Source organism: Rhinolophus sinicus, chromosome 15 (assembly GCF_057876585.1).
Source record: "Rhinolophus sinicus isolate RSI-liver-muscle chromosome 15, RSI-T2T, whole genome shotgun sequence".
Classification (NCBI taxonomy): domain Eukaryota; kingdom Metazoa; phylum Chordata; class Mammalia; order Chiroptera; family Rhinolophidae; genus Rhinolophus; species Rhinolophus sinicus.
The window spans coordinates 114,252,373-114,324,461 of NC_142515.1; the positions used below are offsets into that span (position 1 = coordinate 114,252,373).

The 72,089-nt window shown below is 39.1% G+C and overlaps 1 protein-coding gene across 1 annotated transcript; it reads right to left on the bottom strand.

Moving 5' to 3' along the window:
- Positions 1–501: 501 nt before the first annotated feature.
- EDNRA (endothelin receptor type A) lies at positions 502–45,561 on the bottom strand. Its single transcript, XM_019730735.3, has 8 exons — positions 44,944–45,561; positions 40,569–41,057; positions 18,560–18,687; positions 11,203–11,401; positions 7,855–8,007; positions 4,049–4,182; positions 3,527–3,635; positions 502–2,106 (listed from the first exon to the last, which is right to left on the bottom strand). Exons 2-8 carry the CDS (start codon positions 40,986–40,988, stop codon positions 1,966–1,968), a joined length of 1,284 nt encoding a protein of 427 aa, XP_019586294.2. The 5' UTR covers positions 40,989–41,057; positions 44,944–45,561; the 3' UTR covers positions 502–1,965.
- Positions 45,562–72,089: the final 26,528 nt, after the last annotated feature.

Here is a 72,089-nt window from a genome sequence, read left to right on the forward strand (position 1 = left end):
GACTGTGCTAAAATACAGCCCAACAAATCATTAGCTAATTGAACATCAGTAATCTGTCTGGTGTAGTCTGATAGAAACATCAGACCACTTGTCAATCTCATCACCACATTGAGTCGCGGATTAGGACAATAGAATACTTCAAAGTCTAATGACTTTTGCTCCAGCACAGGAAAAAACTACAACCCCGAATACTGCTTTATCAAACCAACCAACCAACCAACCAAACACACCCCATTGTTAGCCCATGGCCCATCCCCTTGCATACCTCTTATATTCCATTTGTAATGGTGACACGTTCATAAGACTTATGACCCCAGAGAGATTAAAACTGACGGAGGCCAGTTGTCACGATGGACAACCACCTGGGTCCCACTCTGTGTGCGTGCTTTGGCACACTTACAGGGCATTCATATTCGGTTACATGTCCATGCGTACCATCACATACATGCATATATCATACACACAGATACATTCCACAGAGACAATCACAGAAAAATTGGCTAAAAGAAATGTACAGTTTATATATATTTATATACACACAGTAAAAGATTTTCTGCTATACTCACAGTCTGTAAACTTGGAGATGCCCAGCCAAAGTCAGTGTGGGCCCTTTGAAATGGTGACCAGGTAAGTAGTAGGGGTGGGGGAGGTGTTTAAGTTCATACTGGAGACCTGGAGAAGTGAAGAACTATAGCTCATGGAGGCATTTGGGGGTAATTGTATTTCACTGACATGATAAACTCAGCTGGCCACTTTGAGATTATGTTTCCTATATGGAAAAAGGAATGACCAAAAATGTCTTACTGCCAATTAGCAATTTAAGATAAATCAAGAGAATGTGAGGTGATATGTATAATGTATATATATCATATATATCCATAATATATAATGTACAGATGTCTGAATATATGTGTATATATATATATATATATATATATATATATATATATATATATATACACATTACTACTACTATTACTAAAGAAACTCAATGAAAATTTCCAAATCTTCTAAAAATATTTAATCCTTTCCTCCTAGGTGTGCTTTAGATTTCTTTGCATTGCACTGGAAGTCTTAGGTATAGTTTAATGACATGTATGTTTACATTTTGGTAAATGATATTGATTTTACACAAAAGACATTAAAAAAAGATTGGGCTTACGAAAAATAGAAATATTTGATTCAAGCATTATTTTAAAGTTTAACATAAATTATGTGCAAGATCTCCTGTAATGAAACACCATTAAAAAATATAGGTTCTTTAAACATTTTTGAATAGCAACTATTAAACTGCATATATGGTTATCAGTCTGTGCTTTCAGTGCCTGTGTTTGTTGTAACTGAGCATGTTTTAAAAACAAAACAGTAGCACGAGAAGCATAAACCTAATTGTTCACCTGAATTCTGTTTAACTTTTTTATTTCCCCAAAATATATGTAAATAAACTCAACTAATCATTTTTAGGCTACTATGCAGTTAAAAAAATATAGGCACTGAATGTCATTTCAAATAAAGGTGACTTAAACCCATACTGTGTTTGGAAAAAAAACAAATCACTTCAAAAAATAGAAAACCTTTTTATAATCTCTAAACTTTCATGGTGACCAATTCTCACTGAACATTTGACAGAAGTGCCATGAACATGAGTCACATACTTGAAAAGTATTTTCATGTACAAGTAGTAAATATCCTTCTGGTTTCATTTCCTTGTCTCCTTTCCCCCTGCCAACTCTCACCATTTTTTAGTGCTGAATATAACATGTAGAATATGTAAATTAGATAAATTAAAGAAGTAAGATTCATTGAATTTGTGGGTATAAACGAGTTCACTCTGATGTTTTGGAAAGTATTTTCTGAGGGTGGGTCTGAGTCATGGGAGAAGAGCTTTCTGGAGACAGCGTTGCTGTGTAATTTTTTGTCTCCAGTAAAGTTTGAAGGAATATTGATGGATGTTTCTTCAGATGTTTAGTTTATACTGTCCTTGTGGCTGCTCCTCTCTGTGTTGTGGTTGTTTTGTTCGTGGTTCTTCCACTGGATGCTTGTTCCATTCATGGGGACAGAGGTCGTCTGGCTTTTGGACTGGTAACAGCAGCAGCAGAGGCAAGACTGGGAGAAGGAACAGATGCTAAATGACATGAGCCCATCAGCGTGTCCCCAGCAGGACGCAGAGGCCTCGGGCCCCCACTAACAAGGAGTCAATGTCCACATGCATTTGAGGCAGAATGCGAGCCTTCCCAGTAACCGAGGGCACGGAGACTGTAACCTCTAGGGAGAAGGAAAACGGTCCATTCTAGTGAGGAGAAATAGATTCTTTGTTTCTCCTTTTAATTCTATTCACCAACACAAAGAGGAAGGGAAGCAGTTGTGGCCAGAGGGAGAGTGCTCTGACTTGGGGTGGGTGTGAGTGAGGAAGGGCTCGGAGGGGCCGGGCATGGTCAGTGTGCGGGTAGCACCTGTGGCTCTCTGTTGGGCTTCTTCTCTGATGCTCAGAGTAGCCTTAGGTGGAAGGTGCTATTTCCCTACCAAGGTAGATGAAACTACAAAGGTTCATCTATTTGTGTGATTCTTGGTTAATACACGTCTGTCTCCTTTTAGATTTTAAGTTCCCCAGGCAGTCGCTTGGCTTTTCCTCTCCCCTCTATCTTGGCTAACAGTAAACTCACACTGAGCACTGATTGTTTCAAGCACTTAACATAATTTAACCCATTAAATCCTACATATGAGAGGAGAAAGCTGAGGAAGTAGGAGTGGCACCATCTGGACCTGGGTTTATCAGTTAATAAGTGCAGAGCTGTGATGTAAATCAAGACTGTTTGCTTCCAGAGCCTGCACCCTTGACCTCTACGCTACTCTTCCGAAGAAGTACCATAAACTAAAGTTAAACATCCTGGCCAGAGATAACAGAATCCAGTTAGGATGAGCTCTCTGCTAAAATCATGCCAGGAACTGGAAAAATGACACGTCAATAAGAGCTTGAAGCTTCTGGAGGACATGGGCTGGCTTAGCTACAAGGAGGTTTGTTTGATGAACAGAAGGAAACTCATTTCAAATGTAATTACATGACTTCAGATTTCCAGAGCAATAAGCATTTACTTTCCTTGAAAAGGCTATTACTAAATATATTATTAAGTAGCATTTAGCAAGAGCTTTCTTAACAATAGAGTTTATGTTTTATTGAGACTTTTGTTAAAGTCTAAGACAACATAAGGCATGAATGGGTTTTATGTATTCTATGTGGCTTGAAGCGCACATTCGAGCATTTATTTTTAAAGGAGGGTACAGAATTGGCATGTTATTAAGTTATTTTTAATTTTAACCTCTGAATACTTCGTTGTCTGAATCGATATTGCTGGTCTGTTATGCTGACAATCTGACTCTCTTTCTGAGTAACAAAATATGATTTTCACTTCTCTGCTGAATAGTACAGCTGATGAAAGTAACATTTACCAATGGAATTAGCCATGCCTGTTGGCTAATTAATATACTTAGTTGGTTGTTCTTAAAAATATTTGCAAAACAGTCTTACCTGGAAACAATTTTTAAATTTCTTGCTCACAAAATACAGCGCTATTGGGTTTATACACGAATTCATAGTTGCCAAGTTCATCCCGATGTAATCCATGAGCAGCAAGAAACTAGAGCAAAAGGAAATTGAGGAGACTAATTAGAACATAATGTTTTTAAATCTGAAAAGTCGCATTTATTTCTAGAATAAGCATTTTTCTTGCCCAGCAGCCATTTCTTATAGGTGGCAGTCAGAATATTTTTAAAGTGCTTTTTTAAGTGGCAGTTCTATTTCTGCTGAACATTTGCCGGCCACTTGCTTAGCGCAAACCATTATGCACAGCCCCAGGAGGGAATCAGCACCATGACAGACATGGCTTGCACACCTTTTGGGATCAGTTATGGGCAATGTCAGCTCAAGAAAAAATAATCAACTTCGCAGTTTTAATTTTCAGAGCGAACGAGAATGCAGACTGGATGGTTTTGTAAAAGTATTACTGTAAATGTGAAAATCAGAGAAACTGCAGGGCACGTAGGATCGTACCTGAGTAATTCACATCGGTTCTCGTCCTTCTCATCATACACGGTTTTCTTCAAAATGCGGCTTAAATGAAGAGGGAACCAGCAAAGAGCAAAAATTACAACCAAACAGAAAACCGTTTTCGCCACTTCTCGACGCTAAAGGAAAGTAAGGGGGAAAAAAAAGTGCTGTAAGTGCAGTGTTTTTCTACTAGATAAAAGAAGTACAAAACAAGGAGGTAGCAGAGAGCGGAGAGAGAGGCGAGCTCAAGGAGGAGACAGAACAGCCTGCCTCACAGTGCCTCCATCTCTGCGAGATTCAGAGTCCAACTTTATGATCCAGGAGTTGCGAATGATTGTTTTGGGCAGCTGCCGGGGAGGACGGTGGTGGCTTCAGGCTGGTGATTAGGGCCAGGGCGGAGGTTCTGTGGCAGAACAGAGGCATGAGCTAGCTAGAGTTGAGCCAACACTGTGGCTGAGTCTGTGTGTGTGGGGGGGTGAATGCGTTAGCTAAAAGCCTCAATAACAGGTAACTAACTGGCATTCATGACAGCATGGCAGTCAAGTTGACTGAACCTACCAGGGTAAAGAATGAACACATCTGCAGGGACATTTGGAAAACAAAATAGACGTAGGACACAGAAAAGAAAAAGCAGCAGCAATGTTTTTTTGCATTTCTTGATCTTGAAGAAAGCTAGCATTGGGGTATGTTTTGCTTTTAAAGCTCTTTTGTAAATGACATCTAGTTCCCAAAGATATGTCGTTTACAAACAGAGGGATGAGGTAAAGGAATATCAACAACGCTGATTAGAAAAACTGGGACAGGCTGACCCTGGACTGACTTCAGTTGAAGATTTCCATGCTCTCAAGTCTGCATAGGGTCAGAGACACCATAGGTTAGGAATTATCTGCAACCGGTAATTTGTGTGCATTATGCTTGAGTATTATAGTGCATGTGTTTAGAAGTCTAACTGGGAACATAAAATGCAATTTGTCTGTCACTGGGATCAGGTAATGTCAAAATAAAACTGATTGAAAACAGGGTTTGGGAGGGTAATGCTGGTTCAACCCAAAGCACATACTGTTAAGTATGAGAAACCTATAATAAACCCATATGATTAATAGTTATTTCAAAAGATTTGGGGGCAGTTGTCACAAATTGCTATGCTTGCTCAAAGAACCGGGAATTCTTGAATCTTTCAGGGTTGCTGGGCCTAGCTGGGATATGGCTTCAGAAAACACTTAAACCAAACGATGATTAAGAAAAATAAAGGGTTCCAATCTGCAGGAATGGGGTGTCATTTTAAAGGGGTCATTTTGTGTAGACAGAAAGACACTGTGCCCAGAAAAATAAAAACGGAGGGTATTGGGGGAGAGGCTTCCTCCCCTGAGCATATCTTCAAAGAGGGATAACCCCTTTAAAAGGTAACGTGCCATGACCGTCCACTATTTGCTTATCCAATATCCATTCTCCTGTTTCCCTTACTATCAGTCAGATCCTGGATTGTGTTACAGCAGCCTGGGGGCCTGGCCCAATCGTGTGCATGAACTGTGTCACCTGACAGAGTTCTGATCAGTTAGATTACGTAGAAACTGTTGTGTGGGGTTTTTCTGTAAAGCTGCTTAAAAGTGGGGGGGCACTGCTTTGGTGCACACACTCTCATGTGATCGACGGTCTTCCCCTTCTTGCTGCCTGGAAATCAGGTACAAGGGTAGAGCTGTAACCGCTGTCTGCCAAGACCGAAGAAAAGGTCCGCACAACAACGGACCCCTGCAAGAGTCTGTTTACTCCTGAACCATTGACATCTGTACTTTTTGCTGTGGGAGAAAGAGAAACCCTTTCTTGATCTACTCAATATTATTTTGGGTTTTCTGCTACCAGCATTCAAATACAATCCCTAACTGCTAAAGTTGTTCTCAGTATAATGCAGAGAAATGTGAGAAACCATGCAAGAAGCAAGTCCAAGAGCCCAAAAGGGTACTAGTCATAGGGTGGCAGGGCCTTGCACTCTGAGGTAGCTCCTCCACAGCGGCACTTGCAGGCCTTCCAGCCACGCTTGCTCTCCTGCTCTTAGAACCTGCCATAGCTTTGAGGGTGACACAAGGGAATGTCTACTGCGTGAAGACCAAATCTTGGGTTCTAATCTCCATTGGGTTGAGTCAATCTCTTAACTACCTGTGTAATAAAAGTAGTATCTGTCCTGCCTCTCTCCCAGCATGCTTGGAGGAATCAAATAAGAGAATGGCATAAAAATGCTCTTCAAAAACTTTTTAAAAATGCCATGTAAATGTGAGGCAGCGTCGTATTATTATTGCTCCCAACCCCTATTTCATTATTTTCAGAACAGATACCACTTACAACTTAAACAGACTCAATCATAGTCCTGATGCAAAAATCAACATTAAAAACACTGTTTTTCAAAACTCTATTTTAATTAATTACCTCCACTGCAGGAATGAAAGGCAATAATTGCTTAATATGATTCACATGTGGAATAGTTGACATTTTCATGCTTGAACAAAGTCATGCTAAAGTTTCTCAATATAATGTTCCTGTTAAATTTCAATAGAAGATAATAGCTAGCATTTGTATGGCATGTTAGGTTTTACAAAGTATGTGCATACGCATTAATTCCTTTGATTCCCACAGTAATATTGATTTATATGTAATTATGCCCAATTTACAGATAAGGAGCTAAAGCTCAGAAAAATCAGTACAGTTGTTGAAACGCAGTGCTAATGAAGAATGATGCTTGTCTATGACAATTATAGGGTAGACTTATGGGCTCCATCAACAATAAACATTAATTTTTGGTGTGTCTGCTTGTCCTTATATACTTCTCTGTTGAGACTTAGAATTTACCTACAGTCCTAGTTTTATTCTTTGAATTAATATCTATTAATATTTTCTGAATTCTTACTATGAGACATTTTACAAGCATTAGGTAATACCCTGGATGTATTATTATATACAATTTACGAGGGACTAGAAGCTCAGAGAGATTAAGCAATGTACCCAATGTCACAAAGCCAGCAAGCATAAGACCCATAGTTTTCTCTGTTCTGTTTGCTGCCCAGAAAAGACAAACAGCAGTGTCCTGTTGACTAGTTCTAATTCCTTCTAGAACTTTGGGCCCTCCAAAATTTGACATCTTATGTACCCAATCTCATTTCCTGTCAAGAGTCTTACCTTTGATGTGGTTGATGTTCTAATGAGGTTCATCTCCTTCCCCACTCCCCAAATGTGTAGTGCCCATGCCATGTTTGTTCTAACTAGATTCCTGTCCCCCCCATCCCCAAAATACCCTCTGTGCTCTTCTTCCCATCAAACCCATTTATCCTCCATGAACAGTTCAATCCCTTCATTTTTTCCCATGACTTTATCTCCTATCCTCTTTGGCTTTCCATAGCATGGGCTGCTTTGGCCATACCCTGTGATTCTGTTTCCCAACAGTGTCATGTTTCCACAAGACTGCCAAGCCTGCTAGAAGAGAAAGTCATTCATATGCTTCTTTCCATCCCAGCACAGCTCTAAGTCACACGATGTACACAAACACACATGGTCAATACACTCTTGGCAAAATAAACGAATAGTTCCTCTCTTTTTGGGCCCAGCTTTCAGGGCCACCTGTTTCACAATAGGCTCCCTATTTCACAAAAGGAATTCCTAAAACTATAACTATTAAGGAAACAAGACATATAGACAAGTGAGACAATAGTTTTCCTTCGAGAAAATCAGGCCGAATATGCTAAATCCAGCATTTGTGTAGTTCTTTGGGTGTCAAGGACAAAACAGTCTTGGCCAGAGTTTCACGATCTTATTAGGTTCACCTGTTTGAGATGTTCGCTGAGGGCAATTCTTAAGCTTCCATTCCTTCTGTTTAACATCTCACAAGTCATAAGGGTATAGAAGATGGCGGTACACACCAAGGGCATGCAGAAATAGAACCCGAACAGCCACCAGTCCTTTGCATTCTGGTAGAACTGTAAAGTGAAGAGAAAGGAGAAAAAAGGAGGGTGTTATAATGTCAAGTAACTGTGCAGTACCTCCAGGACTTCAAAGCTTCATGCTTGTACGTAAGTTTGTATATTCACGCTCTCTGGATGTGATGATGGGCTTGAGGGTGGTGCTCAAAACAATTCTATTGGAACCTCTAGAAATTATCCTGGCTTTATAATAGCACATGAAAAAAAAAACACCAACTGCATTTAAAAAAATTATTCTGACCAAGATATTTTTTTAATAAATTGAAGTTGGTTTTAATTAGACAGTGGAAGAGCCCAAAACAATAAAAATCATTCCCTTCCAACACTTCACAAAATGTGATTCTGAGACATACACAATATATATTTATCTTTATTTATTGATGAGTCTCAAAATTTTCTAGTGCCTGGTTTACTTTTGACTGTTATGGTCAAAGCGTACTTCGTGTGAGTATCTTGTTTGGAAACAGGAAAGGTTATGTATGAATGGCTTATCTGTGTAGCTTTGGTTACTGGGAGTTAACTCTTTGCCTGGTATGCTTGCTCTGTGATCTCGCAGTCAACCACTGTGAGCCATCAATAACCGTGCCCCTTCTCATAGTCTTTTAATACTTACCACCTGGAAACTATCCAGACAGAGCACCTTATCTGAAGGCACATTTAGCATTATCTCCCTATGGGTAGGATTTGCAAATACCAGGATTATTCAGTTTTATGTCTTTTTAAAGGAGAAAATTGAATACCTTATAAAAATGGAAATTGGAAAATTATATCCAAATTCTTCCTCCCACTAAATTAATCACCAACTTGGGAAGAAATGTTTTTCCTTTCCTTATTCTGTTTCTCTAGACTGTTTATTTACTAAGGATAATGCAGCCTCCTGTGATATCTCCGTTCCCACAGTGAAAACTAATCATGCTGCTCTGTGAAAAACTGGACGGTTTCTGAATATAGAAAGAGGCCCAGTTGGCTACATTTATAGCATGTCTATTAAAATAATCTATAAATGGTTCCTGAGGAAAAAAAAGTTCTGGGCAAAGATTCTTAACTATTTTTATGCCATAGACCCCTTTGGAAATCTGGTGAAGACTGTAATCCTTTCTGAGAACAATACTTTTCCATGTATAATAAAATATGTAAGATTATAATAGAAACCAGTTAATAGAAACAGCATCAAATTATTAAAAATAAAATTATAATATAGCAATATAGGTGTTTATTAACAAATTAAATGACAAATCTAATGATGGTTCTAATACATATCAGAATGTTGAAGCAATGATGAGCATAAATGATATTTCAAGGTTATACAACTATTACTTGGTGTGAAAATGTCTGTTAGTTCCATTAGTGAAAAACATCATGGTACTGTTAAATACTATTGTGGTTTGTTGCCTACATGCATAATAGAAGGAAATGATAAATTTCAGTTAGAAGTTAGTGAAAATACACAGTAATTGATTTTCCACTCAAATTCATGGACCCCTGAATTTTATCCTCAGGTCAAGTACAAACTCCCAAAAGAGTTGGTTTATTCAGATCTGTTTATACAAATATTTCCCTGTTCACCTCACACTGTAGAAAGATTTCAGTACTGAACTTGAAAAACGGTCAACAACAATAACAAAATTGAAGGACTCTCTTTTTGTTTAAGTGCAGCACAAACACTCCTTGAAGCCCCTTCTTCAGTTTGTACCCCCTCGTCCAGGTGCATGCTGGCTGGTGTGAACACCAAGAATGCAGAGGGTCTGGAAGCTGACCCCTGAGGGGCGTGAGGGGAGGGCCCTGCCCCCTCCACGGCAGAGGCCTGTAGAGAAAAGGGGTCACACATTTCTTTTGAACTGATGTCATCAGCCAAGGTATGGAGGGGCCTCCCTTCAGTCCACTTAGAGCAAAGTTGAGGAGGAAAGAATGGAACAAAGAGGGGAAATAAAATTAGAAAAAAAAAAAAAAAAAAGAAAGGAGAAGAAAGAGCCCCCTAAATGTAAAAAAATGATGAGTTCAAACTTCCACCCTTTACTGCAACCCTCTAGTCTCCCCCTGCCCGAAGGGCAGCCACCCTCTGCTTGACCTCTCTATACAGGAGACACAGTCACTATGAAATATCCCATGTCCAGTTCTAGTGATTAGTAATCTCCTTCTATGGAGCCTCTTCTCTCTAATGTTTGGTCAGAAATATTTCTTTTTTTCTTTTTCTTTTCTAGTCAGAAGTATTTCGATTGCTTATTTACACAGCCCAAATTCTGATAACCTCCTATTGACGAGTTTGTTTTTCACCATGGAGATTCGACTTAATAAAAAAGTCAGCAGATAAGCAGAAGACCTTAATTTTAAGGTTGTCAGTTTGGCAGCTTTCCTGAGTAATTTTAATTTTAAAACAAGAAATCTAAGCAGGATAACTGGTCAACTGTAAAACCACTAATTTTATGAATTTTCTAAGTTAGGAAAACATACCTTGAGATGTCTGTAAGTGATTAAATGTGGAATCTGAGCTGCATGAAGCTTAGATCAAAGCACTAAATTATGCTGATTTAGGAGAAATAGTTATGCTTTGGCTTTCTCCCTCAGTCCACATTTGACTAGTTTTGCAAAGGAAATATGCATTTTAAACATGCTTCCCAATACACTCAGTCATGTGATTAAGCTTTTGAGAGAAACATTAGTGTGGTCAGGTGTATTAAATAGCAACTGAATTTGTTAAACCGAACACTTTTTAAAAAATTTCTTCAAATTTATATTTGTTTATTACACATAGAATCTGTACTAATATAAGCACATGTAAATATGACTTCCTACTTTGAGTTAGTAAATCTATCTTTAAAAAAATGTTTGAGCAACATGCGTTTCCCAAAGTAACATAAAATAAGTATCAGCATGTCTGTCAGATGGAAATCGTCGTGCTGTATTCCTTATTATAAAAACAAACAGTACTTTACACATACACCTCTGTCTCTTTTTCTTAGTAAATTATTTCAGAATTCTGAGTTGTTTGGTGCCAAACAACAGTTTTGTCTATAGTTGTGCTACAGTACAAGAGTAAAAACACAATAGTTCTATTGTGCGAAACTCTGGTTTAACATCTTTCTTTTTTTCATGCAACTGAAGAATATTTGACTGAGCCAGCAGAATTAAACCACACTGGGCACTGTAGAGGCATCAACAAGTCTTGGTTCATTCCCTGGAAACAATGCCTACCTGCATGAACCTGGACGTGGCATTGAGCATACAGGTTTTGTGCTGTTCACCCTTGTATTCAAAGGGCACCATGACAAAGCCGATTGCTTCAGGGATGGCCAGGATGAAAGAAAGGATCCAGATGGAGACAATCTCGATGGCAGTGATCAAGGGAATCCCGATTCCCTGAACACGACTCCAGGAGGCAACCGCTCTGTACCTGAACAAACAAACAAACACAAATAAAGAAACAAAAAAAACAGGGGGGCAATGGGACGAAGTTGTTAGGAAATTTTAAGTCACTTCAATTAAAAATGTCTCAATGCTGGAAAGCTCCTCCCTTTGGCTTTTTAGGAACTTTCTGTGCGTCCTGGTGTGAAAAACAAGTGTGGCCATGAAGAGGCCCACCTACTTGGAAATCAATTGCCTGGCAGGTCTGAGTCGGAGCTCTTCATTTGGGGTCCAGCAAAATCATGTGAGAGTTTAGAATGTGGAAGCATCAGATAGGTGTGTCTATGTTTTTTAAGCTGGGGGGAAACATTGGATGATGACGGTATAGTGAAAGCTGTTGTTCCTTATTATGGTAGTATCTTATTCCTCTTTATATATTAAAAAAACTTGAAATTTATCTATGAAGTAGATTTAGATATCCTTAAATGAGTAGTGACCATAGATATTCCATCATTTTCTCTCCTACCCTCAAAACATGAGCACATTGGGCTTGTACCCCGTGGCAGTTTTAGTAAATTAGTATTTCTGATAAATGTCAAAGAATGACTATCTCTCCATTATGGTCCTGTGCTAAAGTATGTCAAAATGAGTTCAAGATACCTTGATTTCTAATCTTTAGGGTTTATAGTATAATAGAAAAGAATGGTTCATACAAAAGTATAGAATATAAATGTCACTGAACGTTTATATCAATTGTATCAATTAAAAAAGAATTAGCATTGAGACACTGTGTTTACCTTATTTCTTACTTTAATGTTTTTTGTGAAAATAATCACATTTAAATGTTAAGTCGAAAGAAAGTTTGGTTTCAGAAACTCTGCTCTTTGACCTGATGTGATGGTCTGCCGCGAACTACTTTTAGACTTACTATTAAGAAGGGACCTGGGCTGTAGTATGGTATTTTTGTGGCTTCATTCTTGAAATTTTTGTTGCTGTTGTAATGGAAATGAAACATTCTCTTTTTATAGCTTCATTTGATAATGCCAGAAGAAGGCTGTAAAACAGACCAAGGCATTGGAGACAGGTGCACATGGGTTCACAGGACGTGTGATGTCACGTGGAAGATTATTCAGCAAAGTCAAGGCAAGCTACAAGCTACCCATATCCACCAATATGAGCCCCTATCACTTATGTTTAGTGTTCTGTCTCAGTACATCTTCAAGGTACATCTGAGAAAACAGAGCCTCCAGGAGTTATGCTCTCTTGTTCTTCACTGTAGATTAGAATCTATAGTTTTGGTTTGCATGATGATGCCACACAGCTTATATACAGAACAATTTGCTGGAGAAATGTTTTGCAAAAGATTTTTAGGGTAAATAAGATTGGTGTACAATAAGACTCTCTAAAGGAGTCCAGATATTACTTCAGAATGGAATAAAATACAGCTATGCAAACAGAAAATCCTTTTACAATATGGCCAACACTGCATTTTTAAATTTATGGTTATTTCCAGTGGGATAAAGACTGCTATTTATTTTGCTTTCCATTTCTGTTTACTTTTCTTTGTTGCCTTATTAGACTGGCAGCCTGATGTTCAGTAAAAGCTAAAAGGAATGGAGACTGGATGTCTATACCCCGAGGCTGTCAATGAGTTATATCTATTTCTTCTCCTCTCCTCTGAGATCAGTTATCAGGGAAGGTGATTTAAATAAAAGCACTTTATCTCCTAAGGGAGTGAGAAATCCAGATTTCTTAGGCAGTATTGGGGGTAGAAAGTGGTTTAATAAAGAAAATGTGGTAAACGTGTTCTGATGATGAATATATTCGCAGTCCAGCTTCATTATATGATGTGCTATCAGTTCCCAGAATATTATGTCAATAATCCAGTATAAATTGAACATTTAGAAATAAACAGAAGTATTTTCAGAGTCTAGTTTAGCAAACGATTCATAAGCAGTCTGCTCCTTCTTAACCCACACAACTGAGAATTAGAATATTTCCTTTTGTAATCACACTGATCTTGATAAAATCTCTATGAGATAACAACCATAAGAGCATTTAGAAGCCATCGTTTGTGAGGATGAAGGTGGTGAAAGGTATGGAAAATAAGAAGTACTGGATGTTCCAAAAATGATTTTTATGGAGTATAACCACACAACACACATATACACAAATATGTTCTCCTTACTCGGTGTGATTATAAATAGCCTTCAGTCTAGTCTCTCCGTGTGTGTGTATTTGTATTTATATTTACATTTATATTTATATATGATATCTGCCCTTGCCATAGAAAATATGCAAGTGTATATCTAGCGCCTTATAACTGATATTCCAGAAATAATCCCTCCTCATTGAAATGCTTTCTTCACTTGGCTTCCTCCGCATTCTCCTGCATTTCCTCCTGCTTTACTGGCCACTCCTTCTCATTTCCTTGGCTGGATCCTGCTCACTCGTCTTCGTGATCCCATCCAGTCTCATGGATTTAGTATCATTTCAACTATCTATATACTGATAATTAATTATCAAATTCATAACTCTAGCCTAGAACCTCTCCTCTAACTCTAGCCTTGTAGATCCACCTGCCTAATTGAGAGCTCTATTCGGCTATCTAATATGCATTTAGACTCACCCAAACCACACTCCTGGTCGCCTTCCTTGATCCCAAACCTGCCCTCTCTCCAGCCTTTACCATCTCAGGCCACAACTTTGAAGTTAGCTTTCACGGCCCCTTTTCTCTCCCACCATACAACCAAGTCTTCAGCAAACCCTGTAACCTCTTCCTTCATGATAAACGCAAATGCGACCACGTGTCACCATCTCACCTGTTATCATCCTGCCTGGATTATTGCAATAGCTTCCTAACTGGTCTCCTTACACCCACTTTGCCCCACTGCAATCTACCCTGAACACAGAAACCAGAGTGAGCCTGTGAAAACATAAATCAGTCATATCGCCCTTCTGCCCAAATCCCCCAGTGGTTTCCCACCCTAATGGGAATGCCTACCGGGATCCTCAAAGCTGCTTCTCCTCTTCTTTACTCAATTGTGTCTTGTCAGAGGCCTTCCCTGAGCACCCTATTTAAAAAGGTCAATTTCCACTACAAATTTAACCTGTCCTGCTCACCCTGATTTATTTTTCTCCGTAACGCTTACTACCATGTGACCAACCAAATATTTTATTTACGTCCTTTGTTTATTGTCTATGTCCACCCCTCCCTTTAAAACATAGGCTCCATAGGGCAAACAGTTTGGATGTCGGTCACAATATTTAAACCGACTGGTGCCAAATTAACATCTGTTGAATTGAGCATCTTTGTTTCTTTACCATGCGTTTGTCTTTATTGGCCCAAGACAACAGCACACGACCTTCTGAGCGTTTTCTTATTTTTCAAGCCAGCCATGAATTAGACAACAGATAAAGAGCTAATACTTTTAGAATCCTGCAACCAAACACATTAAAAACCAGGAGGGATCTTTAGGGGGATCTTTTTCCCCTTTGTGTTCCCGCTGGGAGCCTGAGGACAGGTGTGTTGCCACATCCTCTGCCTGATGTCCAGTGAAATTGGGGAGCCTGGAGCAGGGCTCTGGTCTGCCAACTCCCAGGGGAGTCTTTTACCATGCCATCACCTTATACAAAATAAAAGTATAAATTACGTTACATTTATGTAAAAATGTTTGTTTATAGATATACTGTCTATTTCTATAAGTAAATTTTTACATGTTTTCAAGGCCAGAGGCATTTAATGCATGTTTTTGAATCTTTAAGGTACGGTCTGGGATGGTCATTAAAATTTTTAAAAATTTGTTATTGAATGTGTTTTAAAACAGTATAAAATAAAACAAATTCTAAAGATACTACTTCAACTAAACCTGTTTTTGTTTCTTCTCACTCTTTGTTCATTTCTATTCTCATAAACATGGTTTGAATATATATTGTAATCATATCAGTTACAATTTTATTTTTAGCTTTATTCACTTTTGATTGTAAAAATAGTCTCATGTTTCTACAGAGGCATGGCATTTATTAATTTAATGGCTACAATGTCTAACAGGATATTTATACAATTTACTTAAATCTTTCTCCTATGATCATATTTCTAGTGTTTCAAGGGTGTGAATAACACGCCTACAAATATGTTTATACATATAGTTTTGTTCTCTTTTTGAATGGTTTTCCTGGATTCATTATCTTGAGTGGAATTACTGAATTAAGGGAATGAAAAGGTAACTGAATTACCTCAAAAAACGTGCCTACCAAGTGCATCTCAATGCTTCCTACTTTAGAATTTATTATTTTTCCTTCACTTTTGCTACTTCCATAAGGCAAAGTGGCACTTCTGTCTTCACCTCTGCACATCTTTGATTAACAGCAAGCCTGACTATTGGTAATATGTGTTTATCATTTATGTCTCATGTGCTAGACAAACCAACTGCCATAGAGAGATTTGGCGGCAAAATACTAGCAGGGAGAATTTTAAAATAAATGAGGTGTGGCGTGTGAAAAGATAGTTGTGAATTCTATGATATTTCTTCAACTGAGTCCTTCAGCTGGGAGTATCTGGAATGATGCTTTGCCCGTTTCAGGCCTGGCCTCGAAGCAGAGCAGCAAGGGCCCACTTGGAGCCCTGAGACTGCTGGACAGAATGTGTTAAGAGGCCCTAGACTACATGGAGAGGAGATGGGCTCTGTTAGGTCAAATTTCCAGTTGTTCTTGCCAACAAGACAGTCATGTGAGTCTTGGACCCATGAGACAAGTTCAGCCTCTACCTGAAATCCACCAAGAGACCCCCGTCCCAGTGACAAAGAGAACTGTCCAAATTCTTGCCCCACAACATGGTTAGATATTAATAAAATGGTGGTTGTTTTAAACTGCTAAGTTTTGGGGTAGTTTGCTATCAAAGAAAAATGAGCTAGCAAAATTATCCAGTTGTCTGACTTGGACCATAGAATTAAGATTAAAAAAGTGAATAACTATGTGCAATTGAGAACAGACCCCAGAATGAGATCCCAAGTTGCTCTATAGCCAGTGTTTGACTTTGTCTCTGTCCAGTTCTGGAATTAAATGTGAATGATTCATTCACCCTATTGTCTAGGATGAAAGCTTTTGAAGTAGAAATGTCAAAATAGATTCCGTACAGACAGGTCCCAAAACTGAAAGTCAATGTCAATGAACTGTAAAAATAATAAAGGACCCAGGGAACAAAGAAGAATGAGTTTATTACCAAGGAAAACCCTGGATTAAGGCACATTTCTGTGGGAGTAGAATTTTAAAAGGGTTTATCTCGTTGATATAAGATTGAGAGCAACTCTGAATAAAATAGATGTTTGAATTATTTTCTTTAAACCAAGAGCGTTTCATTTGATACGCCACTGATAATTTGTGGTTGATCGTTTAGCTCATTTGTCTCCATGCACGGGGGTGCTATGGGTGAGGCGAGCCTGTACCAGAAATTGGAATCTATGATCTAAATCCCTCCATTCTCCCCCTTCTCATCTTCCCCAGGATCCCCTCCTGCCCCATAGTGAGAGTTCTACTGGGGAGATTAAGCTCAGAAAGATGGTCCTCTGAGATTCCCCTCAGGAAAGAAGAGTGTGAGCTAGAGAAGGAATAGAGGGTTTTCATGATTTAGGAATCCCATTGTCTGAATAATTCCTTCATGTGTTTTATTCTCCCTTGTTCCTTAGTCAATGCCTTCACAGCCATGAACACGAAAGGCCTTATTCTTGATGTCTGTTATCACACGCCTCCTGCCCAAGTCTCTGTTGGACTAACTTACAAGTTATATTCCTCAATCTAGGGATAATTTATTATACAGCTTATCATTGAGGAGTAAGTGCCTTAAACTAGTTTTTTATTAAGAAAAAGTTTATTAGATAGATTTATATGCCATCTATAAGGGACCATTATACCATGCCACATAATACTATAAAATTAACTATAAATTTTGTGACAACAAAATATATTATGGGAGTGAAAAGGTGCCTACGTTTCTCATCAAACCAAGCAAATTCTTTCTCTTCTCTTCTCTTTCCCTCAGTGCCTGTCTTCTCGGAGCATGATCCCTAGCTACCTTAGAGAAGACTCTGTTGTTTGTAGGAACCAGGCTTCTTCTTTGTCTTCATTCTCCTATTTGTCATTCTTGTTTGGTATCTGCTCTTCTTGTCTGGCTTTTGCTTTTGGTTAGATGAATCCTCAGAGGTACAGTTTTCTTTCAGAACACTGAGTAACTCCTAAAATTCGTTATCAGCTGGTTTTTACCTAAACTTTGGGACAAAGTTTAATTTTTTAATGAAATACTATTTTCCCACTGTTGATGGTGCTTTTGTAAAACCCAGTAGGGACGGAAGGAGCTCCGGGCTGGGCATGTAATGTCTGTATGTCTCCATTCACACAGGCCTCTTTGCTCATGTCTCTGTGCCTGTATGCGGTGGTGTTTCAGAGCTGTCTAAGCATAGAGAATTAGGGTTCGTATATAGTAAAGGTCATAGGCATGAACTGTGCAAGTGACAAAATTAAAATATATAGATGCCATAAGGTAATGAGCCAAATGGGTAACAGATAATAGAAGTAAATAAACTCAGAAAAGTTTTTCTGCTTATAGAAGAACATGACAAAAACCCATCACTCCATCCCTAGATGTAACTACTAATAATACGAATCATATTTCTTTCAAGGAATTTTATATCCATATACTTATTCATATAAATTATGTTTACCATCCTTTTCCATTTCCCTAATATGGGGCAATAAGTTTGCTTTCAGCTTTTTGTTGTAAATAATCTTGTAAAGAACATCTTTGTGCATGAATGCTCTGTTCAAATTTTGGATTGTTTCCTTAGAACTGATCCCCAAAATAGTAAGTACTGGGTCAGAAGGCAAAAGCATTTGTAGGATTTTATTTTCCAGAAGGGCTGTTCAAATCTCTACTCCCATCAGATATTGAGAAACATGCTTTTTAATTAATGGAGGGTGCCAAATACGCATAATTGGCAAAATGTTCTAGATAGAAATTGCCTGAGCCAAAGATGGCTAATAATCAGCAAATGTGTAAAGCAAATTATCAACAGAACAAGACTGTTAATATTTTAATTTACTTAAAACTACAACTGCCCTGGGTACCAACTCTCAAGGCTCCTTGACTTCCTTTCTTTATGACAAAAATGATTTTCTAAATCCAACAGAAGAGAAAGGGAAAGAACCACGTTACCTGTCAACGCTGAGAGCACAGAGATTGAGGACGGTGATCCCCACTGAGGACTTCTGCAAAAATGGGAACAGCTTGCAAAGAAATACGCCAAAATCATTGTGATCAAAAGGCCAGCGCCCAGCCAGCAGCTGAAAAAAGGAGACACTGTGGTAAGGTATGGAGAGCTGGCATGAGATACATGGATACTCGTTTCTAATTATCTTCCAGTCTTCTAAATTTTATTACCCATCATGTTTTGCAGTTAGCATGGTGGTAATATTCTTACTCTTCTTCTTATTTTTATGTTTTAAAGCCTCAGCAATTTGGGACAATATGGAAAATGACAAATAAATATAACAACAGAAGAGACAAACCTTGATCTTATATGGAGTAGTCATACCACCTACTTTTCAAAGAGTAGCAAAAGTGTGGGGTTTGGGTGACAGCTTAACAGAGAAGTAGGCAGTCATCTCATCAATTCTTGCTAAACCAAGAGTAAAGCAAGTCATTTTTAACCAGTGGCATGGGAAGATTGTATTATCTCTTGGCAAGCAGCCAAAGTTCTGAATGCAAGGTTATGGATCTGGGGAATACTGGGGAAAATGAAATGGTTTAGGATGTACTGGCTTTGTCAACTTGTTAACACCTAAAGCCATTTGGAACTTTCCTTTTCCTCTGTGCTTAAGTAGGTGTGTCATAAGTGACCTTTATTTGGGCTCAAACTTCCCTTTACCATACAGAAAAATGTGGTTACTGTGATCTGTTTGCAGCTTTTTTTTTTTTGTTTGTTTGCAGCTTTTGAGGAAAACCTATTCTTCCACGTTGACAACTGAAAATCTTTGTTGGTAGGACAGACACCCTCTAGCGGCTGTGGTAAGTAGCAATAACGTAATGTTCCTTGAGAGTTGCTCATATTTTATCTAACTAGGTAGGTATTCTACTAGCAGCAGAATAGTTCAGCTGCTTAAAACGGGGAAGGACGTCTCTGCTGAAAATATGATGCCATTTCAAGAATAAAAATGGTACTGATTTCCTTTCTCATTTTTGCTTCGTGACTCAGAATTTAAACTTACTCCATTCAGTAGGAAACACTATCCTACGAGACAAATGTCTTTTTTTTTTTCTTTTTGTTTTGCAAGGTACCTATTGCCAGAGTAATTCTCAGTTGAGCTTTGAATTCCTGTAACACCATTTCTAAAAGATTGTGTGAGGTTTAATTTCATGGTAAATGTAGTCATTAACGTAAGTCCATTGAAGGGGGGGGGGGGGGGAAGCCAGTACCCCATAGGTACAAAGTCAGAACCTACGCATTTTGAGAATTTAGTAACATAAGACTCTACTTTTATGGCTAAGACCCTGTAGGACTTCATTTCAGAAGTTTTCTTTAGTTTTCAAACATATTTTCCTTCTGAATAGTTTTCTAAAAGGACAATTTCCTTCAATCCATTCTTGCCTCTGGTCTCTTTTTCCTCTTTAACTAGTCCTGGTGGGTGCCTTCTCAGAATTTCCACATAAACTTTTGTCCAAGGACAGCTGACGGGTTTCTCACAGATATATTGCCCTTAACTCTGACAGTTTTCATGAAGCTGACAAGCAATTATACCATTACTGATTGCTGGTTATTAATGCTTTATGCAAGTAGAGCCATAAAACACTATTTCTGGGATGAATCACCCCCATAAACAAAAGAAAGCCTGAAAATTACTTTTTATAGGATTGGAGTTTAGTGTTTTGTCCCAGAATTGTAATTCTCCACTAAAGACAACAGAGATGTAATTAAAATGTGCAGGAGTTGTTATAGGATATGCTTTGGAATAGTTGAACTGTTATGGTTGGATTTCACAATTCATACATCCAACAATGAGGAAAAGAAAAAAGGAAAAGGAAATTTCTTGCTCAACAAGGGAGACTCTGAAATTCTCTGAAAGTGTAAGTGACAAGTGCTAAGAAACATGATCCAGAAAAAAACCACAACTGGGCATGATTGTTTCAGGCTTTTTCAATCTCAATAGAATTCCCTTCCGTCCCCTCCTTTTCCACACTTGCTTAAACTTTTAACTAGGGTTAGGTGTGAAGGAAGGACTGAAGGGAAGGATATCATGGTATCGGTGGGTACCCAAATGATCATAGAATTATCTTTCTTTGACACAAATATATGTTTTCTTATCTTTGTTGTTATTTTTCTTTTCCCCAGGAATGAGCATTGATTCTTGTTGGGACTTACAGACAAAGGGGAATGAGAGAGATCATTGGAGGAAATATTTAGGTGCCATCACAGTGCACACTTCGCTAATCCATATCCACTTCATTCTAAAAGATGTGTGGATAGTAACTGTCCCAAAGGAGCCAGGGAAATTCAGCCGCTACCAGGAGGCAACTTCTTTTTCGTGTTAAAGGTGGCTTCTTCCAAGAAGCCCTCATTCACTACCCAATCTCAGGTAGGACCTGCTTATTCCTGTCTTTTATGAAAGCAATGCTGGAGTAATCTTACATTTAAAGTCTCCTTTCAACTCACTCTGTTTTAGCAATAAAACATACACAAAAGAAAGGGGGCATCAAAGAGGCTTAGCGTGTAGCTCACCCATTTTTCTCTTATTAGAAGAGGCATTTTGGAACTTCTGAAAGATTACTGGGGATGTGTCCTTTCTTTTATATATTAGCATTTAAAATTGGAAATACAATATTTAAAATGGTAAAAAAGTAAGCTGTATAAAAAAATAAAGAACAGTAAGTCTCCGTTCCAATCAAGGCCCCTAAACTTCCTGTTCAAAGGCAACCACTGTTAATTATTAATTATGTTTTCTTCCAGAAAATTCTTATGTACATAAAAGCATATGCCCTTCCCCGTTTTTTTAAAAAAAGCAAGTGGAACCATATGGAAATAATACCTATTAACAGTCTTTGATGATCTTTTTTTTTTTTTCCTAGAGTACTTTTCTGGGAAGCAGTTCTATTGCATAACGGAAAGGTTTTGATTTATCAAAGCACATCAATGAAACAACTGGGCTAGGATAGGAAAAGATAAGTAACTGCTTAAGGCAAATCTAGACCATGGCAAAAGAACTCCTTGATTTCACTAATGTGAATAAGCTACCATCAATTCAATGAAAGAAAAACCAAATTAGTTAGTCTGACAAACCAACAAGTTGGATTGGTCCACAGGGTAAACCTGACACCTTGGAGAAACCATAGCTTATTTTTGCCATAAAAAGTTCTGTGCTATTGCATAACCCTCATAGTTATAATTTCTGAGCACATTACACAGTACCTAGCACATAGTAGGTGTTGAATGAATGAATGATTTCAAATCACTAATTCAGGATATTTTCATATCTTGAGATTACATAGTACCAATTTTGCCCTGGCAGCACATTCATCTTGTAATTCACTTTCTTTTTAAAAGTTGTTTCTTAGTATCTCACAGTAGCATTTCAACTCTTATTGTTGAAAGAAACAATGTACCTACCAACTACTGGTTTGAGGAAGTGGAAGAACACTGTTCTGTTAAGTCCCAGGGTGAAGAGGGGCTGTCACAAACTCTTTGCTTGGCGACCTCTCACTTTGGGCTGGGCTGGGATTGCTCAGCCTGGTAAGGGCTGCAGAGCAGCACTTGGAGAAGGTGCCAATCCTCTGATTTAAGTGAACACACGCCCTCCCCTTCTCCAGGGGATCCCAGAGGAACACCACAGAGCAATCACTGAGGCAGCAGAAGGCCGCCTGCTGAGCTTGGGATTCACTGAAGGGCATGTGCCTTGGTTCTCGCCCACGGGGTTTTTCACCAGTTGAAACAAGTCCCTGATCATCACAGAAAACTAAAATACTGCTAACTGGCACAGACTACTGTAGAAATCCTGTGTTTGTGTGGCTGATTTGGATTGTGTCAAAATCAGCATCACAAAATTGACAGGCTGCATTTTTTAACCTGTCAAAACAGATTTACTGAAGGACTTGTACCACATGATCCACTGATAAGCACCGTATTTTCAGAACAATTAGATCGCAGAGCAGGATGTCCATCCCCTACTATATTTAGTACAAAGCAGTATCTACTTGGTTGGGAGCTTTTATATATGTGCCATGTACCTGTTTATCTGTTTTCTGGAACACACTCGACAACCAGAAAGTACGCAAAAATGTAAGGAGCCAAATGGTTGAGGTGACATACACATCCTAAGGCTCATGTACTTGACTCACGGGCAAACTGCCTGAGTCCTCACTGCAGGTAGATTTATTTTTACTTTGCATCCAATGCTATAAAAGTTAGCTTTTATTGTTCTTTAGTCCATTGCACATCCAAAGGTGCTCATTAATGAGAACCTTCCAGAGTGATAGTTCTCAGTCTTGACTGCACATTAGAATGATTTAGGGAGCTTTTAAAAGCCCCAGGGCCCAGGCCATCCCCCTAGGCTAGTGCTTCTCATGTTGGCCCCCGAGGGGGCATTTGGCAATGTTTAGATACATTTTTGGTTATTGCAACTGAGTGGGGTGGGTGGGTTGGTGGGGGACTAGTATCATTTAGTGGGTAGAGCCCATGGATGCCGCTAAACATCTTACAATGCACAGGACAGCTCCCTTTCTATCCCCCCCAACCAATAATTATCCAGCCCAAAATGTCAGTAGTGCTGAGGTTGGAGACCATGTCACATACCAATTAAATCAGAATTTTGGGGGTTGAGACACCAGCCTCAGTAGTTTTTAAAGCTCCCAGGTGACTCCCATGACTGAGAATCATTGCTTTCTTGCGGTGGTTCTTGAGCTCTAGCGTCATTAGAATCATCTAGAAGGCTCCTTAAACCAGATTGCTCAGCCCCACCCCCAGAGTTTCTGGTTCTGTGAGTCTGAGATGGAGCCTGAGAATTTGCATTTCTAACTAGTTCCCAAGCGACGCTGACGCTGCTGGCCCACCACCCACACTTTGAGAACCACCGCTCTAGAGGTACCATGCTTGGGAAAAAAGGATGCTGACAGCCAGATAGTGCAGGAGAGGCAGACAAGACTCTAAAACATTGATGTAAGAAATAAAAAAAATTGCAATAGTTTGGGGCCATGTAGCTAGCATCCCATTACCCTCTCACCCCACTAATACCTAAGGCCAACAATACGTAGAGGTCGAGTTTAATCACAGGTGACCTAACTGGTATGCATAACCTTAATGTTGCCGTCTAACATCCCCGGACTCTCCAGTGTGGCACAACAAAATAAGGCTGCTTTTCCCCCCTCAGTTCAACTTAGGTTGTGAACTCCTAAGACTTAGGTTCATGTACAAGGTTTTCCTGTTACTGTGTGATTGTTGGGAAGCCGCTTCTCAGTCCTGTATTTGTTAAGTGGGGTGGTTCTCATACCTGCTACAATGGTTGATGACCATTTGGGAGGTTCAAAGGGGACAATGCTTAGGAAAGAATTCTGCAAACTGAATATGCATGGCGCAAATGTTAGTTCTTTTGAACTGCTATGATTTGCAATTTTAAACTGAAATGTACTATTTACACCCAACTTGAGGAAGAAAAGGATACTATAAATGAATTTAGCCCTATTTTATCCATTCCAGATGTGAATATCCTCTGCTGTTTGATGTTATTACTTGGACATTATTTTCGTTATCATCATGGCATCTTAATAACGGGATAAATAAAACCAGTGGCACATTTTTTTGTGCGACTTTTCCCTCCACCCTGTCTGGTGAGGCTGAGGGATTCTCCTCCTCCCCTTCATCTCACCCCACCCATCCTAGACAGGAATGAGGGATTTATGAGCATAGTCTGAAATCACTGAAAACCTCATAGTAAATAAAATGTTCTTTTCCTCTCAACATGAAATTTTGTAGGGTCCCTTGGAATTGCATATGATGGACTAGCTACCAGTCTTCAAAAGTGGGGTTCTGAGGTTTTCTTTCTTGCTAGACAATGGCTTGGGGTGTAGAAGTTGGTACATCGTCAAATCAGTAGTAAACAAAAACCTCTTCCGGCAGCACAGACTGAGATCATTATAAAGGCCTGTGATACCCAGGACAGGCCTTTGTAATGAGAACATGCTCTCTGGCTGTTGCAAACCTCACATACAGTGAAATAAATCAATCACTTTGCGTGACCGAGAATGGATTTTGTTCTTCCATTATGCTTTAATTGCTTCAGGATTGAGGCAGAGCTTTCACAGAAATAAGTGAAATCAAGCCTGTGGCTTCTACCCTCGCCACACACTTTTCCCTTCAATAGGCTCCTCTTGCCTCCTGACCAGTTCAAGAGTTTGGAGCATATGACAAAAGCAGAGAAGAGCAGGGACTCCATAAATGTTCTCGACTCTGGCACTAGGTGCCCTCTGTGCCCTGGGGAGGTGGAGGAGCACTCCTCTTTCATTCAAGCAAGAGGCCTGGCATAGCAGTTAAGAGTGGGCCCTGAAGCTTGACTCCCTGGGTCAGACTGAAGGCTCTGCTATGTTGGTGACCTTGGCATGTCAGTCAACCTTGCTGCTTCTCAGCTTCCTCCTCTAGAAGATGGTAGCCACCTCGGAGGATGACTGTAGACAACAGAAGAGACAATCCATAGAAAGGGCTTAAGAGAAGTAAGTATAGGGAAATGTGAGCTAGTTGCATGGCCTATCATTTTCAGTCTCTACTTTTTGTCCTTTTGCCAATGAGAGTGTGAAGGAGGATCACCCAGGTGTTGGGTGGTGGCAGAGCACAGAAGCATAAAAGACCCCATTCTCAAGGAAATTCCGAGCTAGACGACAAACATAAATAACGGTTCCTAAAGAAGCCATACGCAACATTCTTTGGGAGTGCACCAGAAGGAGAGAGTGTGGCAACTGGCAAAGGGACTAGGCTCTGGAACCCTCTACTTTGTGCCCTGGCATGGCTTAGTTCACTGTCCTCCGTGAAAACAGAAGATACAAACAGAACCTATGCCAGGTGGGTGATGTGAGTCTGAAGTGAACTAATTCACGTGAAGCACTTAGAACAGCACCTGGCCCATCACAGATTGTAAGTGTTAGTTCCTATATGAGAAGTTTTCTGAGGAACCACCTCTATTAATCTGCACTCAGTTTGGGCAATATGTAATTGCTGCTACTGTTTGCTACCCATATCTCTCACTATTGGATATTCAGTGTCCCCTTTTTTGCTGAAGTCTTAATTTTTTTAGGATCTGAAAGACATAGATGTTAATACCAACCAGATTGGGGGAGGGGGAGGAAAAAAAAGGAGAAAAAAGAACTTTTTAAAACAAGAGTTCCAAAGACTTGAAGGGTTTTTCCTTAGAGGAATGATGATTCACCCAAGATATGGGTTTATTATCCCCAATGGTCTCAGCCACTTGAAGGCTGGGAATGAAAAGAAATGTCTTTTTAATAATACTGTCTGTTATAAGGATGCCAACCTAGAAACGAGGGACTTGAGACTTCTACTTATTTTGCATAAAACCCAAGTGTCATTGGATGGAGACGATTTAGCAAAAGCAGAAAACTCAAAAGTGCTCAAATCAAAATTGCACAGATTAGTGCCGAATATATATGTCAATACTTTAAGATTTGATTTATAATGAGAGAAGATTTATGTTAGAAAGGATGGATTCTGGCTTTTCCTGAATGGAGAAAAGACTTCACACATATGACCTGAGTGGAGCCTTATGTTTTCTCAAAACAAAGTGCAAGCATAGTTAATTATGGAAAATGAGTGCTCTAACCTGGACACTCAATAAGGCCCAAAATTTATTGAAAAATTTTATTGTTTATTTTAATTGGCAGTCTCCATAGAAGTACATGCTAGTACTTATTTGAAAGAAACACACAGGCAAAAACAAAGCAGAACAAACCAAAACAAACTAACATAGATCCCCACCAAAAGTTAGGTAGTAGCCCCCAAAAAACCTTACCAGAAAGGTGGTAATAACTAGAAAAAAGGGACAACCAATGGCATATTTGAAAGCATACAGCTTGTTTAATTATTTAATATATAAACTCTTAAGGACTGGAGTTAATTCTTCACTGTGAAGGATGTCATGTGGTCACAATCATCCTGTGTGTAGATGGAAACAATGACCCGACAAAGATATGGTATGCAGCATGAAGAAAATGATACCATATGTGTCGTTTGGGGGGAAAAACTGTTGTGCGATAGCAAATAAGATTGAAGTGATTATGAATATTTAGTAACATAAATTCATTAGAAAATAAAACTTCACAATTTCCAGTAGCTGAGGCAGAAAGTGAAACAGGGAGACACACTCGAGATGTCTGCATTACCAGTCTATGATGCGTCACGTAGAAATGAGGTGCATTTTAAAAATTCACCCATTACAGTTTTAGGAGCCCAACTGTCTTGTAGGGAAGTGCTATGTGTGGTCTAGAGAGTATTAAAAACCACAAAAGTTATATTTGATGTGAAGAGGGAAGGGTGGGACATACTGAAGGGGAAGTTAGAAATTCTGGCTTCCAGCTGTCGAAAGTCTTTGGGCCTTGGTTCACTCCTCTGCCAAATAAGAAATGCTGGGTTAGAACTAGATTACCTTTAAATTCTCTGCCAGCTCTTAAATCGTATGATTTGTTTCACATCAGAGTTTCAGTGTGTAACTGATTTCTTTGAAACTATTATTAATTCCATTTAACCTAACCTCAATTCTTCCCTTCATCTTATATGATTGATTTCATTTTTTCCCCATTTTTCTTTTATTTTTCCCATCATTGAGTATTTTAATCCCTTTTGCCTTTTTTTTTTAATTCTACCCCAAAAGATAAAGGATGTCAGAACAAGACTGAAGCCTTAAGACTATTTATTTTCTTTGAATGTATGAACAGTATTTTATTACTTTCCAGGGAAAAAGCTAAACCATATAGTAAATTTGCCCAGTGACCTATAAGCAGCATATTGTAAATATAATCCTAACTATATGTAAAATGCAGGAAAAAAAAGTAGGTGAGTGGCTATTTTAAGCTTCCAGTTAAGTGGCTATTATAAATAATATAAAATTAAAGCTTTTAAAAGAGTTTTGAAAATCAGTTTGATATTGCTTTATTCGTATTTATGGTAATTTGGAAATGAGATAACATTAACTTGTACTAGTCAAGAATAACAGATTTTAACCTAGTTTTACTTCTAGTCTTGATGTTTGATACTGGCCGCATCTCTCGGTAAGCATTTTGCTTATATTTACTGCTAGTAGGAAAAACAAAAACTAACACATTTGGGGTCTAATCTCATTAGTTACAGTGACACTGGAGTTCCTTTCCTAGAACTTGAGTGCTCAGAGAGACTTATACCATTTCCTTGAGATGAAGGCCAAGGTTTTCTTTTCTTCTTTCTCAAAGGGCCTGGCACGTTGTTTCACATGCAGCAATTGCCTAAGGAATACTGACTGCCATGGAAGTCTATTATTTAAGCAAATGTTACTCACACCAGTCCGGTAAGCAACGTTTATCTTAGATTTAAAAAATTATAGAGTCTCAGGCTTGGAAATCAGGTACTTAGAGATCAACTAGATCCACTGTTCTGTAAGTATTGTCTGTAGACCACTGGGGATCCCTGAGAACTTTTTATGGGATCTGCAAGATCAAGAAATCACTAAGAGGTTATTGCTGTTTCACTGGTTGACATGTGTGCTGTTGGTGCAAAAGCAATGGTGGGTAAGACCGCTGGTGCCTTAGCAGGAATCAAGGCAGTGGCACCAAACTGTGCTAACAGTCATTGCATTCTTCACCATCGCACACTTGCAGTAAAAAACATGAAGGATCAAGAGTAATGGTGAGGTCACAGGATGGAAGAGCAATATACAAACATCAACTGAATTTCTATATACTATATGCTATATGTAGCCATTCTATATACAAGCAAAGAAAAATCCAAAAATCAATTTAAGAGACAATTCCATTCAAAATATTATGGGCCAGATTTGGCTCACTGGCTGTAGTTTGCTCACCTCTGGGTCAGACTCAAGTACACTCAGTGCTTGCAGATGGAGCCTTGGCACATTACTTTATGAACACTACTTCTGGATTTAGTTCCCCGCCTTTATGGGGGCCTGTAACTCGAGGCATTTTTTTTGAGATCACTCCATAAAACCAATGAAAATATTACTGTGAAGCTAACTGTTTCCCCAGAACAAAAGCAGGAAAATTTTCAACAAATCTTCTAAGTTTAAATACATATTCATAAGATTGCAAATCCCAGCTCACACGTTTCACACAGTTTTGAAGGCCTTCTTGGGAATGTGTATTATTTGCATTATAAGACACTTCTATTTAAAATCTAGTCAGTGGTTTTGATAAGTAAAATTTCTCCTTAGGGATGCTAGAGTGCAAAAGTTTGTTGCTATTAAGAGGGATCTTCTTTTAGATCTGTCTTCATATGCTACAGTTTGGTAAATTTCTATAACAATCCTTCTTTAACAATCCTGTCTTAGCATAAGGTAACCAAATTACAACTAAACATGAAAGTTTTACCTAGCAACTAGCACTGTAAATGTATGGCATTTAAACAAAAACAACCTCAGACAGAGTGTCTAGAACATTCCATCAATCCAACTTTAACTCTCTTAACATTTACTGTCTGTAATCAGTGCTTCTTAATCTGTGTTTCATGGTGTGTTTTAAAGTTTTAAAATCAATAACCATTTATTTTAGCAGTGATCGAAAAAATGCTGAAACCTAATTTTACTTCTGTATCTCTTGAGATTAATTTGATTAATTTTGTTTTAGCTGTTAATATTACTTTGGGAGAAGGAGAGATGACAGTTTTTCTGTTTTTAAAGAGAATGTTAATAGGTGTTTCACATTCAAAATGTTATTTTTGTGTGTGTTTACTAGTTTCAAAATTTCAACAAAACAAGACCAAATTTGGGCTATCTTGGTTGAATATAGGCTTGTGTCTTCAAATAGAATGCGAGCAACTCAAAGCCATCGTTATCCTAGATTTCTTCGTGTTTTCCATAAAACTTAGTAAATGTGTGAATTGATTTGGGGATTATCCATTATATTGAGGCATATAATGAATTTTCTTAAAGGTTCTTACACAGTCTACACAGCTTTTTAGTGGTTTCAGAAATAGAAAACAATTCTGTCTAGAAAACTCAACCTAGTACCTAATACTATACCATGCCCTGGTTTAGTTCTCCAAAATTACTGATTAAAACATAAAAGGATTATGATCAAGATTTATATTAAAATTATACATTTAGCACATAGGTATATATAGTTATAAATAAGTATTACATATACCATACTATACATTATAGGTCTTATGTGTGTGTGTGTATATATATATATTTTTCAGCATATATCAGGGGTGCCAAAAACATGTATACAAGTGGACACTTTGGTCAACATTGCTCAAGCAGTAGTTCATCATAATCAGAAGTGTCTGGATGCTGATGGTAAGTGACCACTTTGAGCACCTCTTGTAATTGCAGAAGTCAAACGTGACTTGTATTCATCTTTTGTTATTGGTATCTATTGAGTATTAAAAATTTTAATAGTTTGTTTTTTCCTTTCTTAAAATGTGTATACATTTTTTTTGGCAACCTCTGTGTTTGCACATAAAAAGTTGCACAGGAGAACGTCCACAGATGTGCTATTCATAGTAGCACAAAACTGGACTATTTCAATGCCTATCTATAGTAGAATGGCTAAATAAATTGTGGCATATTCCGACAGTGAAGTACTACAGAATCATGAGAATGAATGAGCCACAAATAAACATGACATGGGTTACTCTCACAAATATAATGCTGAGCAAACGAAGCCAGACAGAAAAGAATATATATTGTATAATTCCATTCGTATATATTTATATAAAACTCAAAAATATGCAAACAAATCCATGCCATTAGGAGTCAAGAAAGCAGTTGTCTTACGAGTAAGGGCAGTTAGTGACTGAGGGACTTTGGGGAGCAGGTATGTTCTGTTTCTTGATCTCAGTTACAAGGACGTGTTCACTTTGTGAAAACTCGCAGAGTTAACACGTATGTACATTTTTCCAATGTATATTATATTTCAATAAATGCTTTAAAAGTTTACAAAGTAATTCGGCTCTTAAATGCTGTAACACTAGTTTAATTGGCATAGGTTTAGCATCTGTAAGAAAAAATTGTGGAAACAATGGAAATATGTAGAGAAACACAACATTTATGACAGAAATGGTACCAAGACATTTTCAGTTTGTGAAACTAAGCCAAAAGTTCACAGGGTCAGCTTTTTCATGTACAGAAATTCTACAGAATTGCTTTATCTGACATAAAACTCATGTGGGGTGTGCTATAATATATTATTCAATATTTGGCAGGGATGTGTATCCATTGCCTTTCATATTTTGACAGGTAGTGATTTTGGACATTTTGGACATGTTCAATATTATTTGTTTTACGTGTTCTTTTAGAACTAGGGCTATTAATAGGGTTCCTATTGACATTGTTTTAAATTTAATGGGCCCATTTCATTAAAAGTATACTTTATATATAATTTTTTTTTTAATTGAAGATTTCTAGCTTCTTTTTAAACATCGAGACATATAACCAAATGTCATCTGTTATGCTTTCACATTCCTGTGCTTCTGGTAAACTCCTAGGTAGGAAGGTCTAGAAATATAACCTTTAGTTTTATGAATAAAATCTGATGTTTCTACCCTAATCGCAACTATGGGCTAGCCACAGACACTCATTTTCTGTATCATGTCCCACAGACAAATGCCTAGGCTTTCCAGTGATAACCGGGGACACCAGTTTGGCAAAAAGCGTTCCTCTGAGTAGATGAATAGACACATGTGTGTAGGCAATCAGTCCATGAAAGAACTCAACCTTTCTTTTCAGTTTATTTATTTGTTTTTATTTGCTGGCTCCTTTCTGTCAGTTGACCTCACCAACATGACAATGAGTATAGAATACAAAAATCTGTTTACCAGATGTCCACATGCAACGGCAAGATTTGTAACATAAATGCTATTCTGGAGAGCAATCTCTGTATCAGACACATTTTCCTTTGTAATAGGTTACTTCTGTTTCTAAAGAAGCTCTTGGATTTAATGGAGGAGAGAAAAAGGGGAGACTTTCATCTTTGAACATAGTCTTTGAAAATGTATTTCTGTACTTGGGATACCGTTTTGATAATGATGCAGTTTGCCCTCTGAGGTATATGGGGCAGAAGCGGTGTGGCAGCTTAGCTAACAGCATGGCCTCTGACATCAAACTGAATCCGAATCCTGGCTCTGCCACTTGCTAGCTATTTAACCTTGAGGACATTTCTTCAACAATTGCCTCAGTTTCTTTACTTTCGGAATTCAGACAATAGCAGTGAATCATAGGTTTGTGGTGAGGGTCAAATGAATTAGACAGGGAGTAAACACTAAGCTTTTGGTCATATTATTCTTATGTTATATATTGGTATAAATAACATTTTAAGATTGCATATTGTTACATTAATTTAGGAAATGTTTGTCAACATAGTAACCAGATGTTCTTGTTAAAATTGAAACCAGATCATGTCATTCATCTGCTCAGAACCTTCTAAAAGCTTCCTATCTCACGCACAAGAAAAAGCTGCAGGCTTTATAAAGGTGTAAAGGTAGGGCGACCATGTTTCCTGGGTTATCTAGGGCAGTCTTCGTTTATGCCTGCTGTCCAGATGTAATTATTGATGGTGTCTCCTTTCACTGTCAAAAGTAGCCTGGTTTGGACAATAAATTATATAGTCACCCTATTATTAGGCCTTAAGTTATCTGCCTCCCCCCATTTCCTGCCATACCCTCACCACTGTGACCGCATCTGGTACCACTCTCTCCCTTCCATTCCGCGAGTGGCCATGGCCTCCTTGCTCTTCTTTAACCCTTCAGGCACACTCCTGCCTCAGCGTCTTCACACTTCCAGCTTCCTCCCTGCTGGGGTGCTCTCACTTAGCTAGTAGCATGGTTTGCTCCTTTTATCTCTTTTAAGTTTGTGCTCAACAGTCACCTTGTATTTTCAGCCACCCACTCTAAAATTAGTATCTTTCCCCTCTTCTTTCTAGTCTCCTTCCCCATTTTACTTTTCTCCTTAGCACTTATCTCAAATATTTACTTATTTCACTTGCTTATTGTCTTGTCCTTCCCCTAGAATGCAAACTCCAGGGTGGCAAGGATGTTTGTTTGTCTGGTTTTGTTCACTGCTATTTCCCCAAAGACTGTTATATAGTAGAAGCTCAATAAATATTTACTGAATGAATAAATGAAGAACATTTAGCCAAGAAATACCCAATGTAACTGAGTAATCAAATGACCAACCAGCTGCCATTCCCATTACCTTCTAGTATAAAATTTGATCTGCAATAATAGGACTCCCATGTTTAGCATTAAGTGTTATGAGAAGCATGATTTGACTAGCTCCCATAATTGATACTAGTCTCCAAGTAAATTGTTTTAAAAGTTGTGATGGCAAAAGAAAAGTCAATAAAACTCTCAGAGAGGTTTAAATTCTAAAAAGTGATCTTAATTTTGCACATCCAAGAGTAATATTAAATCTTTCTGAAGGCACACTTGATTTCTGCTTCCTGAGGCTAAGTACACTGCAGACTTCAAACTTTCCAAATTTAAATAAAACATTTTATAGCATGTGGTTTTGTAAAATTTTTGATGTTCAAATTTAAAAATAAGGTGACCAAAAATTAACACTGAATGATTCTTACATTCAGTTCTATTACTTTCAACTATTAACTTTATAACGTAGGAAAGTTTTCTTCCAAGAAAAACTAGTCCTAATTAGAAATAAAATTGTAGTTACAGAAAGCACTTACTCTAACTCTCAGGAGAATATGGTAGATCGAGAAGGCAGTAGTAGAATTTCTGGCAGTCTATCAAATTTATTTTGACAGAATTTCTTAGAACATTCCTTATTTAACTGCTCTAGTCTTAGAATCAACTTCAGAGACAGTAAATTTGATTCCCCATCCTCTTTCATTTTAGTTTGCACACTCTTAATACTAACTGTGTAAACTTTGTATTATAATAAAGAAATAACTCTTACATCCTGGTAACTCATAAGCTAAAGACACTACAGAAATATTTCAGCATAAAATAGCCAGAACATCTGGTTTTATTGATCAGAGGCTGGAATCTGTACAACATTCACACACACACTGTGTACCGTGTGAAAATTCCTTTCTCAAAGTTTTTATGCTTCCCTGTTTTATGTTCAATTTAGAATACAGCCAACTCTTTCATGAGCTGAACTGTTTGATGGAGGAATAGCATCAGAAATGATGCGTCCTAATGAGAACGGGGCTGAAACAGTCTTTCCCGCTTCAGCCATGGGAACAATCTTGCAGTTATGGGCGGCTTCCATCCCCCCCCAGAAATGGGAATAACTGTGCTGTGAGCCAAATGCTGAGGGTTACCAAAGTAACCTCACATGAGAGTAATTACTTAACATGACTATGAGAGAAAGCAACGAGGTTCCCAGACACAGGAAACGAAAAGTCAGAAGGGGAGGTAGAGTTGGAGAGAGTTCTGAAGGCTTTCCAGACAACAACTTCCTTATCATAGCAAATTGGGTAATAAATTTATCACTCTGTCATTTTCTATGTACACATATTCTTAAATCACCTAGTTAGCATAATGAACATTTGTAATGAGCATTTCTTAGCAATGCCAAAAAATCAACCTATTTCCTATTCTCTAAAAAGCAAATGAAAGCTTTTGTGATATGAATGTTCATTTTGATATTCCAAACCACCTGAAGGTTTAATATTTCAGTCATGACCATGGTTACAACGACTGCATAATGCACAGGAATCTTGGAAAGAATCCTTCACTGGGTTACACGTACTAGAGAGAGGAAATGAAACAACATAAAGCCTGAGCCACAGGAAAAGAACTCTTGACCTCTAAAGACAAAGGGAAAGGGGGAAACCGATCCTGTTGGGTGCTGCTCTGCTTTGCCTGCAGGTATGTGGACCCTGAGACATGCCTGGTTTGCAGGAAAAAAGTAGAAATTCACCAAATTCAAAAAGCAAGTCTGCCTTTAGCTCTGGAATTGCCTGGGAGAAAAAACATTCTTATGGAGGCAACTATAGTACATTTTCTTATTGTACTCATTCGTCAAATATTTTGAAAGTTGGGCACAGTGCTGGATGCAGGAGGAACAATGATAAATGAGAATCATGGCAACTTGCCTCAAGGAACTTGCAGTCTAGTGGGGGGCAGACAGGCAAATGAATTGGCAAATACAATAGAATGCGTGTTAAATGCTATTACAGGGTTAATAGAGGGTGTCGTGGGAGAAAGGAGAAAGGCACTAACCCAGTCCGGGCCATGGATACTTGCCAGACAGAGAGATATTTAAGTTGAGATCTGAAGAATGAAGTAGAGTAAGCCAGAGGAGGCATGCGGGAGAATCATTCCAGGTAGCAGAATCATCTTGGGACTCTCAGAGGGGCCAGGTTAGCTGGAGTGGCTAGAGGAAGAGAAGTGTGAAGGGAGAGGCGTCTGCAGAGCAGGCGGGGAAGAGCTCTCTACTTGCATGTTTTCTAGCTGGGAGGCATTGTATCAACAAAGGGCAGAGATCTTGGTCAAGAGACATATTTTCTCTCTAAAAATTCAGAGAGTACAGTTTTTATACCTACTTTTGTGATGACAGCGCTACTAGTGGAGTACATGAGAAAGATCTGTTTTTATTTGCTTGGTGATAAATAAAAAGGAAATGATACCCTTATCACATATGCAATTAGGTGGGTAATTTAATCAACTTGGGGGAATAGCATATGCAGACCACCGATAACATCCTATGCCTTGTCCATAAACGAGGAATCCTTCTGACAATTTATCAGAATCATCATTACCATTGTTATAATTTTAAAGTCTCAGAGAAATCTGATTAGAAGTTCATTTGAACAGTAAAGATCCTAAGCAAATCAAATCATATCAATAAGCATTTACTGAGCAACTGCTATGTTTGAGGCATACAATCTATAAATTAGAGCTATTTGTTTTTGAAACAGAAATTGCCTAGATGATTTGATATGTTGAGAAACAACTTTTGTATGGCTGCCCGGACAGGATGGATCCCAGTTGCACAAGACGTCAAAGGCTGTGTGAATATGAAGATAACTGGCTCTGTGTGAATGTCTCTGGTTTCCACATTTCTCAGATTCTCTGCCAGAGCAACATATTGGGAGCCTTGACTTCCCATTGCAAAATATTCTTGATCATTTCATACAGAAATTGTATTTGTTTTTTCATTGCTATCCTCAACAAGAGGTGGTTGCTTAGAATGGACCCAATTAGTAACCAACAGTCAGTTACTGGATGCTCTCACTGGCTGTTTAGCTTGTTCTCCCAGATCTGCTTTACCCTGGATGTTACCTAGAGACATTATTCACCTACGGTAATATCGATGACATTCCTGGTTCTAACTCCCCACTGTGCATGTCAGAAATTTCTACATCAGATCATCGGATAAATTTCTTTCCTCTTCCCATGGCCACCATTCTAATCCTCTCCACTCTACTTCTCTCACTTGTATTTCCTCACATTCCTGTTTCTACTGAATAGGCCGAGGTACAGTGGTTTATGGGTGTATCTTTGTGCACATATGGATGAACTGTTATCCTGAAAGCACCTGGTGCCAAGCCCTGGTCCACCCATGCACAAACATCACTTTTAGGGTTTCTACTCTATTCAAATTGATAACCCATTTCCCTATAGACAACTCCATGGCATAAATAAAATCTCATGAATCATAAAAGAATATAATTTTTAAATTCTATACTTCTACATTGATATTTAGTAATGGGGGGTTACTTTTAGTCCCTAAACACAAATATGTCTTAATTGCTTTTCCATTATAATGAATGCAAATATTTTATATATAGATTAATTTACATTGGTAACTTTTTGCACTTCTTGAAAATTCAGGGTATCAGATAATGTTATTTCTTGACAAATTGAATCTATCATCAGTTTAGGTTATAGTGACTGTTTGAAAGGGTCCACTCTTTCCTTTCCCTTCCTCTCTTCTGTTCTTTTCAGTCTTCTCTTGAAATTAGTGATGTTTTTTGAACAATTAAAATTTAGATAGAGTAATCCTTTGATAAAGTTAATAACAGCTTTACTTCAACGTTGCCATTTTCAAAGCCCCTTTCTGCTTGAAAACCAAGAAGGTAGCTGACATTTATTTGCTGTCTTAGGCTCCTTCTGCCTTACATTTTAGGTCTCAGAATGTCTGCTTTTATCACCAGGTAATGTAATGTGTCTGTGTCCATGCGAGTGTAAGCTAGGGTCAGAGGAGTTTCTTTCCACTTTGTGGTTTATTTTTTCTCAATGCAGCAAGCATGACTCCAGACCTAACACATTTTTCAATGTGGGATCTGTAAGTGTTTCAGTAGCAGCAATTTGTTGACTATATCCAGCGTCTCTGAGAATGTTATTCAGGGCACAGAATGTTACTTGGGGGCAGTGATGGCATTCTGGCAAGAGCTGAGCATGCGTTTTGGGAAGTAGGTAAGTAGTATGACTTGGGAATTAGGTAAAGTATGGTGAGAATGGGGGAGCCTTCACTACTACACGTGAGAGAGCCTGGGTGTTTCTGAGCCGAGTGACACACTGTAAGTAAAAGCAAAGTCCAGTGTAGGCTGGAGGGAAGAAACCTTGGAGATCTTTCGGAAACTTTTGGAAATGATGTGGAGTGATCCCTTTCCCAAGCCCACAGACCGTCCCGAGGCTCCCAGCACTAGCGGAACAAGATAATGACAGGTCAGAAACAGCCTGGCTGCCCGAGATTGCTACACTGCTTCTCAGTTGTGTTTTACATCACATTCATATAGGAAACACTTTCCATACACTCTCTTTCCGAGTGAGAGAAAGGGAATAAAATGTGACTAGAAAGAACACTTTATCACATGTAACGTTACTGCAGTGTAATCAGCAAGCCCACCTTTCCCACAGACACAAGCTTCACACAGTTGACTTCTACTTATGCTGATTCTGACGGGACTCAATGCACTGTTCTCTGCCTGTAGACACCTTAGAACTGAGCATAAGGGCAACTGATAGCATTGTTAAACCCACTGGCCTGTGTGATGTGAAGACTCATCTTTCTTTGAAGAGCATAGCAGACAACTTTCAACTATTCTTTTTTCCACCTAGTTCTTCTAATAGTGGGGGAGATAAAGAAGGTCCATGCATCCTTTAAATAGAATGGGCTCCAAGTCTACACATTATTTTCATTTCACAGAGATCCATAAACATAAGGGTAAAGTGAGGAGGGCAGGTGCTACTTTGCCCTGAAGTACAGAAGTAGCTTCACATGGCAAGTGGAATCATGGGACTGATATGTGAGACTCCACAGCGTCAGAATCTTACAGCAGGAGGCAGCTGTGGAGGAAAGGCATGAGGGCCTTGGAACAACTTCTCTTGACTATTCCCAGACAGAAGTCAGAGAAGCAGCAACATCTTAGGGTCTGCTAACCTAGAGAAGAGAACTGAGGGAAGGAAGTAGAAACAACCCCCAAATAGTGTGAGGCTAGTTAGCTCACTACAGTGCTTTTCTCTTTTCCTCTGGTCAAAAGAATTGAAATGACTAAAGAGTATTTTTGTTTACCCTAAAAGATTGACTTTCTAAAAGCAATGTTGGGTAAATGACTCATTACATGAGCTTTAGAAAAACAGAAATTACACAAATGTTCTCCTGAGATGTAAAAACACCACAGCCAAGCGGTCTTGGCATATACCAACAAGTGCAGTCGTCCCTCAGTATCTGCGGGGGATTGGTTCTAGGACCCCTGTGAACACTAAAATCGTTGGGTGCTCAAGTCACTTACATAAAAATGGCACATAACCAATGTACATCCTCCTGTATCCTTTAAATCATATCTAGGTTCCTTACAACACCTAATACAATGTAAATGCTATGGAAATAGCTGTTATACTGTATTCTTTAGGGAATAATGACAAGATCAAAAGTCTGTACGTGTTCAGTACAGACACAGCCACTGTAGGCCTGACGATATAGTCACGTCAGCAGCAACAACATTTTTTCCTGAATATGTTCAATTTGCCGTTGGTTGAATCTGCTGATGTGGAACCCATGCATATGGACGACCAAACTGTATTGGCTACCCAAGAGGCAAGAACCATATCGTCAGGCATAAGAATGTGTTCATTGTAAGAATGTGTTAATTTTTATTAATTACTATATGAAAGTACGATAAAGATTTTTGTGGGTTTTTCTTTTTCCATTTTCAACAAATTTAGAGATAGTCCAGATGATATGGCTTAAACTGTTGCTATGGAATAGGAAAGAAGTTTAGTCTGATGATTGGCAGGTAGCAACGCAAAGCAATAAGGAAGGTCGCCTTCGCAGCAGTGGCAGGTATTGATTTGCCAAGAGGTTGCTTTGCACATGGTCAAATGGGAATTATTAATTCAGAGATGGTTAATTATTTTCCTGAGCCATACTGGGTTGGTTTACTGGCATATAAGTATGAATAATTAATGTTTTATACTCCACACCGTTACTGCACAAGAGTCAAATTTTGAATGAGTCATATCAACATTTTCAAACCTATTAATAAAGAACTATGTCATGATAAAGTCAGGTGCTGAGTACATATAATCTTTCATAAAGAGAAAATAAGTAACCTTTTAAAGAAAAAGAATTAAAGTTCTGTAGCATATGCTAAACATTTTAAGTTAATTATGGCTTTTTCAATTTTGCATCATTGTTCGGTTCTAAAATCCCATTTTAGATTCAAATAGAAAACACATGTATTCATGCTATTCTGTGGAAAGACATGGTATAAAATATTTTTAAATTATTATTTGTTGTCTAATTTCCCCAATTTTGCAAACAGCATACTGGAGTAATTTTGAAATGTTTTTTATTTGTAGTGTTCAAAATTGTGATCCTTGTTTTCATCCTTATTGTTGGACCACTGATTTTTCTGGTACTCTGTATAATTTTGCTGCAGTTTATCTATTGGAAACTGAAAGGCTACCATTCTACTTAAAATTTAGCATCTCTTCAATTGACAAAACTTGCCATTTAAAGTCAGATTTCAGAATTTTATTGCTCAGAAAATTTTCATTTCTATGGACAATACATAGAAGAAAAAGATAAAGACTGAGGAAAGTGCTTGTCCTGGGCTGAGAATAAAGACTCCTTAATATCTTGCATAGCTCATGTAATTTCATTAGAATTTTAGTTCATTTGAATTCTTGCAGCAATTTCCCCCTCACAACCATTAGATCAAATATTGAACATCTAATTCCTTCTGGCTTCAGTTTGTTTTGGTGCTAAATAGTCCTAAAAGCAAGGTGACCACAGGAACCGTGGTTAGTTATCTTTCTTTCCCACCCAGGCACTTAACTTTGTCTAATTTATCTCTGGGTCGTACTGCCCAGTTCAGGGGCAGGCAGGCAGTTGGTACTCCATAAATGTAAACTAAAGAAATGAATGAGGCAACAGTAAACCGATGGCTATTTTAAATGGTTTTAGTAATACTGCTCAGTGAGGTCAACCCTGACCTGCTATCACGTGGACCCCATTATCTGCAAGTCACCCAGATTACCAAGGAAAGCCAGCATGCCCTTTGGCTCCAATCATCAGTCCAGACAGTCAAAATAAAATAGGTGCTTTTCATTTCAAGCCATACTGTGGATGTCTGGTTTCTGGACGGCATCACATTAAGAAGGTAACTGCAGCTGAACATATATTTAATGGAAGTACGTTTGGGGCTCAGTAGGTCTCACCCTGAACATTACATCTCATAAAAATCAAGTGATCTCCCCCAGATTGCCCATCCACTTCAGCAAAGCTCAGGGCTGGCCTGAGAATCCAATTCACAAAAGACTATGGCGTTGCAGAGCCATCCCTCAAATGCTATTTGGTTAACAAGTTAGAACAGAAGTGTAACAGTTGACAAATAATACAATTTTAAAATGCCACTAAGTTGTAAGAGAGCAGAAACTGCTCTCAGTAACAACGCAGACTAAACTTCCAAAGGTCAGAAAACACTGCAGCACTCTCTTGCTGTGGAGTCAGAGCATATGTTCAAACCTGCAGATACATTTGTGGTTTCTTCCTACCTTAAATACATTGATAGGGAGATCGATGACCACATAGATAAGGTCTCCAAGGGCAAGGCTGGCTATCAGCGCGTTGGGGCCATTCCTCATACACTTGTTCTGGTAAATGATCCTGAGCAGAGTTGCATTGCCCACCATTCCCACGATGAAAATAGTACAAGATATCACAGTGTTAATGTACTTGAAAACGGAAGTAATCTTAGTCTGCTGTGGGCAATAGCTGTGCATCGAGCCATTGCCGGGTAGGGCCAACTTAGTGGGTCGATGAGTAGTAACCAGGAAACTGAGCTCTGTCCCACGGAAAGTGGTGAAATTGTCCACACGAGTGCTGAGATTTGTGCCGTAGCTATCAGGATTATCACTGATGACACAGCCAACCAACACCACCCAAAAGGACACCAGAAAGCAAAAGGTTTCCATCTTGATGCAAATTTGAGCAAATGTCTCTTATTGTGTTGCTTTTACGCCCTTATTATTATTTTTTTTCACCTAGAAAAAGAAAGGAGAAAAATAATTTTGGTTACAAAAATCTAGCTAGTCAGTAAGGTTATAATCAATGATTATTTATTGCTTCAATTAAAAAGCAGGATATATTTGGTAATTAGATAAGATATATCTATGTCAGCTTAGCCCATGGCAGAACAAAACCAGAAATGACCAAAGATCTATTAGGGCAAGTTACACCTCTCTCTCTCTCTCTCTCTCTCTCTCTCTCTCTCTCTCTCTCTCTCTCTTTCTCTCTGCCCCCCCATTTCCTCTCTATCCACAACTATACATATATCTAGATTATAATGTGGATGAGGATACGGCAGTTTTTCCTTCAAGAAGTAGGTAAAAGGTTACTTCTTTTTTTCTTTACTATCTAGGCTGATAAGAACCTGAATTACAAAAATCTACAAGAGTTGAGATACAACATTTCATTTATTAATGGAAGAAAAAAGGCATTATATACTGAGTAAATGTTACATAGTGTTAAGGCATAAAATTAGCAAATTCTCTAAGAATCCAATATCCCAAAACGTGCGTTGTTTTCCACATGGTAAATAGTAAACACGGGAAAAAAAATGCAGCATATGGATAATAGCTATTTAAAGTGTTACAAAATGTTAAATTAAAATCAGAACTCAAGTTAACATCATCAATACATATAATAATCTTAGTTTCAATTAAAAATGATATAACTGATAAAGATAAAATACTTATTTTTTGGAAAACATTGATGATTAATATGTACAATCTACATTTTCTGACAGGAGATTTTGGCTTTTCCATTCCTCAGAAACTATCATCACGATATTTGCCAGTGAGTGAAACTGAGAGGAACGGACTTTCCCAGGTCAGACACAGCATTTGGTTTTCCAGGGGATATCTATCTCATGCTCCCTTTCAAACATCCTACATAGCTCCCTTGATTTTGCCAACCAGGGTGCTGAGCACTCCACATGGGTGATGCCCTCTAATCCATACCAGGACCCTGTGAAGCAGATACACAGTTCCATCATAAAGAGAGGGAAACAGAGGCTCAGGAAGGTCAAGTAGCTTGTGAAAGCCACAGGTGGAGGGTGGTGATACCGTGATTCTAAGGCAAGTTAGTCCGACTTTGAGCCCAAACTCTTAACCACTAGACCAAGCACTGTCTGTCATTCTTATGCCTTCTTCGCACTTCAAATATTTTAAGGAAGTTACCAGAGTTTCAATGACGTAGTAGACTCAGGAGGGCTTTTAGATGGTTTCAAAAGACCATTTGTTCATTTGTTTCAGTCATTTGCAGAGAATAAGTGGTCCTTGTTGCCCAGAAAGCCTAGGTTTCTACTTTAATCCTTAAAGAAAACATGTTGGGAAAATGAGGGAGGTTGGTGGTAATACAATAATCAAAGGTAAATAAAAATAGCTCCTCACGTTTAAATATTTCATATATTTTATTTTTTGTGAGTTTTTAATGAATCTTTAAACGAAGACCATGAGTTCATTTATGCGGTGGTGTGTGTGTCTATGATGTTTAATTTATTTTTTTTTACAATCATGTCCTTTTTCTGAGTCTATACATGTTTGATATTAACCACATTTAGGGATTTTGACAGTTATCTTGGGAAATCAATAAAGCTTAGGTTTAGTCAATATGTGAATAAAATAAGATTTATTCAAGTTGTGAAGTAAATATGAGGTACAAATACCACATACTTTAGCCTTCTCCAGAGATTTCTCCCAGGAATCTGAAATAATACTATTTTATGGATAGAAGTTATCTGTTATGTACGTACCTGTTATCTGACTTAAGCTCTACAACTCTAGGTAGGTAGGGGCAATATCCCCATTTTACTCATGAGGAAATTGAGTCTTGAAGATGTTAAGTCAAGTTTTCGTGGCCAAGAAGTGGCAAGGCAGGTAAAATGCCTCACTTTACTTTGTTTGTAGGACTTAACTCTTAAAGTCTGATATGATTAAAAATCAATGATAAAAAATGATAAAACTATCAATTTTTCTGAGCTAGGAGCATACTATGTACATGTCAGTTCTGCCTGGACTTAATTATAAGTAGTTTGCAGTTCTTTCCTGCCTCTTACAGTTTGGAGTGAGTATCTGACCAAATGTCAATAGACGTACACTATGTCACGATTTCCCTTCTACAGTGGAGACCAGGACTCTAAGAACAAAGCATATTGCCATCCTCTTCTCCAGATCAGAGGTGGGAAAAAAGAAATCTTTCGATACCTTGTGCTGTTTAATGCCTAAAGCCTCCCAGTTTCCCAATCGGAATGGAAACTTCACTAACAGTTTTCTTCAAACTAAGAGAGAGAGAGAAGCCTTTTCCAGGAAATGGACTGTTTCTGTGCCCATCAGAGTCGGCTTGGAGGATAGTTAGTGACCTGTCCTGGCTATTGCGAGTATTCCACCACTCACGAAAGGTACCACTGCTGTTTGAGCGCTAGTTTGCTGGTTTGCTTGGCCAGCGGATTACAGGAGCTAAGGAGGCCTGTGTGGGTTCTTATCCCAGTGTGAGCTCCGGCCATCAAACCCACCTTCCTTCCTCCTCCAACAATGACACCACCACAGAAATCATTTCTGATGACATCTCCATCAGCTCAGATTAAGCGGCAGAGCTAAGGATACTTGGCAAAGGCATGTGAATACCACGTTATCATTGGGTGAAAACTCCAAAACCACACACGAGATGCCTCTCAAATGTGGGTTCCTCCCAGGATGAGTCTGTAGCTCATTTCCATGGGTCTATTAAGTCACACCGCACTTGGAATCATCAGTCATAATCAGTCATAGTGCTAGTGAAGTATCTCAGATTCAGACCTGAAGGCCATGGTTTATAGATCCCTCATTCTTCTATGTGGAGTCTAAGAATTTGCTGAAGTTCAAAAGCTTTTATTAAGGAAGAGTACGGAATCCGTATGCTTACACTTTAACCATTTAACGTCTCTGACTCTCAGGATCAAAGTTCACCTGGAATTAGTAATTTGAAAATTCCAGCCTTACCCAAAAGGCATGAGTTTAGAGCAGGTAGTTTACATTGGAACAATTGTCAAGGTGTTTCGTAATTAGTTAACACTTAAAACGGAAGGGGTGGGAGGGGCAGACAGCCATAAACATCTACAAGAGGAGAAAGAAAAATCTAGGGACTTTTTTTTGCAAGTATTCCGTTGGTTTGGCTCCCTGGGTAAGACAGTAGCCACTCTCCTGCCTGACAACTTCTGCCTCCCACCCCACCCCCTCTGCCGCCACCTCTATCTGGAATGCCACTAGGATGGTGTAAACAGAGGGGCTGATTATCTAGCAACAGCCCTTGTTTTCTGCACGTGAAAGGCAACAAGTGCCCTTTAAAGGACAGCACAGAACCAAGCGTCCAGACCTCCACAGGCAGCTTTCCAAACTAGCCGCCCTGGGAGTTTTCCAAAACATCAGCCCCTCACACGGCGTGCCCTTGGCTACCCTTGGCAACCCGGGGTGTACCGGGAGAAGCAGGAGAGTAAGAAAAGGCTGCGGGGCACACTTCACAACTAGACTCCGGAGCCTGCGACGAGGGCGTGATGTTCCACAAAGTTGTTGCACGCCTGGGGAAGAGGGAGACCCAGGGAGGACTGTGGGCTTTCCTTTGACCAAACAGCCGGATCCTGCCTGGGGAGCCTGAGGGGCTACCCATCAGCTCCCCAAACCCAAACGTTGCCAGAGCACATCCATCCCAGGAATGCGCCCGCAACGCCACGCGCCCTGGGCAGGTGGGTGCCAGCCCCTGGGCGGCGGGTCGCCCAAAGTGCAGGGCGCTGGGGGACAATGCTGCCCGCGGGCCTTTCTTCCCAACCGAGGGGCCCAGGCAGCGTCTCTCCCGTTCCCGCCCGGGTCCCCGAGACGAAAGAGTTGCACCGACCGTGGAGCTGGGCAGGCGCAGGCAGATGCCCGGTCCTCGCGAAGCGCCCGCGCGAAAGGACGAGGAGCCCGCAAGGGTGGGTGGCGTGGGTCCCGGGCTCCGGCGTGGCGGCCCGGGCTGCACAGCTGCCTAGACTTGGGAAAACGTGCTGGGCACCGTTTCTCTGGGGAGGTCCCCCTGGGCCTCCAGCCTCTGGCCACCGGCTGAGATGGAGCCTCTCCACCTCTGGTCCACAATAGCCAGACCACAGGGAGGACTCTAGGCGAGCGCACTCGCACGCGCGCGAGGAATTGCAAGAAAAAGAAAACTCCGGAGGAACACGCCTCCCGTCTGTCCTCCCCTTCTCCTCCAGAAGCTCTCAGACTCTCTGCTCCAATCGAGGACAGCAAGAATGTCCTAACCTTCCAGCCCTCTCTGGAGGCAGCCACTCTAAAGCACAAAGCTGCCGCCCCCTCCCAAGCCCTGAAGGGCAAGAGTCTTTTAACTGTTTCCTTCCTGAACCGAAGACGGGGGAGGGCGGAGGGAGGGCGGCAATCGAGGGAGGAGGGTAGTTTAACAGACAAGTCTGAGAACTGAGCAAGGCCGTGCAGAAAAACCCATTCCCTCTCCAGGAAGTGCCGGCGGATTCGATCTGTGATGGAGCCACTGCAGTCAGCCCCAGGGTCCAAGCGTGGTTTCTCCTCTGTGCTCCCTGCCACTTCGCTTGGCTTGTATGCTCCCTCTTAACCTCGTCGCAAGTTAAAGAGCCAACGTGGACAGCAGTTTGCTGGCTCAAGTACGTTTTGCTTCTGTCTCGTGCCTTGAAGCCAGCACCTCCAGGCTACATACCACTCGCCCAGGGCAAAGCAGAAGCCCTTGGGAGTCTGTGGAAGGGCCCAGCGTGTGGCGCAGAGAAACCCATCATTCCTTAAGAAATCCAAACACTGAGGGTACAGATGCCACAGAAGGTGGGTCTCCACATCTTTATATGATAGAGAGTTTATTCTAGATTGCGGAGGGAGAGAGGAGATGAGGGACAAAGGTCATTGCCTCAGAGGAGAAATCCAGGGCTCCTTAGAGAAGGCCCAGCCTTAGAGTCCTTCAGAGCACAGCTGGTGTGAGGCATATTGTGGAAATGTGAGTTTGGAGCCCTGGCCACATTATGGTTCAGACTGTGCTGGTTATCTTGTAGCTAAAGAAAATCACCTTAAAATGGCAGTGGCCTAAAACAGCGAGTCATTTGCTTTACTCATCAATCTGCTATTTGGGTGGGACTTGGCTGGAACAGCTCATCTTTGCTGTGGCTGAGGGCTCCACTTGCAAGAGAGTTCACTTACTTGGTGAGCGAATGTTGGTTTTTCACCATGTGTGTCTCTCCACAAAGTGGTTTAGTCTTCCTCACAGCATGGTGGCTGGGTTCCAGGAAGGAGTGTCTCAAGAGACAGGAAGTGGGAGCTGCCAGTTTCTTAAGGTCTGGGACTGGAAACTGGTACAGGGTCCCTTTTCCAGATTTCTATAGTGAAGCAGTCACAGATCCCAGATTCAAGGTGAGAGACTATAGATTCCATCAGTCAACGTGTGGAATGTCAAATAATTTTTTTGGGGAGCGGGGGCATTTGGTAAAACCATCAAAGAGATCCACAGTGTATTACCATTGAAAGGGACCTTAGTAGACATGTAGTCCAATTAGACTAGGTATTATCATTAATCTGTTCTATCCACAGCATCCCCATGAATGAAGAGTCAGACAGCCAGAATAACCACTAGCTTCTCTAACAGCCTTAGTTTGCATTTAAAAAAAAAAAAAAAGAGCCTTTTCAAGCACATGACCTGGTAAGCTGACAATATTTTCAGGGAAGAAACAGGTATTGCTTCTTCCTGGAAGAGGCAACTATACACGAAAGTTCACACCGTGGAATGTGAAATGTGTGCTGGATTCCAGCCCCTCCTCACCCAGAGAGCAGACATACTTGGACAGCGCGCAATTTGCACAAGTGAACACGTCCATCTCTCAAGGCGTTGGTAGAGCACACCCATCAGCCCCTGTCTCCAGAGACAGCTTGTCCCACTGTGGTACAGGACTGGTTATCAAAAATCCTTCCTTCACACCCATTTGGATGGCTATTATGAAAAAGCAGAAGGCAACAAGTATTGACGAGGATGTGGAGAAATTGAAACCCTTGTGCATTGCTGGCGGGGATGAAAAATAGTGCCGTAGCTGTGGTATGGCAATTTCTCAAAAAATTAAAAGTAAAATTACTATATGATCCAGCAATTCCATTTCTGGGTATAGACCCAAAATAACTGAAAGCAGGGATTCTAACAAATATTTGTACACCTATGTTCATAACAGCATTATTCACAAAAGCCAAAAGACGGAAACAACCCAAATGTCCATCTGTGGATGAATGGATAAACAAAACGTGGCATGTATACATACAAGGAAGCGTTATTTAGCCTTAAAAAGGAATAGAATTCTGAAACATGCTACAATGTAGGTGAAACATGAAGACATTATGCTAAGTGAAATAAGCCAGATGCAAAAGGACAGATATTTATGGTTCCACATACATGACGTACTTAGAGTAACAGTCAAAATCATACTGACAGAAAGTAGTGGGGTGGTTACCAGGGCCTGGGGAGAGGGAGGGATGAGAATTTATTCTATAAAGTGTTTCGGGGTTTCAGTTTGGGAGGATGAAAAGTTCTGGAGATGCTTGGTGGTGTCAGTTGCACAGCATTGTAAATGTACTAATGCCACAACTGTGCAGTTGAAAATGGTTCAAATGACAAATGTATATTATATGCATGTTGCCACAATAAAAATAATTCTTCCTGACATTAAGATGAAATCTGCCTCCTTATAATAGTACCTGTGATCTGTCCTGTAAGTTCATAAAATGAATTTACTGCCTCTTCTAAGAAAGATCTTCAAATATAAATAAATACATTGGTGTGGCTTGCTGGCACAGATCTGCCTTTGTAAAGGATTGGGGTTTGCTTCATTCTAGGTGAGAGTAACACAAACTTTCCTTAGTTGCTGCAGATTTGTGTTCTCATCATCTTTGCTTTACTTTAGGGAAAATGATTTGAGTGCATTTAAACCAGTTTTCATGCAAATTAACTACCTCCAATCACTCCTCTCCCCATAGGCAAGGCTTTATCTACTTGTCTCATCTCCATATTCCTTGCTTTGTACTGTTAATGAACGTATAATTAATATATTAGACTAAGTTTCTCAATTTGACTTCCAAAGGTTATTTCCTTTCCTTGGAAGCAGGTTGGATGCAGATTTGCAGGTCTTCTGGGTTTCAGGGAGACTTTAAATCACACTTGACTTCTGGTTCATGCAGCTCATTAAGTGGAGTATTACTGTAATGATAGTTACAATGACTTTTCTCACCATCATATCATCATTATTGATTTCCTGAACGATAATTATGACGATGAAGACATACTCAAGATAACACTTAAAAGCCAATTTTTCATGTGTCCTTGGGGTAAATGTTCCTATGAATTTAAGTTTCTTGATTCAAAACTGCAAATCCATTTTACAATTGCTAATTTCTAATATCTTCACACTTGAAATGCAATAAAGGATCTGAGTCTCAGAGAATTGGCTAAGAATATTGTGTTCACTTTAGGGCTCCCTGAGGGAAATAAAACATGAGGGCTTCAGAGTGGAACCACGGAGATAAAGAAAGGCTGGAAAGCTGGTTGTGAGAGGACAGGCAGAGAAACTGTGGAAATGTACCCCAGAGACCTGAACCTGTAACTGCAGCCTTCACACTGGGCGGAGCTGTGGCCAAGATGCCCTGTTGGCAGGGATCACCCACTGGCCTAGAGAAGAAAAAGCAAGCCCTGTGAGGCAGAGGTCCATTTTGAATTAAAATTCCCTACAGGTAGTTTGTTTTCAAAAGGAAATATTCCAAAATGTTAATTTGCAGGTGGGTTGCTGAGGATTCTGAAGCGTTTTGGTGGGCAACACTGCAGGTTATCTCATCAATGTAAACTTAAGACAAATGTAGCCCAATATTTTGTCAACTGCGGGTGGCCTCATTGGAGGGCTGAAATATCAGGCAATCTTAGCATCGCTAATGATGGGCAAGCAGATAGTAGGTGTCCCTGATGATATATTCCATCTGGCCAAAAACGTTTAACTTGAATCAAAACTATAGCTATTCCAGTTTCCAGGGAAGATAGGAGATAGACACACAGGTTAAACAAATACCATGAGGAAGCAAATAAACAAAGCCAGAAAGTATGACATTTTATAGGAAACTAGCCCTGTCTCTTCAGCAAGTCAGTCAATAAAACACGGTTATTTTTTTCTAGATTGAAAAAGGCTTAAAGGAGCATGTCAACCAGCTGCACTGTCTTGGATTGGATCTTGGTGTAGAAACCAACTGTAAAGGACATTTTTTTGACTACTGGGAAATTTCAGATTTAGACTAGGTGTTAGATACTATTAAGAAATTACAAATTTTATTAAATGTGAAATTAATTTTATTAAATGTGATTATTTTGGGCATATAGAAAAACGGTCTTCTATGTTACATATTCTTTTAGGGGAGATACAATTTACTTTTAACTACCAAAGCAGAAATGCAAATGTTAAGTTTGAAAAAACAGAGTGAAAAGTACCTGAAGACTTGGCACATAATAGGAGCTCAATACATGATAGCTCTTTACACTTTCATTTGTGTCTTCTTTGTCTGTCAGTGAGGTGACTGACAGGACAGAATAAGCAGCTTCACGTGACAACCTGGGTGACTCCAGGAAGGTGTCACGGCAGTAGTGACTAAAACCAGAAGCCCCATGGCATCCGGGGAGCTACAAGGTCAAAGCTGGAAGGGAACGTGATGCCTTGAGTTGGCCTTGATGAGAACAATCATCTATAGCAGAGCATATATGACACTGCAGCCGGGATCCTTTAACACGATAGGTGAGGCCTTGAGGATTCTAGAATTTGCTGGTGAGGACTGGAGGCTAAAATGGGAGTGAGGAGGACGTCGTGTAACTGACTCCTGCATGTAGACTGTTATGGGTATGAACTCTTGGTTGCACTTATAATAAAAGCCAGACAAAATAATGCCTATGCTTGAATAAAGGAGACTTAATCAAAGGAGGTGACAGCAGGTTTCCTGTGGAATAACTTCAGAGCAGGAGAGGTAGAGGCAGGTAGGAGAGGTAAAGAAACAATTATAGTTGCTTCTTTAGATATGTCAGGGAAACTTATGATAGAGTTTGAAATTGGCAGGAAGGATTACTAGGTATCCTCTGTCGTGCAGCTTTCGGTGTTATCTGTGCCTTTCCTCATCTTTGAACTATTTACAGCTCTGTACATTGTAGAAAACTGAGAGCAATTCAACTGATTCTTGTCCATAGAAATAAAAATTAAGTTTGATCGGTGGAGATGAAAGTGATTCTTGCCTTGTGGATGTTGAAAAAGTGTCTTAGTCAGCTCAGGCTGCCATAATACAATACCACAGACTAGGTGGTTTCAACACAAATGTATCTTCTCACAGTTCTGGAGGCCAGAAGTCCAAGGTCAGGGTGCCAGCATGCTCAGGTTCTGGTGAGAGCTCTCGTCCTGGGTGCAGATGGCTATCTTGCCATTTCCTCACATGGCACAGGGAAAGAGTGACAGAGGGGGAGAGAGAGTGACGAAGACCAAATATATGTGAGATGCATTTTGGTCATCTGAATAATCTCTCTCTCTCTCTCTCTCTCTCTTTCTCTCTCTCTCTCTCTCTCTCTCTCTCTCTCTCTCTCTCTCTCTCTCTCTCTCATCTATCTATCTATCTGATTAGTCACAATATCACAAAGCTTTGGCATAGGAATGTGGGAAGGACACATACATTCAGTTTATAGCATTCCTCCCTTGGCTTCCCTAAATTCATATTCTTCTAACATGCAAAATGCATTTATTCCATCCCAGTAGCCCCCAAAGTCTTAACTCATTCCAACATCAACTCTAAACTCCAAGATCCAAAACATCGTCTAAATCAGACATGGGTGAGGCTCGAGATAGGACTTACCAGAGGCAGACATCCTCTAGCTGTGAACCTTTGAAATCCATTCTTCCAAAATACAGTAGTGGGGCAGGCATAGGGTAGCGAGTTACCTCCTCTGTAACAGGAAGTTGTAAGGTTATATTATCTACTATTCTATGACTCATTTCTCATGGAGCTTATCTTATAATACTTTAAGGATGAAAATGGACATTTTGGGTATAAAAATAGATATTTAGGATATGAAGTGGACTTTGTGTTTAGGAAATAAGATGTCCTTATTTAACATTGATCAGGATATGGTAAAAGAAAAGTTTCAGGAAGATTAATTTGACAGAAGTGTTTTACGTATCTGGAAAGAAACTAGGAGCAAGAAGACAAGTTGGTGTGTTATCTTAGTATAAAGTATGAGGGTAGAGGATAAAGTGGTGATGGACAATGCAGTGGTGGTTTTGGGGTAAAGTTTAAAGCACAAATCTTAGAGCTATTTAAAATGGAGAAGACCAATATAGCGGCTAGTTTATACTGTATACAACCCCCTGCCACTTTAATATTGGTTTAAAACAAAATGGTTTATTAGCTCATGATTTTGTGGGTCAGCAATTTGGGTTAGGCTCATCTGGGTGGTTCTTTTTGCTGGTCTTGGCTGAGCTCATTCACATAGTAGAATTTTCTCATGTAGAGTCAGCTAGTATCCGATGGCTTTGTTCACATGTCTGGCTCTTGGCTGGAGTAAGGGGTAGTCAGAGCCACGTGTCTTTCATCATCCAGCAGCTATCCTGGCTCATTCAGGGTTTCAAGTACAGCAAGAAAGGGCAAGTCCCAGTGACCAAGAGCTCTTCAAGTGTCTACTTGCATCATATTTGCTATTGTCCCATTGGCCAAAGCAAGTAACATGAGCAAGCCCACAGTCAGTATCTGGGAACACTAACCAAGGCCATGGAAAGAAAGTGAGGGAATTATTGCAAGCAATCTAATGCAACCAACAATTGGTTTTTGGCGGGGGAGTGAAGGGTGGCTGGATATTTGACCTAGAGGATGAAGCAGGAAGGGTCAAAAAATGACTCAAAAATTTCCTAGGGAGAATTCAGAACAATTCACCAATATTTATTGAGTAAATACTGTATAGTAGGTTCTGTGTTAGGAAAAGAGATTTAGAAAACCAACAGCAAATAAGACATGATTCTATTCTAAAGAAGACTTGAGTCTAATGGGGGGAAAAGGTACACAAAGAGCTTAAAAACAAGACACTAAGTGTTAGGGTAGAGCTATCTGCTAGTTAGGGGGTCAGGAAATATTTTCTGTGCAGGGCTCTCTAGTAAATACTGACTTTGTCAAAACTACTGAACTCTTGTATTATTGCACCAAAGGAGCCATATGCAAGATGTAAGCAAAATGGCCCCATGGGGAAGATTGACAATGAATCCGTTAGGATACCTGGATAGGGAAGTCAGGTTTGAAGGGCAGGAGGGGCTCATGTGGGGAAAAGAGGAATTCAATTTTTAAATAGTTCGAGAACATTCACGTGAATGTGACTGATACCTAAGTGTGTGTGGAGCTACAGGATTTGGGTCTAGCTGAAACCTTCGGACTTGAAATATAAGAATGTAATCACCAGTAACTGAAGTCATGAGTAAATGCATTTCATTTTGGGTCTGTGAACTAGCAAAGGGCAAAGAAACCAGGGTGAGCCTTATACAAAGCATTCAGTTAGGCTAAGCAACAACTGGAAGGTTATCACAGAGAGGCATCTGAGAAAGAACCAGGGAAAGGCAGCATCTGTGACATGAAGAAAGAAGAGACTTTTAGGAAGGAATGGTGGTCAAGGGAGGTCAAAGGGAACGAGGAGTGGGACCGGGTCACGGAGGTGGACGATAAGGGGGACATTGTTCTACGGATGTCAAGCCAAGCCTTTAGGCAAACTCTTCTGCTTTACACACATTTGGAATAACTTAGTAATTCGAAACAATGCAACAAGACCTGCGGAAACATTGCTGAGTGGTGAGTATAAAACATTTTTTTGCTAGATTTATTTTTGTAATATGTGGAAGAAAAATCAACACCATCTACAATTAGCATGCGCTTCATTAGGCTTTTTTTTTCAAGACTCCTTGGTAATTTTTGGAAAAAAGAATTTTATTGGGAAACAGTTCTACTTATATATTTTTATACAGAGATGCCCAAGAGACAAGGAAATTGGCATGTCAGGTAAAGTTGGAGGGAAAGCCTTTTAGTTAAAATTTCTAATTTATATTTTGAAAATGCGAAAATGTTTTCCGTGACCTTATCTGAATTCTGAATTAAAGAGACAATGATTGAGATTTCTAGGTTTTCATGTGTATTTATTGCTTAATTTTAAATAATGTTAATGCAGAGTGTGTTCTGTAGCAAAGCCTTACAATTTTTTTTTTCATTTTAACTTGTCAACCCAAGCTTTCAGACTACTGTTCTGAAAGAGATGTCCAAAATGGGTTGATGGGTTCTTTGCTGTAAAGAAATTAGAATTTAGATTTCCGAATTCTGTTCTCAATGTGTCATGTCAAACAACTGTCATCTCCCATGGATATCAGGCATTCTTCCCAGGCTCTCTCTTTATCCCTCACCTGGAAGACTTAGAAGTGGCTTTGTCTCAAAGACCATGAATAGATTAGACAGCAGCAGCTCAAGGACCTTTGTTTACAATTTCTTTCTTTTACTTTTTCTTTTCTTTTTTTTTAATTAAAATTTATTGGGGTGACACTTGTAAGTAAAGCTACATATGTTTCAGGTGTACAATTCTGTAATACAGCATCTATATATGTCCTTCCATAGATGATTGGATAAAGACGTTGTGGTATATACACAATGGAATACTATTCTGCCTTAAGAAAAGATGAAATAGTGCCACTTGCGACAACATGGATGGATCTTGAGATTATTATGCTGAGCGAAATAAGTCAGACAAAGTTGAGAACCATATGATTTCCGTGACATGTGGGATATAAAACTGAAAACAACAAAGGAACAAGACAAACAAATGAAGAAATGAAAACTCATAGACACAGACAATCGTGTAGTGGTTACCCAAGGGGAAGGGGGCAGGTGGTGGTAGATGAGGGTAAAGGGGATCAAACATATGGTGATGGAAGGAGAACTGACTCTGGGTGTTTACAGCTTTCTGAATATATTGGGGAGGACATCTGTATTTGTTTGCCAGGGCTGCCATAACAAAATATCATAAACAGGGTGGTTTAAACAACAGAAACTTATTTCCCACAATTCTGGAAGCTACAAGTCCAAGATCACGGTGTCAGCAGATTTGGTTTCTTCCGAGGCCTCTCTCCTTGCCTTGCAGATGGCAGCCTTTTTGCTGTGTCTTCACATGGTCTTTCTTCTGTGTGAGAGTGTATGTGTATGTCCTAATCTTCTCTTATCAGAACACTGGCCATGTTAGATTAGGGCCCAAAATATGATCTCATTGTGCCTTAATTACCTCTTTAAAAGCCTCATCTCCAAATGCAGTTGCATTCTGAGGGATGCATATGAATTTTAGGGGGACACAGTTCAGCCCATGACCTTGTACTCTATGGCTTGAAATAACAGCATGATTTTATTATACAGGCATATTTACACACACCACTATTCCAGGCTCTATGGATCTGCTCCAACTTGTTGCTTCTTGTACTGCCCTTTGGATTTGAATGATTTAAAAAGATGTCCACAGTTTGTTTTATGTCCTTCATAAATGTATATATTTCTGTAGAACTAAGTTACAGATGTAACATTCACTTCTAAGTATTTGATTATGTCTAAAATATAAGAATATTGTCCTATTGAATTTATTTGTGATTTTATTAAATGTTTATTCTCCAACATGAATTCAATTTTGGTATTTTCCTGAAGTATTTAATTTTCACTATCTCCTTTTAATCAAGGTTGCATAATATCTTCTAGGTTGGTGTTTCGTCAACATTTTCTAATTCATAAAGTGTTCTGTGGTTCAGTAACATTATGAAATGCTGATGTAGGTGAGTCTCAAAGATGTGTTAAGCATCATTATTCATCATTTTAGTAATACTATGTTGATTTAGTCACCACAGGTCAAGTTTATTGATGCTATAGTTTTGTGATTTCTGTCTGTGTGAAACAAAAGAAAATCATCCCTCAAGGATATTACATTTTAGACTTTGGTTTAAACAACATTTTAACTCTATTAATTTGAGCCCGTATCTACTTTATTCCTTGGAGATGCTCAGTTTTTTGTTTCTGGGCTACGGTCATGTTTCCCCGGATAATTTATTTTTTTTTTTTTATTTTTATATTTTTTTAAAGATTTTATTGAGGAAGAGGAACAGGACTTTATTGGGGAACAGTGTGTACTTCCAGGCCTTTTTCTTTTTCCCAAGTCAAGTTGTTGTCCTTTCAATCTTAGTTGTGGAGGGTGCCGTTCAGCTTCAAGTTGTTGTCCTTTCAGTCTTAGTTGTGGAGGGTGCAGCTCAGCTCCAGGTCCAGTTGCCATTACTAGTTGCAGGGGGCATAGCCCACCATCCCTTGCGGGAGTGGAACTGGCAACCTTGTAATTGAGAGGATGCTCTCCAACCAACTAAGCCATCCGGGAGGCAGCTCAGCTCAAGGTGCCATGTTCAATCTTAGTTGCAGGGGGCAGAGCCCACCATCCCTTGTGGGACTTGAGGCGTTGAACCGGCAACCTTGTGGCTGAGAGCCCACTGGCCCATGTGGGAATCGAACCAGCAGCCTTCGGAGTTAGGAGCATGGAGCTCCAACTGCCTGAGCCACCAGGCCGGCCCTAGACATCTTTATACCTTACAAAATTCCCACCCTCCCAATAAGTCTAGGATACACACATCTGACATCATACATAGTTACTACAATATTAGTGACTATTACTGACACTGTATTTTGTACCCCCATAACTATATTTATAACTGGCAATTTGTACTTTATCCCTTTCACCTTTTTCACCAGTCCCCCCAACTCCCCACCCATCCAGTGTCCATCAATTTGTTCTCTGTATCTATGAATTTCTTTTTTGTTGGTTCATTTATTTTGTTTTTTTAGATATAATTTATTTTCTTTATCCTTCATACCTGGTAAGAACTCACTTAAGAGTTCCCATGAACGACTCCACCCCAAACCTCTGGTTTTTATTCAGAGCCAGTTCTTCATTCCTAAAACCACTGTGCAGTTAGCTTGTACACACACTCCTAGCCCAGAATCCTGCGAGGATATTCACTGTCTTCTACCTTGAACTACATGAAACTAAAACTCCCCATTGTCTTCTCTTCATCAGCATTACAAATTAAAATCCTACTAGTCTGCCCTTTTTGAGTTTAGTCAAATATATTTGACAACGTACAAGCAAGCGCTAACCAGTTTCACCCTTTCCGGCCATTATCATCTTCACATATGATATTCACTCTGACAAGAACACCCTCCCAATTCCTTCTCAGAAACACACACTCATCTTTCAGTCACAGCCTCTGACTCACCTCACCAGTGAGTTCTTTCCAGACTTGGCCAACCGAGTTGACTTACCACTCCAGGGGTTAGGATGTATCCGTTTTTTTTCCTGTCTTCTAGATTACTAAAATGCTTGCTTAATTTTATTTTTCTTAGTTTTCCTTATTTGGGCTTTATAATGGAAAATAACAGAACAGATATAGTCCCTGGTCCCATAGATTTTAAAAGCTAAAAGGATGAGCATGTATAGCAATTCTGTTGCCCATCTCAGGATGGAATATTTCCAGGGTAGGAATGTTTTTTTTTTGTTGTTGTTGTTGTTTGTTGTTTGTGTTTTGGATAATAGTTTGCATTTAATTCACTTAACTTTTTCAAATTGCCCTGATAGTCAACATTGTTAAAAACTCGTAGTATTCTATGAAAAAGGTAGGGCAGGTATAAGCAAATCTCGTTTTCTTTGGAAACTGTATCACATAAGGAAATTGCATTGTAAGACGATTCTATTTTCTCCAAAGGAGAAATGTTAAATTTGGAGGTGACATACTTTACTAGAGATCCCTACTTATCTTACAGCTAGTCTTAAAACAGTATAGTAGATGCTCAATAAAAAACCTGAAAAAATGCTTTCACATTTTTTTCCCCTCATTGGCAATGTTCTTAAAAATAAAACCCAGTAAGTTTCCCCTTCACTCTCTCCAACATCTTCAATTTAATTAAAGTTAAAATGTGGTTGATTGGTGCCAGATGGATGAAAGCTTCCATCCTTCAAAGACACTTCTAGACACAATTTGTTGACAGATATCAACTCAAAGCCTTGTCTTTTTTCCTTCTAATATTCCTGCTTCATTTTCTTTCATATCTTATTGCATTATCTATGAACTTCAGAATAATTTTGAATAATAGTGATAATTAGTCATTTTCTTAATTCTTTCTTACCTTTTACCCCCAAGAATGTCATTTGCTTTAAGTTTCAGATACATTCTCTTTATTAAATTGAGGAAGGAAGTTTCCTTCTATTCTTAGCTTATTAAGAGTTACAAACGAACCAGTAATGGACATAAAATTTTCAAGTGTGTATGTGTGTCCATCTTTCAAATGGTTCTTTAATATATTAATATAGTGATCTGTGAATTAATTTTCTAATGATAAACCAGTCCTTGCATAAGCTCTATTTAGTTATAATGATTTATTCTTTTACTCTATGCTAGATTTGATTTGCTAATATTTTAGTAAGAATTTTAAAATTCACATTCACAAGTAAAATTGGCCTATGGTAAGAATTGTAAACTCAAATGCCTAGAGAAGTCAGATTTGTTAAAGAAAAATTACTAGAGTAGATGCGGCTCACAAGAGAAGCAGAGACTGGGGTAATCAGAAGATGTGTTGGATCTTATAACACACATATTCAGCATTAAAAAAGAGTGCTATCTAAAATGTAATCATTGGCAAAACAGTTATGGCCCTTGGAACCCAGCTAGTAGCATTTGTTATGTGTGTAGGTATTTCTGCTAGCCTCACAGAATGAGTTAGGAGGCTTTTTTTTTTTTTTTTTTTAATGTCTAGGGACAATTTATTTTTTAAGAGTTTTATTAAAAATATAGCTAACATACAATATTATATGAGTTTCAGGGGTACACCATAGTATTCAACATTTATATACCTGAAGCAGTGATCACCATGATAAGTCCAGCCGCCATCTGACACCGTACCACGCTATCACAATATCATTGACTATATTCCCTATGCTTTACTTTACATCCCCATGACCATTTTGTAACTACCAGTTTGTACTTCTTAATCCCTTCACCTTTTTTACTCTGCCCTCAACCGTCTTTCATCTATCACCCCCAAAAATCTAGTACCCATCTGACACCATACATAGTTATTACAATATTGACTGTACTCCTTATGCTGTACCCTGCATCCCCATGGCTACTTCATAACAACTAATTTGTACTTCTTAATCCCTTCCCTTTTTACACCCACCCCTCCAATCCCCGTCCTGTCTGGCAACCAGCAAAGTATTCTCTGTGTCTATGAGTTTGTTTCTGATTTGTTTATTTTGTTCTTTAGATTGCACATATAAGCAAAATCACACTGCATATGTTTTTCTCTGTCTGACTCTCCACTCAGGACAATACCTTCCAGGTCCATCATGCCACGGCAAATGGCAATAAGCCATTCCCTTCCATGGCTGAGCAATATTCCATTGTATATATGTACCACTTCCTCTTTCTCCATTTTTCCATTGAGGACACCCAGGCTGCCTCCACATCTTGGCCATTGTAAACAATGGGGCAATGAACATATGGATGCACACATCCCCTCGAAGTAGCAGTTTGGGTTTCTTCAGATAAATACCCTGAAGTGGGATTACTGGGTCCTCCTTTGTCTCTCGTTATAGCATTGGTTTTAAAGTCTATTTTTGTCAGGTATAAGTATGGTAACTCCAGCTTTTTTTGTTTGTTTGTTTCCATTTTTATGAAATATCTTTTCGGATTGGGTGTTTTCTACTACCTTGTCTTCCAAATTGCTGATTCGATCCTCTGCTTCGTCTAGTCTGCTGGTGATTCCTTCTAGCGCTCATTTCAGTTACTGTGTTCTTCACTTCTGATTGGTTCTTTTTTATGGTTTCTATGTCCTTTGTTATGCTTGCGCTCTCTTTGTTGAAGTTTTCACTAAGTTCCTTAAGCATCCTTATAATCATTGTTTTGAATTCTGTCTCTGGTAGGTTGCTTGCCTCCATTTTGTTTAGTTCTTTTTCTGGAGTTTTCTCCTGTTCTTTTATTTGGGACTTATTTCTTTGTGTTCTCCTTTTGGTGGCCTCCCTGTGTTCGTTTCTATGTATGAGGTAGATCTGCTATGTCTCTCAGTTTTGGGCATGTGCTGCAGGAGTGTCTCTTGTGTGGGTTGTATGTGCCATACTGTTATAGTTGAGTTTTGATTGCTATAGGCACATCAGCAGTTGGGATTGACTGTTAGGCTGAGTGGCTGTGGGGTTTGGCCATGTCCACAGCTTATAGACTGCTATGCAGGCGGCTTACCCCACTGAATGGGAGTTGCCCCAGTGAGTTCTTGTGCCTGTTCAGAACCGCCTTTGGGTGTGCCTATGTGGGGCTAATTCGGTGGTACTCTGCTGTGGTCTGAAGCCAACCTCCAAGTATGTTGTTTCTGGGGCCTCTTGGAAGGAGCTCTGGTGCAGGCATAGGTCACTCACTGCCTATGACTGGCTGGGGACTACCTGGTAGGAGCTACACAGTGATCCAGTTTTTCACTGCCTGTGCTAAACCTGGAGGCACATGGGAGAGGCCACAATGAGAACTGAGGATGGCTGCCACCAGTACTGGGCCTGGGGTAGCTCCAAAAAAAGCCAGGACACCTTGAGTCTTGCTGCCACCTACCAGCTCCCTTAAAGTTCAGTCACTGATAAAGCCTCATTCATTATGCAAATTGAGTGGGGCAGGGTCTCAGGGAGTCACTGCAGGGGGAAGCACTGTTGTCACCAGATTAAAGTAGACTTTTGTCTGGTGACAGTGTTGAGCCTGGAGGTACTCAGCAAAAGTCTCAGAGCACACGGAGGCCACCCGTCACCCTCCTGGGGCTTGTAGACGCCAATAGTTTTCCAAGAAAGAGTGCAATGTGGGCGGGGCTGGCTGTTCATGAAGAAAGTGCCTCTGGCGTTGCGGGAGTTGGGTGGAGTCTTAGTGAGTAAGCAGAGAAGAGCCTTGGAGTTCACCAGACCAATCAGATTCAGGTGTGGCCGTAAGCGTAGGGGGAGGGCTCAACACATTAAAGATGGTGGCCACCTGCCAGCTGCATGGGAGAAGGACTCCTCACAGGGAAAATGGGATTGTCCTTCAGCCCTGGCCTCAAAGCCACACAACTTGGTCTGCTCCCCATATGCCTTTAACACCCTCCGAGTCACTGTACCTCCACTGGAGCCTAAGGTGAGTGTCTGTGGGCGCGAGTGAACCTGTGCACAGACCCTTTAAGAGGTCTGTGTTTCCCGCAGCTTTCCATCCCACCTGGATGGTTGGAATCCCCACTGTTTTTCACAGGCAGATGTTGCGGGGTCTCCTCTTCCTGGCACCAGCACTCCATGCTGGAGAGCCTGGAGTAGGGCTGGAGTCCTTCACTCCTCCTCGGGGAACCTCCATGGCCAAGGTATCCCTCCCAATTTTCATCCCCCACAAGGAGGTTTGGGGCCAGTCCATTTTGCGTCTCTGCCCCTCCTACCAATGTCGTTGTGGCTTCTTTTTTTTATATCTGTAGTTATAAAACTTCTGTTCAGATGGACTTCAAATTATTCCCCAGGTTGATTGTTTTCATAATTTAATTGTAATTTTAATGTGTTCATGGAAGGAAGCAGGCGCAGTGTTTATTTGCTTCTCCATCTTGGGTCTCCTTAGTGAGCTGGGACAATTTAAATAAAATAATTGATCATTGGTTTTATTGAGATGAATTCACCCATAAAACAGTCTGGGCCCAGTGTCTTTTTGGGGACATATATTCCCCCTATGTTCAATTTATCTTATGGTTTAATTTATGCAATTTGGGTTTGCAACTTCTGGAACTACGGTTAGTTATGTTTTCTGGGAACATAGCGTTTCTTCTGGAATTAAAAAAATTCTGTGTAAATTGACAGGCATTTTTTTTTTTTTTTAGAATATGTTAGCTAGGAGCAGCTGTGCATGCTGAGGCGGTCCCAGGATTACAAATGCAGGAAATGTTTGGGTGTCAAAGTTGCTGCCTTTCGTGTGTGTGTGTGTGTGTGTTTATTGTGGATGTCTGGGATTACCTCAGACTCAGCTGTGCTTCCATTTCTTGACCTATGCTAGGAGCTGTTCTGTTAGAGCCTCTCGAAGCAAAAAACCTCAGTCAGAAGATTTGCATAGACAGAGGGGACACAGCTAGTTCAACTGTACTTTAATTTCTTTAACTTACTATTTTGATAATCTCTTTATCCACGCTGTCCCCCACCCCCAGCTGTGTAAACTGAAGAGCTTCCAATATCTCCCTGATGGAGTTCTTAGAGATAAAAGTCTCCATGGCTGTCTTTACCTCACCAAGTGTATGTTGCAGTCTCTCTCTCTCTCTCTCTCTCTCTCTCTCTCTCTGTCTTTCTCTCTTTCTCTCTTGTTTTTCCATTAGTTTGATCCCATCTGTTTTTTATTTCCTCAAATTTTCTGGTGTACTGATTATACTTTTCCTTGTTTCCAGTGCTCTTAGGGATTTATTCTTTTAAAAAAAAATCTTTTAGAAAATATTTTCAAATGGAGTTTGGGAAGGAATAAAAAGTATACATTTGTGTTTAATCTGCCCCTTGAACTGAAAGTTTTTGAGTTCTGTATAGCAATTGCATGACTTTATTAGACTCTTGCTCAGTCTCTTTTCTAGTGAACATACACTTATTTCCTTTCTAACTGTTGAGGAGTTTATATTAGAATTTTTTTTATTGTTTAGCACAGTATGAATGTAGTCTTGACTAGAAATATTTCTTTTAATCACTTCTAAATCTTTAGACTATTATGTTTGAACCATGAACTTATTTGAGCATTGAAAGTTTTGTTGTTTAATAAAAATTCTGTGGTGCTTGGGGTAGTCAATTCAGTAAGGCCATTGTGGAATTGAATCACGAAAGCAACTGTGAAAGGATTGATATGTAACCCATTGGCAACAGGTACAGTACTGAAGGATCCACTGTTTTCTGCTTAGAATCTCAAATGGATCATAAGTGATGCTGTAAAAGACTGTTGAGTTTGGAGTCGTAGAATTGGTTTTTGCCTTTAACAGTTACCAGCTGTGGGAACTTGGGGAACTCCCTCAAATTTCTGAACCTCAGATTCCCCACCTGGAAAATGGCAATGATAACACCTGCCCATCTCCATCTCACAGGTTTTGAGAGAATAAATGTGAAGGTCTTTTAAGACACCAAGATTATGTACACGTAAGTTAGTATTAAGAATTCTCATATCTTACCAATGACTATCTTCAAAAAATTCGATTAAAAAACAAGAATAGAATTTGTGACTTTCTTAGAGGACAGCTTGAATTCAAATACTTATATTTTATAATACTTACATATACTTCTGGGACCTTTTTTGTATGAGAAAAAGACAAATGCAGAATAATTTCTTTGTTTAGTAGTGTAGAACAATTCATTAGATCTGATGAAAAATAGAGGTTTGTTTTCATCAGTGTTTCAAAATTATGCTTCCCAAAAGGAACCAATTTGGAGATGTTTTCATAAAAAACATCTGGGTAGTGGGTTAGAAATGTTTAGAATGTGCCTGGTCTAAGTATACTTAATTTATTTGGGCTGAGTAAGTCTTTGCTCTAGAATAGGTATTTAGGATTCACCTTTTCTTGATTACGTCCTTACAATAACTAGTGTCAGCTGAAGGACTCATTCTTTTAATCAGAATGCCCAAACCCAGCAGTCTGTGTGAATCAGATTTTCATTTGAGAATTCTGCCAGACAGGGAATCATAAAAGAAAAAAAATTGAATTCAGGCCATGAAAACGCAGGATTCATTTGCGCCCTGTTAATTCACCAGGGAAAATAACCTTGGGGTATATGCATTGCAGAAGAAAATTAAGCATTCTAATGGATCAGGATTAAGATTTGGAAAAAGAGGATTCATGAACAAAAGTTTCTCTTTCCTATGCCACCTTCCTGTGACCTGAAGTTATGGAAACAAAATACTCCAAAGAACAAATACTGTTGAAAGTTTGTCGTGGTTGAAGGGGATTGGCATTCTACAGATGGGGACAGAATAGCAGATGCCGATTGGAAAGCCCAAGACTATCCTACTTTAAATGTTAAAAATTTAAAAACTGATTTTATTGGTGTAAATATACTTCCTAATTTGCAAAATTCTTTGGGATGATAGATTGCATATGTGCACATTCAACTGTAGACTCTGATAGATTAATAATATGAATTATTTAAAACACATTAATGTGTTCTCTAAGCATCACAAACACTCTTTTTTTTTCCCCTTTGTGATGCTCTCAGTGTATTGGGTAATATTAGAAGAAAGAAGATAAGGAGGATTAACTTTATTGACGACTCAGAAAGGATGCAATAATCCTTCTTGACTTCATTTCCTCCTCTCCCTCCAGTCATGGCCCTAAATCTCTGTTCCCATTATGAGATTTCTTGACAGAATTGTCTGTACTCATTGTCTCCAATTTCTCTTTTATTATTTTCTCCTCAGTTCCCTTAATATGAACTAGCTGAGACTAATCGGTCATGTCTGACAGATTCTTTTGGTTGATCATGGTAGCTACCAAGAGAGGCAAGTGGGGGGCTGCCGTTCCTCTACCATCTCACTACCCAGTTTTAATGAAAGCTAGTTTCAGAGCAAATTCTGACACATGCAACATTTATTAGCAAGCAGGCACCAAAACTGAAATCTGTGTCGTTTTAGGTGTTTTGACCACAGTTTGAAAATGACGTAAGGCAAAGAACAATATTCGAGAGGTACCATTCAGACACCTAGAATTCCCTAGATTCAAAGCTGGCCACAGGATCCATTAGAGATCTTAGCTAGGGTGCCATACTGAAGTATACAAGCCACAGGGCACACCAAACTTTCATGCCATCTTATTGCAAAGCAGGAGCAAAATATTTTAGGCAATCCACATTAATACGATAATCACTAATTTCACCTATGAAAACCCATTCACATCTGCATCACGATTATAAGCAAGACCTCTGGTGTTAATCAGAGATAAAAAGAACTGAAATGATTTTAGTAGCTCACATTGTAGTGTGGGCTTTATTGTTTTAGTTGCACCAGAATCACAGATTGCTGGGCCCCACCCCAGAGTTTTTGATTCAGTAGGTATGAATGGGGCCTGAGAACTTTGATTTCTAACAAGTTCCCAAGAGATGTTATGTTTGACTTGGAGTTCTCAATTTGAGTACCCTTGATATTATGATTGCAAGTTTATTCAGTTTCAGATTTTCTTCTTGAGTTATTTTCGGTAAATTTAGAAAATGGTATATGTCATCTATGTTCAGAATCTTAATTCATTAATTTTTAATCCTGAGCTTTTCTAATGTATACATTTAAGATTGGAATAGTCCTTTTAAATACCACTTTATTGGAACTGTGAAAGTTTATACATAGTATATATATCAACATTCAGTTTTAGGTATTTTATAACTTCCAGTGTAATTTTTATTTTTTCAATGAATTATTTAGAATTAAATAATTTTGAGCAGCCGGTTGGCTCAGTGGTTAGAGTGCAGTGCTCATAACACCAAGGTCGCCAGTTTGATTCCCACATGGGCCAGTCAGCTGCGCCCTCCACAACTAGATTGAAAACAATGACTTGACTTGGAGCTGATGGGTCCTGGAAAAACACAGTGTTCCCCAATAAAAACATTCCCCAATATTTCCCAATAAAATATTTTTTTAAAAAAGAATGAAATACTTTCTAGTTGTATTTTCTACTGAAATCTTGTTATGATTTCTAATTTTGTTGCATTGTTGTCAGGAATACTGTCTGTATAATATCTATTCTTTAGTATTAGATGAAACTTCCTTTGTAGTATAGGACATGGTTAGGTAGTAAGATTTCCCTAAGATCTGGAAACATTTTAAGGCCTCCAGCCATCCTTTTCTCTGCTTAGGTCCTTTCCTTTTGTCCATTCTCCTAGATTCTTGACCAGTGTTTCTTAAACTTTAGTGTGTGTCACCACCACCCAGAGAACTTGTTAAAATGCACACTGCTGGACACCACTGCCAGAGATTTGGTTGCAATAGGTCAGGTTTGGTTGAGGAGTTTTGTATTCCTCAGTTTCCAGGTGATGTTGAAGCTGCTGGCCTGGGGACCACACTCACAGAACTGCTGGTCCAAACCATAATGCCTCTTCCATTTCTCATAACTTTGTTGTCCAGTACCCCTGATTTTGACTTGAAACCCATTTCTGATCTTTGCTATCCCAACACCTCTACATGTTTGCTGGATTGTTTCACCCAAGTACCATGTTTCTCCAAATATAAGACCAGGTCTTATGTTAATTTTTGCTCCAAAAGATGCATTAGGGCTTATGTTCAGGGGATGTCACCCTGAAAAATCATGGTAGGGCTTGTTTTCCAGTTAGGTCTTATTTTCAGGGAAACATGGTAACAGCTCTGTTCTACAACCTGACTCCAACTTCTGACTGTCTTTCAGACCTTGAGCTAGAGCTCTACTGGTCAATCTCCTTGTTGGTTAGTAATTTTCAACCCTCATTTTACAATAGAAGACTTGTGGAAGTTTTCAAACATATATGTTCACGACACTCTCTTAGAGATTCTGGAGTATGTACTGGCCATGTGTGAATTTCAAGTGCTTCCTAGTTGATTCTAATGTGTAGCAAGGATCGAGAGCTATTGTTGATCATATGGGTTGGCATTAAAGGCTTACCCCCTCAGTTTTGTTGCCTGCTATGCCATTACTTCACTTACTTGAGAACATGTTACTATGAGGTGGTTGATGTGTCTCTACGTGGAGGCCTTAGCACACGAGAGTAGATATTGAACTTAGGAGGTAGGCTAAGGCTGGATAGAGATAGGAATTAAGGAATTATGAACATACAAATTAACACTGAAGCTATGAGAAGGGATGCGCTGTCTGTAAAGACGGGAAGAAGAAAAGAGAGTCAAGGATAAGATTTGGGAAATACAAACATGGATTGTCAGAGAGAGAAGTAATGCAAGGAAGAATCATTTGTATAGGAAACCAATGAATTCAGGGAAATCATCAATTTAATTCATCGCTCTCTTTGTAAACTCAACTCTTCAATTTCTGTCAATGGTGATATCATATTTCTATTTGTCTGGGTTTAGTTCAGAGCCATCTTTGATTCTTCATTTTTTTTTGCCCAATCAGGCTCATCCAGTGGCTGAGATCTGACACTTCTTTTTGTAATGTTTCTCATTTATGTCTTCCTTCCCATTACTACTTGTTCAAGTCTTTATATCTGCAAATCTGACTTATCAGGATCGTCTGCTAACTAGTCCTCTAGCTCTTTGAATCCATCTTGCAAATTATTGTCAAATTTATCTTCCAAAAATGTCATTTTGATTTGCCTATTTCTTGCTTAAAAGTCTCAGTGGCAATAGCCAACATTTCCAATCATATTTCTCCAATCCAGGCAAATTGTGACTTTTCTTACCTTTTCCTTTTGCTCATACCTGTTTCCACCAATCGCCTCTGTGTTTAGTGAAATCTTACCCATCCTTGAAGACCCAGATCAAATCTTACTCCCTTTGGTCTTCCTTTAGGTTTATACTCTGAAGACAGAAGTCAAAGAACCTGGTTAAAACACAGAACCAAATACTTGTGCCATTTTCCTAAGATGAAGTCAAGCTGAGTAGATCTTGTGTCATATGCTGATGTAAAAAATAAACATAAACCAAAATCCCATTCCAAGTGTGTTTTATTTTGTGTGTTTTTTTTTTTTTTTTTTGTGGTTTGGGCTTTGAAACAATGAATGAAAGAACTGAAACATACTCTTATACTCTACAATTATTCAACACTACGCCTTACTGGCTGAAACACATTCCTTTTCCTTTGAGAAAAAACTTTTCTTTTTTTTTTTTCCTTTGAAAAATACTCTTTCTGACTACAATTTTAAAATAACAACCAGGTTATAGGGCATCAAAAAGTATGTCTGTGATTGTAGCTACTAGGATTTGGCTAGAAAAAGGAGAAAGGTATAAAGAAGCACTGGTTGCCAAGAACTAATGATTCTGGTATTAATTGACATGTCTGGGCTAAGGTGTCTTCAGAGACAGTGGTTAAAGTGACAAAGAGGTAATAATTATTTACTCTAAAGAGGTACATGCTCAGTCTTGGCAGTCTTATAATGAATAAAATGTTCAATGGATTCTTTAGGTTTATATTTAAATACAAGATGAAACACTGTTCATTAAATTTAGAAGAAAGTCTTCAAGTGACTAGGTCAAAAGCAAGTACAAATTTCAAGTAATAAATTTTCAAAATTTACGCCAGCCAAGGCTAATGCTCATTCCCTATTTATGGCCATTAATAAATCACCCAATCTTGTCTGACGTTAATTTTCTTTTCTAAAATTACCATAATAGAATTTTTTTTCTTCAGGAAAGAGATCTACTGCAAACTTACAGTGCGGCCTTGAGTTAGTACCACTTTGGGCCTCAGTTTGGCCATCTGTAAAATTGGAGTTGAATTCAATTAACCTTTAAGAGCCATTTCTACTCTAAGACGGCTAATGGTATATAACAGCATGAGGATTCTCCTCTATTCTATTTGGCTGACCATATTTCTTTGCAGGCTCCCTAAGAAGAGATCTGTCTTCTTTCCTCTCTCCTTCCCTCCCTTCTTGCCTTCCTCTCTTCTTCCCTCCCTTCCTCCCTCACTCCTCCCTTTCTTTTTTCTTTTCTTTCTTTTGTCTTCCTCTCTCCCTCACTCCCTCCATCCTTTTTGTCCTTCTCTCTCTTCTCAACCTCTCCCTCACTTCTGTCCTTCCTTTTTTCCCCTCTTTCACTCTCTCTCTCTATCCCTCCGCCCCAGTCTCTATAAATGCATCCATCTTTGTAGAAGGCACACTGCTAGGTGTTTTTTCTATATATTATTCCACTTACCTCTTCTCATAATTTTGCTGTTATCTTTATTTTCTGAATGAGGAAAGTGAGGCTTGGAGAAGTTTTGTAGCGGGTCACATGTCACAGAAGCAGTGAGTGGTAAAAAGAGATTCACATCCAAGTGAGTTCAACTCCAAATCCTTCCTTCTCCTATCGATGCTGCTGCTTTTCATCACGTCTCTCCTTTCTTTCCTCATTTATCTACTGAAGCACCTGTAGTATGTGTCCCTTTTCCTTCCCCTTTGTTTGGCTATGTCGGCAATAGTCACAGGCCTTAAATCCTCATGTAGATGTAATTAGTCCTGTTCTTATATAACATAAACTTTGTATATTATATATTCTAGAATTGTGCACCTTAGACTGTAAGTAATCCCTTAGATCTCCAGAATTTCTGTACTCTCTCTCAATTGTTTTTCCTCGTTGTTCTTGAGTTCTGCTTAAAGCAGAATTTTCAGTAATTTTCAATAATTTCTTCGTAAAATTCACCTTTTTCTTGAAAACCCACTTACATCTCTTTCTCATGTTCTTCATAAGTGTCTTTAACACCTTTTCCCTTAATATCTGCATTCCCTTGTTTTGTCTCTGGGGATAAGCCTTTATCTTTCACTTCTTATCTTTTCTATAAAGGCCTTTTCCACATGCCAATGTTATGCTTTTATGCGGACACTTCTCTCCATAATTCCAAGAAAGAAGAATAAACTCATTCCCTTTCTTCTGACATTAAAACAGAAACAAACCTACTGAACTACAAAAAGTGTTGGACTATAGTAAAATATCCTTTTACATAAATATATTCAAGCTATCTTAAAATCCCATTGGCACGATAATTCTTTGGAGAATGCTCACTTACTTTTGAAGATAGAGATAGTTCCTTATCTCCTTTAGTGTATTTGAAGATGCAAACCAATTCTAAAGGATGGCACCATGGACTGGCATCTGGCTTTGATTAAAAGGCTAAAGTTTGCTTGTGAATAATTGAGAGAAAGTAAAACGTTAACATATTGTTCATGTTCTTATATTTTTTTCTCCAATACAATTTTAGTATCACTAGTGTACATATGTGTATTAACTTCTCATAAGTAAGAGTTGAATAATAAATGTATGCCAAGGTAAAAAAAATAGCACTTTTTAAGAAACATAAATGCAACCTCCTTCCATGAGTCCTCAACTGTTATCAATTATTGTTTAATCTAATGATGAATGCTTTTTGGAAAATTTATTACCAGAAACAAAGGTGTTTTTTTTTTTTTCCCTTGAAACATTTGTATGCTTTCTTTCATTGGCATTATATAACTCACTGTGTTTTCCTTTTTGTCTTGACTGCCAAGAAGCTTGGGGCAAAGCATACAGCTCTCACAGTAACTGTATTCTCCTTTGAGGTCAGGATATTTGTTTCTTTCTCCTTTTCTGGTTTTAATTTCTATTTCAACAGTATTTATGCCCAACTTTAACCAAAAGCTATATCACATTCCCCACACCCCTCTCTCTTTTAAATAGGGAAGAAGTAATAATAAATAATAATGGATTTACTTCTTTGGATAAAATATAATTCATTTTGATTTTCTTTTTTTTTTTCTAGAGTAAAAAATGTGCTGCTAGGTTCTTCTTGTCTGTTAGCCATTTAGAACTTGATTTAATTTTAAAATGCACATGTGTACACATACGATATACAGCAATGCTATAACTAAGTCTTTGATTTGTTCCTCTTTATCAGAAAGGAGGTAGTTTGGCTTTTTGTGTTTGGTTCTTTTAATTAGCTATGGCCTACAGCTTTTCACGGGTCTGTCTTCCCAGTTGAAGGGCTCAGCTCTTTCCTGTGTCACTTCCTAGTGCTGACATCTGGGGATGAGGGTGGGAGTGAGTGAGGACAACGTCTCCCTTTCAGTATTTCCCTGTGTCTGTCTTTTGGGATCACACAGGAGAAAATTCTCATAGCAACCTAGTTACTTACTCTTCTCAATAACTTGGTTCTTTAGGTAAATTATTATTCTGTTTTGCCTAGTGAACCCAAAGTTCATATCCTGCTTAATATCTCTAGATCTTTGCCATTTTTCTTAATGAAAAGTATATGTATCTATACGCATACACACATACATATAGTTTGACTTTCTTATATATAATATATAAAAATGTACATGTGTGTATTACACACACACACACACACACACACACACACACACACACGGTGTCCCAAAAAAGTGTACACATTTTAAGAAAGGAAAAAAATGTATTAACATTGTAATACTCAATATATACTGATGACAAAAGATGAATACAAGTCATGTGTATTCATTTTTTTTGGCGCCCCTGGTATATATTTACACACATATTACACATGCGTGTACCTATATATTCACACATGTTCCAAACTATATTAGAATTATCTAAACTTAAGAATTGTTCACAGTCCCACCATCTAATAAATTATTTTAATATTTTTAATATTTCCTACTTAATATTTTAATGTTTTATATTTCCATCCAATATTTTAATATTTCCTCATTTAAAACTCTTTTTGTATATTTTAAACGTACTGAAACAAAATGGAGTAATACTTAAAAATAACTTGTGAAATGGTATACTCTGACAACCTAGGTTAAAAAGGAAAAATCTTTTTATGATGAGCAGCTTTTCATAGTTACGGAACCTTACTTGTTTTCCTGTCTCTCTCAGTTTTCCGCCATCTCTTAGCATCATTTTGGTTTTCTTTTCTCTTTTTCCCTCAACCTTAGAGACCTCTTAGGTTCTTTTTCCAGTTTATCTCCAGTCTTTTACTGCATCAATTCACTTTGAGAACCAATTCAGCATTGTAAAAATCTTATGAGAAATAGTATGTATTTTCTGGCTTGTTATCAGATGTATCATTTACGTCTGTGGCATATTGGCCTAGTATATGTGCTCTCCTTCCTCTTTTCGTTCCAAATACCACGGTGTCAAAGGTTCTTATGAACAACCTTGCCGTGTATTTTGGACCATCTTTCCTACCCAGCCTATCATTAGCATATAACCACAGTATTCAGGTAATTCCCATAAAATGCCACAACATTGAATTAGGCATATTTTTCAACCAATCTTGTACATGAAAAGTGGCTGCTGCCTGTGGCTGAACATCCTGGACTTTAGTCAAGAAGTACTTGTACTTTCTCTCCAGATCAAATGTCCCAAGATTGCATATTTTGAGAGCTCAAAGAACCCCAACTTTTATTTTCTTCCTCAGAAAAGGACCTTTGCTGGAGCAATGACTCCTGAATGGGTTCCAGGTGTGCTGTTATCCCTGCACACCAGCATAGAGTCCTTTACTTTGATTTGACTGGGATAATTATAATTTCTGATTATCTCGGAAGGTTTGTTTTAAAAGAGCAAAGTTTCTGCTTCCATAGGAAAAGATTCTACAGAAATCTGAGTTTCCCTGACTCAAGAAATCCAACTGTCAGGACTTGCTTTCTCCCTACCTCCCCATTCCTTGTCTAGCCAGACCTTTCCCTGCTTGCACATCTGGAGCTCCTCGCTGCTCTCCCCATCCCAACCCCAAAATGTATGATGTAGAAATAGTAAATGGTAGTCCAGGCTTGGAAATCTTTCTCCTACAAAAGTGGGAGTATAGCCTACACCTCCAATTCTGAAATAGAATGAAGAAAAACAAAACAAAAATGAGTTACAGTTCCAGCTCTGCCATGTGACCTTAGAAGAATTATTTAATGTCTGAGATTCTCTTTCTTCATCTATAAAATGAGAAAAAACTAGCTTGCCTGTCTCACAGGGTACGTAAGAATGGGATGTGGTAATGTGGATGGAAGAGCTTTAAATGTGACTTATTCTTTTATCGTAGTATGTGGTCGGGGATAGTTACAGTTTACCACTTTACACTTGGCTAGGAAAGATTCAGTGGTAGAGTTAGTAGATTCTTCTTGCAAGAATAGGAAATTTGAGGCAATTCTGGGAGAGTGAGTACACCCTGTTTCTTGCTAGAGTGTCTCCTTAACTGGACCACCTATGCTTTCCTATTTCTTTAAGGATATTTTATCCCCTGTCCTGTGGTCTGAATCATTATGCTGTATTACAGAATCAC

Bases quoted from the DNA above. Each gene is read 5' to 3' on its own strand.
- EDNRA (XM_019730735.3), bottom strand. From the start codon at position 40,988: ATGGAAACCTTTTGCTTTCTGGTGTCCTTTTGGGTGGTGTTGGTTGGC. The intron at 8,008-11,202 runs GTAGGCATTGTT...TTCACTTTACAG, and splicing joins CCACGTCCAGGTTCATGCAG to TTCTACCAGAATGCAAAGGA. The intron at 4,183-7,854 runs GTGAACCTAATA...ACTTTCCTTTAG, and splicing joins TCAGCGAACATCTCAAACAG to CGTCGAGAAGTGGCGAAAAC.